At 37.1% G+C, this 66,682-nt stretch overlaps 1 protein-coding gene across 2 annotated transcripts; it reads right to left on the minus strand.

The window, feature by feature from the left end:
* Positions 1-12,943: 12,943 nt before the first annotated feature.
* On the minus strand, positions 12,944-54,868 carry DCN (decorin). Of its 2 annotated transcripts, none has more exons than XM_059186503.1 (8): positions 54,656-54,868; positions 50,380-50,626; positions 36,052-36,164; positions 28,289-28,502; positions 27,357-27,470; positions 22,008-22,101; positions 18,146-18,284; positions 12,944-13,332 (listed from the first exon to the last, which is right to left on the minus strand). In XM_059186503.1, exons 2-8 carry the CDS (start codon positions 50,591-50,593, stop codon positions 13,138-13,140), a joined length of 1,083 nt encoding a protein of 360 aa, XP_059042486.1. In that variant the 5' UTR covers positions 50,594-50,626; positions 54,656-54,868; the 3' UTR covers positions 12,944-13,137. The 2 variants fall into 2 exon arrangements, with proteins under 2 accessions (XP_059042486.1, XP_059042487.1); XM_059186504.1 differs by lacking the exon at positions 54,656-54,868 and adding an exon at positions 51,474-51,631.
* Positions 54,869-66,682: the final 11,814 nt, after the last annotated feature.

Below are 66,682 nucleotides of genomic sequence, written 5' to 3' on the forward strand. Positions count from 1 at the left end.
TGCTTACCTCAAGTTCATAAAAAATTTCTTCTATGTTTTTTTCTAGAAACTTTATAGTGTTAGCTTTCATATACAACATATATGTATATGTTTCTTCCTTTCCCACTTGAATTGCCTTTTTACCATTGCTGAAAATCATTTGACTCTATGTGTGTGGGCTCATTTCTCAACTCTGTCTTCTGTTCAGTTGATCTTTACATCTGTCTTTTTGTCTTTTAATATCACTGTACCTTCATGGAAAATTTCAAAAACTGGAGTCCTCAACTTTTTTTCTTTGAGAAAAAAGCTTTGTATCTATTAGGTTGTTTGCATTTCCATGTAAGCTTTAGAATCGGCTTATTGATATCTAGATAAAACCTTTTTAAAATCACAATTGAGACTGTGATGAATATATACATCAATTATTTTAATAATACTGAATCTTCCAGTGATGAACTTGTCTGTATATCCATTGTATGTATGTATATTCATTGTCAAGGTCTTCAATTTCTATTAGACGTACTTTATGTTTTTTTTATGAATATGTCCTACATGTCTCATGTTAAATGTATTCAGAAGTTTTCATAAAATATTGTCTGATTCTAAAGTAAACAGAATTTTAAAAATTTTATTACAGTTTTTGTTTTTTGGGTTTTTTTTTAGTAAAAAGAAACAAACCTAATTCTTGTGCATTAGCCTTCCATCCTGTGATCTTGCTAAATTCACTTATTAATGCTAGTAGGTAGCTTTTTATTGGTGTCTTAGAATTTTTTATGGGCACGTTCATGTTGTCTTGAAATGAAGATAGTTTTACATCTTTCTAATTGTCATGCTTTTCACTTATTTTTTTAATTTACTGCACTAACTAGGATTTTCTGTATAATGTTTCAGAAAAGTGGAAAAATTAGTCATTCTTGCTTTTTCCTGATTTTTTTTAAAAGATTTTATTTATTTGACAGAGAGAGAGAGAGGGATCACAAGCAGGCAGACAGGCAGACAGAGAGAGGGAAGCAGGCTCTCTGCTGAGCAGAGAGCCCGATGTGGGACTCAATCCCAAGACCCTGAGATCATGAAGTGAGCTCAAGGCAGAGGCTTAACCCACTGAGCCACCCAGGTGCCCAAACTTCTTCCTGATCTTGGGGTGAGAGCATTCTCTTTCATTATTTACATACAGTATCTCAGTTAATTGTCTTAAGTGACTTATATGGTAGGCACCTTTATTTTCACTCCCCATTTTAAGATTAAAGTGACAAACTGATATGTTTAAGGTCACACTGTTTATCATTACAAAAATAAAGACTATCCCAGGCAATCTGACCACAGAATTTTACTCTTTTCTTTTAAGTTTTTTTTTTCTTTTAAGTTTTTATTTAAATTCCAGTTAGTTAACATACCGTGTAGCATTAATTTCAGATGTACAATATAGTGATTCAATACTTCCATTTAACACCAGGTGCTCATCACAAGACATGCGCTTCTTAATCCCCATCACGTATTTCACCCATTTCCCCATCCCCTCCCCTTTGGTAACCATGAGTTTGTTCTCCATAGTTAAGAGTCTGGTTCTTGGTTTGCTTCCCTCTCTTTTTTCCCCTTTGTTTGTTTTGTTTCTTAAATTACACATATGAGTGAGATCATATGGTATTTGTCTTTCTCTGACTGACTTATTTTGCTTGGCACAATACTCTCCAGCTCCATCCACCTCGTTGCAAATGGCAAGATGTCGTTCTTTTTCGTGGCTGAGTAATATTTCATCATAGATGCCAACTACCGCTTCTGTATCCATTCATCAGTGGGTGGACACTAGGCTGTTTGAGTCATTTGCTCTTCATTGCCTCAGAGGTGGAATCAGATCCTGAAGCAACAGCTGAGGCTTCTGCACAGGCTGCTTGTACCTGCAGCCATATCCTCCCTCAGCTCTGAGACCTGAGTCTCACCAGCCTCACAGTCCCTTGGGCAACTCCACCTCTGAACGAGAAAGCAGAGCAAAGCAACATCTTCTGAGGCTTATCAGGGCACTAATTCCATTCACAAAGGCTCCATTCTCTTGAACTCCTCTCATGCTCATGTAAAGAAGTAGAGGCAAGAATATGGAGCAGGACAAGTGACTTTTCCTTTCTTCCCCAGCTCTATTAGCAGCTTAACTCCTTGGCCCTTAGCTCATAGATCAGGCCTGTGTTTATCTCATCCATCTATCAAAGTCCTTTTATTTTATTTTTTATTTTTTTAAAGATTTTATTTATTTATCTGAGAGAGTGAGAGAGAACAGGAGAGGGGAGAAAGAAGCAGACTCCCTGCTAAGTAGGGAGCCTGACTTTGGAATCAATATCAGCACCCTGGGGTCATGACCTAAGCAGAATAACGACCAAGCCACCCAGGCACCCTATCAAAGGCCTTTTAAATTACTTATTCCTTGTCTCTTCTTTTTTCCCCTTGTCTTTTTTTCTTATCAGAATATAATGCAATTGAGCTGTCCGTTAAGAAACAATGAGATTCTACCAGTGAACACACTTGTCAACTAAATGCTGTCGGATCAATACAAAGTAGCATTGTTATTGTTATTACTATAGCAACAAAGGAAAGGTGATCAGTTTACTACATATACATATTTTGTGAACACCAAATTCTTATATTGCATATAAGGTGTGTATACACCTTAAATGTATATAAGGTTACATGTCAATTACATCTGATTAAAACTAGGAAAAAAAGCCAAACATTTTCTCCTATGAAAACAAAAGCCAAAAGCCAAAAAGAACCCCTCTGAATTAGTGTGTTATTTGTAAGAGTCAGAAAGATCCAAGGTCAAGAATTTCAAGCAAGGGAAAAACCTTTCACATTATCACCTGATTTCCAACTTTTGCCAACTACAACTTGAGGCATCCTGTCTCAGACAATTTAAAAGTAGACACTGGTAGCTGGATAAAATGTAGGCTTTGCAAATGCGATGGCAGCATTCAAACCTGGACTAAACCATACCACGTATTCATGAATCATTAGTTTCCTGCCCTGACATTGCCTCTCGGATAATTTCTAGCTCTATTGTCACTCATCTTATGTAAACAGATCACAACTATATCTATCAATGAAAGTTGCCAAAGCTAGGAAGAAATACCCTAGGGGGAAAAAAATCCACCTATCAATCCAGATGGTATGAGAAGGATCTTAATCAAAATACAGCATCTAGAAACATCTGGTTTCATAAGCTTTGTTTATCATTGCCTAGACCTCAGTGACAGCTTTGTGATTTGTAGGTGGCCTGGTATTTCTTACAGTGTTCCAGATGTTTGGTTTTTTTTTTTTTTTTTAAACAATGACAGCCACAGGAAGTTTGTTTAACATTATAATTTTTAATCATGAAGGGGTGCACAGTACACTTGGCTTTCGTTTCCTTTCAAATTCTTTCAGATATTATCTTTGTATTCATTTTTAAAGTTTATTGAAAGAATGTCTCATTTTCATATCCCACAGTTTTTTATTACAGGGAAAAAAAATGTGTATTTTTTTTTGTTTTTATTTTCTCCAGACAGATCATAGCTCCTGTCATATCCCAAGTCCTCAATAAATGTGTGGATTAAAGGAATAAATGAATGAATGATCATATTAATTAAAATAGTTTTTTTTCTCTTATGAGCACGATACCATTGCAAGAGGATACACCCGTCTACCCCCCACAACACACACACATATAGTAATTGGTTTTGTGAAAAGAGGGAAAAGGTAAATTATTTCAAGAGAAATATTTTATATTTATTATAAATCAACTCCAGATCAAATGGCCATGTGGATTCTTGATAAACTAACCTTCACTATAAATGATTACAAGATTGTCTGTGCGAGTATTCCATAAAATAATCACGTCCACTGTGGCATTTACACATTTCCATGGTTTGCTAGTTAAATGTGTGGGTACAGTGCCTGAGGCCCGCTGAGACCATCACTAGATTCAGGAATATGCTTGCTTTATGGTATAGCACTGTTTATTCATAACTGTCAAACCACCAGCAAGTTATCAGCCTACATTTAAGACAGACACCAAGCTGCACTTTTGTTAATATGAGCTCTTGAGGGAAACAGAAACGAAACTGTTTTTATACAATTTTAAACTCATAAGAGAAAATACAGGAATCTTTTCAAAAACAATAAAATCCTTTCTCCTCAAGAGGTTTTTCTTTCTTGGTGTTGTTTAAGCAAGGTCTGTTTTGGAAATGCTGACATGGTCCTAGCAAAGGCATCCAGAGGGAAACATATAATATGTTTATTTATCTTAGAAACCACGGGAACATTGCAAAAGGCCAGAATTGGCCCTGTAAAATGTGTTGCTAACATGTACAGTGTGATTGCTTAGTGTGGATCAAGTCAAGTCATTTCTGCACTGATAAAGGACAATCTATGTGCTGGCATCCCCCGAATTTATGTCCACAGCCCAACCCTCTCCCCTGAGCTCCGGCCTCCTAAATCCAACTTCTTAATACCTTCATGTGGGAACTGAAGAGGAATCTCAAAATGAACAGATCCAAAAACAACTTCTGATTTCCTCCCCTCCACCTCAACGTCCTCACAGTCTTCCCCATCTTGGGCAATGGTGACTTCATCGTCTCAGAGGCTCAGGCCAAAATTCTTGGAGTCACTTCTCTCTCTCCCTCTCTCCCCATTTAGTTTCTCAGCCCTCCTTGTCCTCGGTATCTGTAAGACACTTTTGCAGTGGGACCTTTCTCAGGAACTTCTCCGCTACTATCCAGGTGGTACGCTGCTACTAACCAACATCACATCCTGCTTGGTTATTGCAAGAGCACCCTAAATATCCTCCCTGCGTCTCTCCTTGTCCCTCAATGGCTTTTGTCATCGGAGAGAACCCCTCAGAGACGCTGAATCAAGTCATCTTTCTCCTGAGAACCCTTCAATAGCTTCCTTCAATAGCTCAGAGGAATGGTAGTCTTTAAAATTGCCTAAAAGCCCTACAGGGTGTGGAATCCTGTTCCCTCTCTGATTTTGTTTCTCCTTTCTCCATTTACTCTGTTCACATTGGACCTCCCTGTTCTTCCTAGAACCTGCCACGCATCCTTCCAATTTAAGGCTTTTTTTTTTTTTTTTTTTTTTGGCTTGCTTCCTTTTGTCTTTCATATCCCTGCCCACATATCACTTTCTCTGGATGGTCTTTCTCCGACAGTCTTACAGGAATAGTGAGTCTCGCCCCCCACCATGCCTCATCTCCTGTTTCATTTGTCACACCCCGTCCCACGTGACAGCTACTGCTTGCTGTGGTGAGACAAATGTGCTGGTTCCTGCGCGGCCGCTAGGACAGCAGGGTTTTAAGAAACATGTGTTGAAGAAACAAAGTCATCTATGCCAGAAAACATAGCAGGCCTGGGCAGGATGGTTGGATTATTTTGATATTTTACGGATCCTTTAAAGTTGATTTGTGTTCCTACCTTTGTTCATGGTCACCTGGCAGGTACTTAGCTCTCAGGGTCCGTAGTGAAATAAACCGTCTGGGGCAAAAGTCTCTAGCTCACGGAGGGCTGACACAGTCATTGTTGTGAGTCCTAGAGGCCCGAGTTCTCCAGTTTCTTTGCCTTGAGGTACACATGGGCTTGAGGATACATGGACTGTCCCCTCCTTCAAAATTATTTAAAATCATGTGGGGAGGGGGTTGCACTCCACGGTGTTTATCTGTGTATCTGTTTTTATTGAGTGTAGTGTTATCTCTTTCTTGATTTTTCTCCATTTTCCACTGTTCTGCTCTGTCGTGTGAAATGGCAGTCTGTGGCAGAGCTGTAACCAGAAGGAATGGTGGCAGATGCTGTGCGGGGATAGAGAAGTGGGTCCACGAAAAAATTCTGCAGCAGCAAATGGGGGAATCATAAAATGAGCCGCAGAGTGAAGCTGAAATGACTGTAATATGGACTGGGCCACTTAACGATAAATACCTCTGCTGCGGGAAAACAGCGTCTGATGGGCGATGGAATCTGGTCAAGAGCTGTGTGTGTTGGGGTCAGTCTTCTGAAGACTTTGCTGGAACTCTGGATGAATGGGACACTGGTGTGTAGAAGATTTCCAGTTTACTTGAGGGATTAGACGTTTCTTTGTTTGCATGGACGATAAAGCAATGGGATCTTGCATCCTTAGCTGAGATAAAACTCCCGACGGAAGGAGTTCCTGGAATAGTATTATGGGTAAGAGGGAGGGAAAAATGAAAAAGGGAGATGATGATGATTCAGTAAAATGAATGAACAAGAAGGAAAGCAGAGACTCCCATGTACGCCTGATTTATGTGATGAGAATGACACGGTAATGCTCATTGCCAGATCAAGGTCATTGAAGAAGAATGCATTAAAAAGAACATAAATACTGTATTCTGGAAAACTGGGTGGCTTGAATATAGTAAGATGACTTAAAACTAGTAAGAATGCACAAAGGGTGCTTACCCAACCACGGAGGATCAGAGGCAAATTTACACTTTCCAACTTCTTACGTAATCTGTACACAATCGAACACAACTGATAACAAAAATAAGATAACAAGTAAATATTTTTATAAAGATAAAAAGAAGGTGAGTGTTAATGGTTGAATTGCATCCCTTCCCCCACCATATGTTCTGTGAATATGAGTGACCTTATTTGGAAATAGGGTCTTTGGAGATCAAGTTAAGATGAGGTCATACTGAACCAGGCTGGGGACTAATCCAATATCATGGGTGTCCTTGCAAGAAGAGAGGAGACACATACACACAGGAAAAGAAGTCTTTGTGGAGATGGTGGCAGAGATTTGCCTGTTACTGCCACAAACCTAGGAACATCTATCTGGACCTACTCTGAAGCTAGGAGAAGCAAGGAAGGGTTTTCCCCTAGGGGCTTCGGAGGGAGCATAGCCCTGCCAACACCTTGAATTTGAACTTCTAGACTCCAGAGTTATGAGAGGATAAATTTATGACATTTCAAGCCACTCCATTTGAGGTCGTGTGTTACAGCAGCCCTAGGAAACTAACACTGTGGGGGTTTCTCACCCGAGCCAGCCAGTGTGGGGAGACAAGAGTCAGCCATGTTCCCACAGGAGATGAGACAACTCTGTTATTTTGTTCCTCAAAGTATGGACCAAGAAGCAGCGTCTTCCTGGGACTTTGTTTGAAATGCATAATTTCAGACCCCATCTTAGACCTGAGAACTAATTGCTCTTGAGATGACGGTAGCCCAAACTATGTGACCTGGCAGCCAATGTCTGTGAACCCTTTTCATGTGCTCTGGTCTAAGAGTTACACACTATATTAACTCCCTTTGTTCACACACCAACCTGTAAGGCAAGGACTAATATTATTCCCATTTCGCAGGTAAGGAAATAAGCCACTGGAAGATTAAATAACATTGCTCAGTTGTGCAAATAGCAACTTTTGAAGTCAAGGAAATGAACCATATCTATATTTCAAAGGAAACATATGTAAGAAAGAAGTCGCATTGCTACTTGAGAGAGGGATGCTGAAGGGTCAGGCCTCATTCTCCTGTGAGTCCTGACAAAATTAGAAGCAGCTACAGGGCTGGCAAAGGTGAGTTGGAAGATCCGTTTTGCAGATCAAAGTCCAAATGGTCTCCTCTGTCCCTTATTTTGACCCCTCCCTCCCCAGGTTGTAAGTTAGGCAGCTGGCTAACTACCGGATTTTCTCCAACAGGAAGGCTACAGTATGCAGGAGGGAGGACTAGGGAAGAGAGGGTCGCATTCAAGGTCCAGCTCTGAAGAAAATATCTAGTGAAATCGTGGACCTTGAACACCAAGGGAAACTACCTTTTCACTGGAGTCATGAGAGTGGGATCCCTTGGGAAGTGTAAGAGAGAAGAAAAATCAAACCATTTCCTCCCTCCTATTGACCATTCTGGGGGATGGACATTTTGTGGGCCAGCAAGACTATGGACAAAGGGAAAAGAGTGACTTCCTCTGATATCCTCTGTAGTCCTGTGGATATCAAAGGTCACCATAGACTGCTGTGTGTTTCAGAAGAAGCAAAGAAGTTGACAAAGCCCTCCTTTTGTGTCAGCCTATCAGAGAAGATGTGCCTAGACACACTTCTGGGTCTTTGTACTTCCTACTTTCTTGCCTTTAGTCCTTTCTTCAAATGTTCCTGTTGAACTCTTACACATTCATCCAAACCTGCCTCAAAAATTACTTCCTCAGTGAAGTCTTTCATGGTCCTCTGTGCTCATTCTGCTACCCTTGACAGAGCTGCTACCCCTCCTATGAGCCACTCATGTAACTTGTATATAGAAGCATACTTTGAAAATATTGTGGTCTCAGTTCTAGACCACCGCAATCAAGCCAATATCCCAAAAAAGTGAGTTAAATGAATTTTAGTTCCCTACTGCATATGAAAGTTATATGTACACTATACCATAGACTAGTAAGCGTTCAATAACATTGAGTCTGAAAAAATGTATGTTTTTTTTAAAAGCTTTTATTTATTTATTTGACAGAGAGAGAGGGATCACAGGTAGGTAGAGAGGTAGGCAGAGAGAAAGAAAGGGAGGAGTAAGCAGTCTCCCTGCTGAGCAGAGAGCCCAATGAGAGGCTCAATTCTAGGACCCTGAAATCATGACCTGAGCCGAAGGCAGAGGCTTAACCCACTGAGCCACCCAGGTGCCCCCAAAATGTATGTATCTTAATTTAAAATGCTTCATTGCTTAAAAATGTTAACCATCATCTGAGCTTCCCATGAGTCATAATCACTGATAACAGATCCCCGTAACAAATACAATAATAATGAAAAAAGCTTGAAATAGTACAGGAATTACCAAAATGTGACAGAAACACAAAGCGAGCGAAATGTTGCTGGAAAATGGTGGTCGATACACTGGTTCAGTGCAGGGTTGTCTCAAACCTTCCATTTTTAGAAAATACAACATCTGCAAAGTACAAGGAAGTAAGGCACAGTAAAATGAAGCCTGCCTTTAATTCTAATAATAAAACTCATCCCTCTGCATTTCCATTATTTGTAATGATTGTGTCTTTGTTAAAATATGACCACCTTAAGTCATTCTTCTTATTATTATATATTATTATATATATTATTATTCATTCTTATATCCTTAGTTAGACACGGGCCTAGTAAATAAATTTTGTATAAATAGAAATACACTCCACACCAGGAAAATCATATTTAAACTCATTGGGAGGTGCGCCTGGGTGGCTCCAGCCATGATCTTGAGGTCCTGGGATCAAGTCCCTTGTAGGGGCTCCCTGCTCAGTGGGAAGCCTGCTTCTCCCTCTCCATCTGCCCCTCCCCCCTAACTCATGTGCTCACTCTCTCACTCTGTCTCTCTCTCTATCAAGTAAATAAAATCTTTTTAAAAAATTAAAACTCATTGGAAATGTTTAGAATGCCACATCTAATACGATGTCATTAGTGACATATGGCTATTAACTTTAAATTCATTAAACTTAACTAAAATTTAGTTCTTCAGTTCCATCACATTTCTAGTACTCCTACCTGAATATATACCATATTAGACAGTGCTGATACAGGACATTTTTAAAAGTTTAACAGTGTTATAGCTTCATTTTTTTTATGGATAAATTTATTCTTTTTGAAGTGTAACAAGTCACAGTGGTAGGATGACTCATTATTTTATGGCCCTACACCATATGGCAAAGATGAGAGATGCTATGGAGGTTCAGTGATTCTTCACTGTTGGACAAAAATGCATTCTTTCTAAAGAGTTGCAGGCAACACACGAAAAAGAATGGAAAGTTCACCTTTCTTATTTACAAGCTGTGTGTCCATAGGAGAGCTACTTGACTTGTCTGAAGCTTCATTTGCTCATCTGTAAAAGATATTAAATAACCATACATAGTCCACAGGGCCATCATAAGTATTAAGTGAGACACTGTATGTATAGTTAAGACATTGTATTGAATAAATGACAGTAATTATGTTTATGTCACCTGCATCTCAGGACAATGACTTATTACCACAATGCAGAGGAACCACTGAGAGCCATGAAGAGACTCCCTTCTCAGTTTTTCAGACTACCACCTTTGGCCTTGACATGCTTTGAGTTGTACAGTTGCATAGTTGTAAACTATGGCAGAAGCAAAGGCTGACCCTAACTCAATCAGCACACATCAAAGTTATAACTCTGACTCTGCATGTACCATGTCTGAATTTCATCACCTGTGAAATAGAAACAGTACATTCTCATGGGATTTTTGTGATCGGCAGATACGGACCAGGAAGAGCCTGGCACAGAAGCTTTGTATTCACTGAATAAGCTCCAGAAATAAATATCTGTTGCTGTTGTTATCTTTCTACCAGGTCTTGAGTCATATTTACAATATATCAAGTGCTAGTTTATTGAATGAATGAATGAATAAGTGAATGAATGAGATGCTGAATCAAGAAATAGCCTCTCCTGTCTATTTATTGTCCAGTGCCAGGTGCTGAATAACTATCACTCATGATAACTTCATGGAAGTCCAACATGTGATTAAATAGTTCATACAAAGCCCTGTATATTTTAGGTTGTAATTGTCATAAAGGAGAATATGACTTTGACTACAAGAGCTCAGAGCTCTATGCTCTGATTCTCATGATTATTCAAATATTATTTTTATTTTCTGCCAAATTTGTGTAAAATACATAGTTACCCATTAATATTGACAGTGTAAGTTTTCTGTTTACCATTTGATTTTTAACACTACCCATTTCTTTAAATAAGCAAACTCTGCTACACTCAAAACATTATAAAAATAGCCCCATGTTTCCTAATGGAAAACCAGATTCAGTTAACTCTTTGACCAAGTTTTATCAAATATTGTTTTATTTGTTAATACCTCTGATCAATGCAGAAAAGCCTAAAATAATTGGGTTTCAGAAAAAGTGCCTGGGATGACATAAGATATGGACGTCATGTTTATCTGTGGCTAGTGACATTTGTTTAATAATCCTACAGATATAGTTATGGTGCTGGGTTTATTAGTCATTCTTCAAGTGTCCTGACCAGATCCTTTTTTCTTCCACCTCTGTCCTGCCCCAAGAAGAATCTTCCTTTCTCTAGCTTTTTTGATGGTTGTCTTCTCTTTAGGCTTCATCAGTGGGAGGGTCCAATGTAGAAGGAGAGAAGGGGACATACCTTGCTTCAGTACCCAACCTCTGGCAGATGTGGCATCCTTCTTGAAACATAGTTCTCCGGGCACAGAAATCCTCCAAGGTTGTCCTCTCATGCGGCTCCAGAAACTCAATTCTTTCCCTACCCTCATAGCCATTTGGGTGGCAATGGTGTGACAATGGCTTTCTGCCATTGCTGTCTCTTGGCGCCTCGTCATCCCTTGTTTGGTGCAGTAGACTCTGCACATGCTCTAGAATAGTCCCTTCATTAACTATCTTCATTTGACCTTTCAGAGGTAAATTCTGTTTTCTGCCAGATCCTGACTTTCACAAAGATTACAAGAGAAAGTTTGGTTGCCATGTATTTACCAGGTATTTGACTATGGGAAAGTTACTTAATTTCTCCTAACCTCAGTCTACTTTTCTACAAAATGGGAATAATAATAGCCTTTACTCATTTACTCTATAGGGCTATGAAGTAGCTATGTAATAATTAGAGAGAATCTTATGACTTCTCCTGGAAATTTTGTGTTGATATACTTTTGTGTTCTGAGAGAGAAATAACGAGGGAGAGTCATAGTTCAACCTCAAGGAAGGGCCGCTTGAAAATGTAATGAAGGAAGGCAAAGAACTGCAGAGAAACTTGGCTGGAATTCTGATCAAACTGTACCTAAAGGCTCTTCTAATAGTAAGATTCTTTGGGTTTTCCTTTTTGGTTTAAACCAGTTTGGATTTGGGGCTGCCTGGGTGGCTCAGTCGATTGAGAGTCTGACTCTTGATTTTCAGCTCAGATCATGATCTCAGCTCATGGGATGGAGCCCCACATCAGGCTCCATGCTCAGTGAGGAGTCTGCTTGTCCCTCTCCCTCCCTGTCTAAACCTCACCCTCCACGTGTGCATTTGTGTGTGCATGTCCTCTCTCTCAAGTAAATAAATACAATCTTCTTTAAAAAACCATCTTGGATTTGGTCATCATATTTGCAACCATAAAACAACCAATGTTGTAGACAGAGCAAACTATCCTCACATGTTTGTTGATTAGACGTTGGTAGCATCAATGTAGTTTTTGGTAAATCTCTATTTTTTGTAAATCAGCCTATTTCCCAGGCCTACTGAATGGTCTGCTTTGATAAGTCTTTATAAATCCTGAAGAAAAAAGTTCTAAATTTGAAGGTTTAACTAAGTGCAGTAAATATTTCTAATACATCTAGTAATTATAGAAATATTCAGGTGAGCAGCCTGATTATACACAAGATATTTTAAGACTGATTTAAGTATTTTAATACCTGAAAATACCAGCTTTCCTTTCTAGACCAATCGGGAAAAAAATCAGCTTTGGGCTTTATCAGCTTGGCACTGATCATAGATAATGTAAGTTATAATACATGAATGTCAAAAAACAGGAGTAAAAGAAATATCTGAGAACTTGAAGAGATGTGCTATATTTGTCTAGAACACAATGTCTGCTCTCTTCAGAAAATGGGGTTTAGGGAAGATTTACAATTACACTTTTATACAATGGTAATTTTGAATGTATTTGTAAATTTATTTTTTTCAAAATGATGACATAAGCAAAAATTTTACATAGCCTTATTGAATTTACATATTCAAATGAGGCTTTACCAATGATAACGGGGATTAACACAGAGCTAGACAGAACTTGAAGTTTGACTATATGTCAAAGGGTCTAACACCCTATGAGCTACCGAAGATGGACACTTTTTTATTTGAATCCTTCTAAGAATTAAATACGAAAAGCTTTACTAAATTATCGACATATATATATTTACTCCAAATTTTATGTTTAAGGGAATAAGAGTATCTGCAATAGCTCAGTTAACATCAACAGAAAGCTTCAAAAAAGAATTCTGAAAATGGCAGGCAAAATATTTTTTATTGTAGGCAATTATTTCAACTGCATATTCAGCTTTATGTATTATAAATCATGTGGGAAAAAGATCCACATTGCAGTTAAGTTTCCAGTATCTAGCTTTCTTTTTTTTTCTTTTTTGAGCAATGATATTAATGGAATTTCTGCCAGGTTATAAAAATGAGGGCTTTCTTGGGAATTATTTATAATTTCCAAGCTGGATGGCAGAACGCACATAGACACATCGGAAGGTGGATGGCTGGATCTCCCAGTACTGGACTGGGTTGCTGAAAAGGCTTACACCTGAATAAGAGGCCTTTTTTGTGTTGTATCCAGGTGGGCAGAAGTCATTAGACCCAACTGCAGAGATATTGTTGTTATGAAGGTAGACAACCTGCAAAATGAAATAATGGAGAGTGATTATTTTCCTCTAAGTAGACGGGGCCATTCATGTAAATACTTTATTCTTTTCCCTTTATTCTTTATTCTTTATCCTTGACCTTTCCTTTCTCTTACACTCTCCACCCAACCATCAACAAATGCTGCTAGTTTAATCTTCAAAACGTACATGTGACCCAGTCCTCTCCCCGTATCGACTCCTACAACATTGTCCAAAACTGCCATTATCTCCTCCTGGATGTTTGAAGTCATCGTTCCTGCTTCCTCTTCTGCCCTAAAATCAATCTTCCTTCCTTAGTTCATAGAGCAATTATTTCAAAAAAGTAAGCCAAGTTATATATTCTTCCCCTCAACACTCCAGTGCCTTCTTGTCTCATGCCGAATAAAGTCCAAAGTTCTCATATTGGCTCACAAACTTAACAGGATCTGACATCCTTCTGCTCTGACCTCATTTCCCCTTGCTATTCAATCTAACCACTCTGCCCTACTTGTTTTTCCTCTAATAGGAAAATCACAGTCCTTCTTTGGGTTGGCACACATTGTTTCCTCCATGTGAACTGACCTTCTCCAGGATGTCTCTGTGGCTTGCTCCCTCATGTGATTCATGTAACTTTTTCTTACCAAAGACGTCATTCCTGACTATCCTGGGCTGCACTCTTCTGCCTTAATTCACTTCTTTAACTCTTCATAGTAATTATCACTATATAGCTTATTATATATTTGTGTGTTTTGTCTGTATCCTCCTCTAGAATAAAAGCTCCATGAGGAAAGAAACTTGTTCTGTTTGGTTTATGACTGTATCTTCAGTGTCTACTAGAACTGAGTAGGTGTTCAGTAATATATGTTGAATGAATGCATGAGTAAATTCATGCTATTTGACAAGTTGTGTCTCCATGGAATATTGCATTTTGGGGGCAAAGATAAAGTGATGCACATTTTAACAAAATTATACAAAATGAGGAAGTAATATACAGTGAAGAAAAAGTGTACAGGCAGCGTTAGAGTCAAAATAATCACAAACCCTAAGAAACACTGAGTATCAGCATTTGGGATGAACAGACCTAGAAAGTTTAAATGAAAATGCACTATGTGTTACAAATTCTACCTTATGAATATAATTCTACTGTTCAGTAGGATTTTTTCCGAAATGTATTTTATGATTATGTTTAAGATAATGGTAACATGTTCATAGATTTTCCTTGGGGAAATTAAGTATCAGACTTATGAAAAGGACTTTAGAAATGAGTTTTTACTTCTATCACGTACATGTGAATTTTGAAGAGCAAGAAGTGACTTATACAACCAAAGCGAAAATATAGAAAGAGAAAATTTCTAAAGTACATTGTAAAACCTATGAGGTGTTCCCTCATAATAATTAACTTAAACTATTTTTACATCAACCAGAACACTCACTTATATGCAGTGGAAAAGGATCTTGTTTAAGAAAGAGTTTGGAAGGAGAATAGATATCACATAAAAACAGAAGCGAGGGATATTAAGCCAAACAATATGTCCAAGTATTGTTTTTTAATAATTCTCAAACTGAAAATTTCTTTTCATTTGCCATTCTCTAATTACTAGAATAATTAGCAAGAAAGAGGAAACACATTTGGTTAGAGTTTATGACTAATACTGAAGGTGAGAGAAAAAAATATCAAGACATAAAGCAAGTATCAGTCTGTGTAAAAAAGAAAACTCTATTCCCAATTCATTTTATGAAGTCAGTATTTTCTAATATTAAAGCCAGACAAGGGGCGCCTGGGTGGCTCAGTGGGTTAAAGCCTCTGCCTTCGGCTCAGGTCATGATCCCAGGGTCCTGGGATCGAGCCCTGCATCGGGCTCTCTGCTCAGCTGGGAGCCTGCTTCCCCGCCCTCTCTCTCTGCCTGCCTCTCTGACTACTTGTGATCTCTGTCTGTCAAATAAAATAAATAAAATCTTAAAAAAAAAAGAAATAAAAACGGACAAATCATCACACACTTACACATACAGCCTACAATCAGATATTTCATATAAGCATATACAAAAACCTTTAACAAAATATCCAGAAACTGTATCTCATAACATTAAAAAAAAATTCTATACACCGTGACCAAGATGGAGCATGATTTATTCAAGGATGTAAAACTCATTTAGCTGGAAATTAACTTAATATACTATATTAAAAGAATAAAAGACAAAACCACATGATAATCTAAACAGACACACAAAAAGCATTTGAATACACATCCATGATAAAAATTTTCAATAAGTTTAAGAATAAAAGAGAACTTTCTCAACTTGATTAAGAGCATCTACAAATATCTGTAGTTAACATCATGCTGAAATGTAAGAGTTTGAGTGTCTACCTGTGGCAGAAGATGAGATTGAAAATTGACTAGAAAAAGTAAGAGGAATATTTGGGGGGTAATAGAAGTGTTAGAACTGGATTGTGGTGGGAGTGCCTGGGAGGCTCAGTCCCTTAAATGTCTGCCTTCAGCTCAGGCAAGGATCTCAGGGCTTGGGTCAAGTCCAACATCAGGTTCCCTGCTCAAAGGGGAGCCTGCTTCTCCCTCTGCCCATCCCCTGCTCATACTCACTCTTTCTTTTTCTCAAATAAATAAAATAAAATGAAATAAAAAAAGAACTGGATTTTAGAGATGGTTGAAGAACAATATAATTTTGCTAAAAATAACTGAATTATATATATACACACAGAAGACAATAAAGTAGGTGAAATCCTTAGAAGCCTATAAGAAGGGAGGTGGGGGCGCCTGGGTGGCTCAGTGGGTTAAAGCCTCTGCCTTTGGCTTAGGTCATGGTCTCAGGGTCCTGGGATTGAGCCCCGCATCGGGCTCTCTGCACAGTGGAGAGCCTGCTTCCTTCTCTCTCTCTCTGCCTGACTCTCTGCCTACGTGTGATCTCTGTCTGTCAAATAAATAAATAAAATCTTTAAAAAAAAAAAAGAAGGGAGGTGAAATGGATGCATGGATAGACAATTAGAAAAGAAGAACCAAGAGTGAGGCCCTGTGTGAATCCTCATGAGATTTGCTGATATTCAACAAAGATTTCAAAATAGCAATACCATGTTTTATAATTTTTTTCTCTGTGACTCACAATAAGAAACACAATACATGTATTTAGTATATATAAATCTGTGCATTGAAACAAAGTCTCTATGAAATAATTACCATTACATTGATATTTTATTTTCCATTCATTCTAACCCATCTGAGCCTAGCCTATCCTATAAATGTTCTAAATTAACTCATTAAACTTATTTTATGGACTCAGTAATACAACCAGACTAACATTTGAAAAACAGCAATTAAGAAGGTAAAATTGATTATTCTAGGATATAAAAATGAAAACAAAACAACTGCCCCCCCCCCCAGAAAATGCCCATCACCAACAGAATCCTTATGTAAATCATGATGCATTAATCTCATTTGGAATTTTTGTCACAAATGAATTAAAAAAGAAGAGAGGTCAGTAACATATTGACATAACTGACAGCAAGGAAGGGATAAACCTATCTTGAACACCAACCAAAGAAGTGGAAACATTACCAAAATGGCAACTTTATAAAAATTATTTATTTATAATAGAACATCAATGTCAAGGTATAATTTGGTTTTTTTACAAAATTTATTTATTTATTTGAGAGAGAGAGAGAGAGAATGCAAGCACAGTGGAATGGGGCAGAGGGAGAGTGAGAGAATCTTAAGCAGACTCCATGCTGAGCACAGATCGCATGTAGGGCTCGATCTCACAATGGTGAGATCATGACCCAAGCCAAAACCAAGAGTCTAACACCCAACTGACAGTGCCACGCAGGTACTCCAACATATAATTTCTGAATCGTCATGACTGAACTAAGTACCTATGTAAATTTCTGAGACAATTTAAATATGACCTTTAAAGAAACTGAAAAATTATATAAAACAAGCAAATACATAAAATTTATGAATAACCCCCTTATTAATTTTTTAAATAAAAAAATTGAATAATGTATTTGTTCTAGTTCCTCAAAGTAACAATGGAAGTCTTATGCTATTATGTGTGAAAATATTATTATTATTTAAACTAATGACATGCCATACATTTATAGATTTACAGATTAGAAAGCTCTGTTACCATAGTGGACCCCTGGATATCTTCTTATTCTTATGAATGTACTATAACTCAATAACCTATATAAAGTTAACTCAGTCACACTGCCAGCTAAATATTCCCTTTGACCTACGTGACATCTGTTGAAGCTAAAAGTTATAACTGCTATTTTATTCCATATCTATGGTTCACAGATTATACCATCTTTTTCAATCAGTATGTTTCTGTTACAGTGATCTATGACTTCAAACTATCTTGCCTGCTTCATTAAAAATATTATATTTTGGAAGTCAGCACTATAACTAGTTTAAGGTAACAGTCTTATTTAAATAAATAATACTTTAGACCTATGTTTTTCAGGATGCCTTGGTGGCTCAGTGGGTTAAAGCCTCTGTCTTCAGCCCAGGTCATGATCCCAGGGTCTTGGATGGAGCCCTGCACTAGGCTCCTTGCTTAGCAGGGAGCCTGCTTCTCCCTCTACCTGCTTCTCCCCCGACTTGTGCTCTATGTCTCTGACAAATAAATAATAAATAAAATCTTTTAAAAAAATAAACTTGTGTTTTTCATGAAACCAGAATGAACATTTATGTGGAAACATTAAAAACAACTTCCTGCAAAAAGATTTGTAAGCAGAGCTTCCCTTCCTGCCCGCCATCATCCCAGTAGGGAGGGTTTGCCCCCTAGAGACCCCTCACACTATTTAGCAGTACTGCATTACCTGGATGTACTTATGCTCCGCCAGTCCACCAGGTACTTTGATCAGCTTGTTGTTGTCCAGGTGAAGCTCCCTCAAATGAGGAGTGTTGGCTAGCGTGCCATTGTCAACGGCAGAAATGCTGTTAAAACTCAGCCCCAACCTGCGAAGGAAAGCAGAAATGAATGCGCGCCTCCTCACAGGCGCTGGGTGATTTACCCAGTCAATGGGAAAGGACATTCTTTGTTTTCAGCCTTAGTGTTCTCTTTGCCTAGAATGTTTTTTGCAACCTTCCCGAGCTCGGAGAGAGCCCATGTGTTCTCAAATTCCCAGCTTGGAGTCACTCTCTTTGAAACCCTTCTGACAGGCATCCTCTAGTAAATGTTCCTGTTGTCTCCCTCTTAAAAAAAACTCAAGGGACTAATGACTTGTGTGTCACTCCTAGAGAAAAGTGACTGTTTTGTGGCATACACAGTATGAACACAGAGTTTGTTATGATCAATGAAGAGCTGTCAAATTGATTTCTCTGTATAATGAATATAATGAATTCACTTCAGAGAAAACGAAAAGGACTACTATTATCATTTTGGTCACTGTGGAAATAAAAGGTAGAAGGATCTAATGAATCCATAAACACACCTGCCAGGAAGGTTAACAGAATTAGCATCTTGCTTTTGTTTGGATTTTATCAATGACCACCTGTTAATATCAGAATTTGCCTGGTGCCAACATTCCTGGCTACTGGCCTTGATCTCTGACCTAAGTTGTCTCTTTCTTGGCCCCTGACATTTCTTATACAATGCCACTCAAAGATTTGGGTTGCATTTTTTTAATTAAATGCATGAAAGGTCAAAGTTCTGCAGCTGTGAGGTATCTTCCTAGTAAATGGGATTCAAAAGGCAGAGGTCGACTCGGAGATAAGGTTAATGTATTTGGCATTCTGGGGCTGCGTGACTCTGTCAAAACCGGGGTGCTGCCAATCCAAGAAGGCAGAGAGGGGATATCAGGGATGAGACAACAAGGTAATGAAAGAGAGCCAGAATCTAGCTCCAAGAGAAAGAAGAGGAAATGGGGCGCCTGGGTTAAGCCGCTGCCTTAGGCTCACGTTGTGATCTCAGGGTCCTGGGATCGAGCCCCGAATCGGGCTCTCTGCTCAGCAGGGAGACTGCTTCCCCCATCTCTCTCTCTGCCTGCTTCTCTGCCTACTTGTGATCTCTCTCTGTCCAATAAATAAATAAAATCTTAAAAAAAAAAAAAAAGAGGCAGAGTCTACTGGGATCATTCAAATGTTGTGGAATAGGCTTGGGAACCATCTGTAGGACGCTTTTTGCCTGCCTTCAGCTTGTTTTGATCTTTGGGTCCTTTTGGGATTTCGATTTTGGTTTACCTGACCAATGTCTTTCGATTTTAATCATGGCTTGATATTTGAAATAATTGAGATCATAATATATTGATTTTAGGCTATTAGTAAAATAGTTGGTTTATCTTAGTTATGGATTATTGGCTTGACCTCTTGGCTGAGAACATTTTTCCCCCCCCAATCTCAGACATTTATCTCTAGTTTCTGGTCTTTTCTTTTCTATTATAGAAAGATGTCTTCTATTCCTTACAACACTTCAAGTCCCATTTTCAATTTGGAACTAATTCAGTTTCAGAACATGATAATCCTAATAATTGATTCAAAGAAACTTCACTTTTCTCATGGTTTACTTAGATATTCAATCAATAAATGTTTTTGAGGACCTACCATGTTCACAATATTATCCTAGGTTTATGAAGGCAGAGGACTCAAGGCTCAAAAACCATTATTCTTTCCATCAAAGATTAAAATCCACTCAGGGAGATGATCATAGATGTATACATGTATAACAGAAGGGAGGTGTGCCTGAAAACCATCTCATATTTTTGGAGAGAGGCATATACTATTTTCTTTCCACTTGTTTCTAATAACTAATTGGAATATTTGCCCTGAAACACTGTTTCAAGATCAGGGGTGGCTGCTTTTTCCTTCTTTTCACAGTTTTGATGCTCAACACCAAAATACCTTTCATGTTCCAACATCAGTGAAGAATAAACAACACGAGGATGTGATGGTTTCATAGACAGATTTTTCAAGGCTTGATTCCAAAAGGAAATTTGTTTGATAAATTTGAGTCAGAAAAGCTTGCTTGTCCACTTGAGTCAGTCTGTTCCATTTAATGAATGGAATTTTTTAAAAATCTCCGTACCACTTTCATTACAAAATGAATTTTTCTTCTAAAAAGGTACAGATATTATTAATGATTTACCATATTTGGAATTAGATTATTGTTCATCTCCACTATTACTACTGCAACTACTACTTGCCATCCTAAAGATCATTCTATAAAATAGGCAATGCAACTTGTCTTCCTACATCGTTCTGTAGCTAGAGGGACCGAATCACAAAGAAGGGTCAGTGATGCCTAATACTCTTTCAAAATATATTTGCTGTATTAGAGACTGTAATTCAAGTATCTTTAGATAAATTATTTCTTTTTTTTTTTTAAGATTTTTATTTATTTATTTATTTGTCAGACAGAGATTACAAGTAAGCAGAGGGGCAGGCAGAGAAGAAGGGAAGCAGACTCCCTGCTAAGCAGAGAGCCCGGTGTGGGGCTAGATCCCAGGACCCTGGGATCACCACCTGAGCCAAAGGCAGAGGCTTTAACCCACTGAGTCACCCAGGTATCCCTAGATAAATTATTTCTTATCACTGGAGACACCAGGGTAAGAAAGGACAGCTAGAATCACAGGTACAGGCTCAAATTAACCCTTATCATCCACTGGCTCACTGGAAATCGCCACAGAAATGAGAAAAGATGTATTATACATCATCTGGTCTTAGCTAATTCTCAAGGATAAATGATATATTTTATATTTATTTATCTATGATAAAATTTTTAAGATAAAATAGGAGTGAGTCAATTTGGCATAACACCGTGCTCCTTTGTAAGAACATTCTGTAATACCATTCAAGAGCCCAGTGTTTCTTGAAGATAAAGCAAATAGTTTGCAAGCATTCCCTTTTTTTATTACTTAACCAGATTGTTAATGTAGAAAGGTTAAAGTTAGACTAGAAAGCAGAAAAGGAACAAATGATTATCTATCAGGGGAAAAAAAAGTTAATTTTTTGTTAAAAAAAAATTTCTTTTGTTAGACTACGCTAGATGTCCAGAGACATTTTAAACTCTTCAAAGAACAGAAGTGAGAGAATCTCATTATAATTATTCCAATACCATAGAGTGGGATGCCCAGTATGTCCATGATCTTGTAACTTTCATTTTAAGGCATTTTCAAATTCTGAACACTGTTATAATTTACTTGACCTTCCGTTTAATGCAACTAAGTTAGAACACATTGAAGGAACATACTGACTTAATCAGTCACCAGGTACATAAGATATGTCTTAATCTAAAAACAATATGGTAGATAATCTTCATGGTTATGGTAAGTATGCTATTTCATTGTTTTTTATTTTATTTTATTTTATTTTTTATAAAGATTTTTATTTATTTATTTAACAGACAGAAATCACAAGTAGTAAGAGAGGAAGGCACAGAGAGGTAGGCACAGAGAGAGAGAGAGGGAAGCAGGCTCCCCACTGAGCAGAGAGCCCGATGTGGGACTCGTTCCAAGGACATTGGGATCATGACCTGAGCCAAAGGCAGAGGCTTAACCCACTGAGCCACCCAAGTGCCCCTTCATTATTTTTTAAAGAAGCAATTGGGCCTGCTGAGGTCTGAGTTTGTTAGGGCCAACAACTAAAACAGTCAGCAACCACCCACTGTGTTTCTAATTCGGAACATGCAAGCACTTTTACATCTGGCCATTCTATTGATAAAAGGTCATGAAAGAATATTATTACTTAGCCAGATTATTCAGTCCTTTCAGGCTGGATGCATCAACTTTGGTGATTTTGTTGCCTTCCAGATGTAATTCAGTAAGGGAAGGAGGAAGACCTGGAATAGAGAAATGCAGAATGTTAAATTACAGGATGTATACGGACTTAACGAGCAGTAGGCCACCAATTTGCTGAAAGACACAGAGCTCCAAAGGATTTGCTTTTCATCTTTTCCATCAGTTTTGCTTTCTATCTTTTTCTTCATCTCTTTCATAATAATAGATGCTTTGGGAAGTAGGACAAGCAATTTTTACTTTTCTTGTAGATTGATTTTAACAGAAATGTGGACTATCTTTATCACGTAGTAGATTTTTGTCCTGGTAACTGTTAGGAGACTGTCATAGAACTGAAGTCAAACCCTGAATCTCATTAATCTCCTCCACCTTTGTTACTAAGCTAATACTGTCACTGATAAAAGACCACAAAGGTAAAACGAGATAAGCATTTGAACTATAACAGAAAAATTATTTGTAAGTTAAACCTATATACAAATTTAATGAAGTATTTCAGTAATGAGTCTCATTAATAATGAAAACTTCATGGGGCATCTGAGTGGCTCAGTGGGTTAAAGCCTCTGCCTTCAGCTCAGGTCATGATCCCAGCGTCCTGGGATCAAGCCCCACACTGGGCTCTCTGCTCAGCAGGGAGCCCGCTTCCCCCTCTCTCTGCCTGTCTCTCTGCCTACTTGTGATCTCTCTCTCTCTGTCAAATAAATAAATAAATAAAATCTTAAAAAAAAAAAAAAACACAGAAAAAAACCCTAACAATTCATAAACCGCGTTGGCCTTAGTCTTAATGGGCTTTTTCACATTAAAAAACAAACAAATGAAACAAAACTCAAATGCCTCTACAACGTGGATGTGTAGAAAGAGCTAAAGCTGACTTGGACCTTTTAAATCAAGACTGTTTCTTTACACAAGAGAAATGCAGAGGCCTAGAATCAAGTGATCGGCCATATGTAGAACACCTGGGGAAATAATTTTAAATCCAAAGTATCCGTGAAACCTCTGGGTAGTACTTCTCGAAAGGCTATGATTTCTAAACATTTAGTAATATTAATATAAAAGTTTAAATATTTTATTTTCATTTCCTCCTGCCATCTGAGGATATATGATGCTTTTATATGGCTTTTTAAAGAGCATATTGTTCCACTTACAAGAATAGCCACAACTACAAAGAAAAGAGCAAATCAGTTACATGTCAAACTAACATCTGCTTAGCAGAGAGTGTTGGTTATCTGTCCGTAAGGAAAAAAGTTGGGAAACTGTAGGTTATGTTTGGTAAGAAAATTTTCATGGCACACCCCTGAATTCTGTCCATATCATCTCTTTAATGTAAAAGTTTAGTCCATATTTGATTTGAACTTATTGTTTGTTTCTCTACAGCATGATGTTTTGTGGGGGAAATGCTAAGCTACTCACGGAAAGTCCGTCATGTAGCAAACACGGATACTGGCACTTTTTCTAGCTTAGCTCATTTAACTTTTTCAGTTTACAAATTATTTTTTGTGAACCTCCCTTCTATAGATGAAGAAGCAGAGACTCCAAATTACAAATTTGGAGGTTATCTAGCTGCCACGTGGGGAAGTAATATGATCCCAGACGGTCAAAGAGAGTTCAAATAGCATGCTTTTAACTGAAGGGAATGAAATGGAGACAGTGTAGGAAAAGCAAGAGGGACTTAACTCCTGAAAGCCACTGGTCTGAGGCCAAGGTTAAAAGTTTCCATAGGCTTAGAGACAAATACCTCCTTCTGGGAAAATGAACGAATGAAATAATAGTCGTTAGGAGTAATGGGTGTCTGGGCAAAATTAGAAGTAACAATTTAAAGCCTGCTTGTACAAGTATTATTATTTTCCAGGACCCCTAAAAGAATGTCAACCATGGAGAAAGACATCCTGTGATTGTCTTGTGTCCACTGAGAAGTAATGACCACAAGTTAATGACCGTGGGATTGAAGAATGCTTCCCTACTCTCTTTCCGTCCTCTGGAAAAGTGGCTTTTCTATTCTTTGCACAAGACCCCTTCCTCTTTCCATTCGGCTCCCTTGCAGGTATGCTATCTCTAATAAACTCCACCAGCATTCTTTGTCTTGAGTCTGGTGTTCATTTTCATGGCATGGAGGCTCAAGAACCTGGTCTTGGGGTCTAGTAGCAAAATCACAAGTGAGTCATTCTTATGACTAAATACCAGGAGACCACAGTCACTCTTGGAATAAGGGATTTCAACCTCCTGAATCTCCTTAGAATAAATAAATGTGGATTTTTAAAATATTCCTATATGTAATGAATGAATGAATATATAAAACAAAGCAATTGAATACATATCTTTTCTTCCCTATCACCACGAAAAGATGTTTTTAAAAATGTACTGTCTCTAGAACAACAATCATCATCGTGTCCATAACCCTACCTACTTTCTAAGTGTCTTCCCTTCTACAGCATCAGTTTCCCAAAAGGGAAGTGATAGCCACGAGAAAGTTTGACAGTGGAAGAAAACTGCAATAGGATAGAGAGAGGCAAATTTATCAAGAATACCATAATCATTTGCCACTGTAGCAATATTTAGCTAAGAACCTATACTCTGCCTCCTTTTTTTCCCCCTTTCGTTTCCCTTCCCATTTTTAAGGTAAATATATTAAGAGCTTACTTTGGGCCAGCTACAATGTTTGCACATTATGCGTCTTATTTGTGTTTATTAATCCTCACAAATATCCTAGAAAACAGGTATCATTAACAAATCCATTTCACAGCAAAACTGAGGTTTGGAGATGTGCAAAAATTAGCCTGAAGTCACAGAACAACTAAGTGGCAGAATCAGACCTTCCAACCATGTGGTCTACATGGAAAATACATAACTGTCCACTTCACTCCACTGCCATGTGTTTCCATCATTGATGGTAGGTAGTGTATGGACATTAAGACTCCCAGAGGATGGTCCTTAAGGGCATAAGGCATAAGGGTCAAGCCTAGGAAAAGCAGACTTATCTGTTTTGTTGGCATAAATATGCATAGGCAGGAGTACTTAAGTTGGCAGCAGAGTACAATGGTCATGCCCATGAACTCACGTCAGCACAGCACAGTCCTGACTTGGCCACTTCCTAGCCCCAGGACCTTGGGCACGATGTACTTCGTGTCTTTAAGCTTCATTTTCCTCATTTATTAAGTAGGTATGATAATATTACTATAGAGGAATGGTTTGAAATTCATAGCAAAGAATCCATAAAAAGCCTTCAGCATGATACTTGGTATTAGTAAGTGCTTAGCAAAACTTCGTTACTATAATTTTTATAGTAAGTGTTTAATACATAAAAGTAAGCTAGAGATGGTGAGAAAAGAGCACCTAGAGTAAGGAGGAGAAATAGCAAATACAGATCACTAAGTGATTATTTTGGAGGACGCATTAAGAAGGAGAGCAAAATCAAGGACTGTGTTTAATGCAAGTCATTTGGCAGCATGAAGTAGTGGAAAAGACCCCGACTTTAAATTCCAGCTTTTCTACTCCATTTCCTACCGCTCTATAGCTTTGGGCATTGCATATATTACATGTGTACATGTAATATATAAAAATATAATTTAAATTTTAAAATATTATTAAAATATAAAATATATTAAAAATATAAATATATACACATCTGCACTTGAGATAATATTAATATATATAACATAAAATAAACATAGATATAGATATGTACACCTCTGCACTGGGAATTTAAAAAAAAAAAAAAAGAATAAAACCACTTGTTATGATGCAACAAGTTGGAGGCCCAACATGAAGGTACTTCATACACTGTAGATCAATATCTACCTATCTATCATCTATCTGTCTATCTATCTAATCTGTACCAGCAGTTACTATTATAGGCATAAAACATCTTCTGTAGCAAAAAGACTGTGGAGAGAGCAAGGGATGGTAAGAAACCATTCTATGGAATATGTCTTCTTGGAAGCTGAGTTTCTGTGGAAGTACAGTGAAGGGTAGTGGTTTTCTGTGGGCAAGAACCTACATTTTGTACCCAGTCCAAGAACGAGATATCTAAGCTGAGAAAGGGCCAGATGGAGGGGAAAATTTGAGAATATAGAGGGGCTTTTGTGACACTAAAACCCTGGAGCAGGGAAAATGTGAGAATTAGAGGAATTGCTTTTTTTGGTGAGTTGATTTCTTTTCTGATTCACAAAGATTGGCTTCCTTGCCTCCCCCAGGGAACCCTTAGCATGAGGCCGTGTGATGACTGCTGCTGACCTGTCTGGCTTTGCTCTGATGATAAGCTCCTTGAAGTCAGGTAATAGACCCTATTCATTGTCCTGTCTCTGGTGTTTGGTACTTTGCCTAAGCAAAATGAGTGTCAAAATAATTTTAAGAAATAATAAAAGGTAATATTAATTTATTACTTATTTGAATACCAGATATTTCTCTAATTAGTTATTTAATTTTAAGACAAACTAATGCTATTACACATTCATGAATAAAGAAATTGAGGCAGGGGCACCTGAGTGGCTCAGTTGGTTAAGTGGCTGCCTTTGACTCAGGTCATGATCCCAGGGTCCTGGAATCGAGCTCTTCATAGGGCTCCCTGCTCAGTGGAGAGCCTGCTTCACCCTCTCTCTCTGCCTCCTGCTCTGCCTACTTATGCTTTCTCTCTCTGTCAAATAAATAAACAAAATATTTTAAATATTTTAAAAATATTTAAAATATTTTAAATATTTTAAATATTTTTAAAAATAAAAAAATTGAGGCATAAGTATTGAATAAACTTGTCCAAGGCCTTAGAGCCAATTAGGGACAAACTGAACTCAACCATACAGACCAAAATCCCCACTCTACAACATACAACAGGCACTATCATATAAGAGCATGACCTCTGTGGCTGCTCTTACTCATAAGGCCTGAGATGTCCTATGATGGAAAGGAATTCACTAAAAGATTGCAGACTCAAGTAAAAATTGGCTCAAGGTACATCATGTATCTTCTTTTTTAATGCCACTAAGGCATTCTGTTTTTTAAATAATTGTACATTTGTCTTATCACAATTCTTCTCTTTTATCACAATTATTTAACATGAAATCATTGTGTGTTGTTATATCTTAGAAGAGACTTAATAGGTAGAAGGGTCTAGCCATCTCTACTGTGGGCCTTGATGGCCCAGGAGTCATCTAGGCTCAAAAAAAAAAAAAAAACACTTCCAAGGGTAAACAATTTACCAGCAATAACATTGGCTACTTCAGTCACAATTTAAATTTCCAAAACAATTTTTTTTAAATGTTAAAGTTTTAAGATTTAGTTGTTCAGACTGCTTTAGAGAGTTTTCTTTCACCTTGAGGGATGGCAGTTATATTGGTGTCAGCAATGCGGATATAGGACAGCTTCTTCATTCCCTGGAAGGCTCCATTTTCAATTCCCGAGCTCTTCAGTGGGTTGGTGCCCAGTTCTACAAATGCAATAAATACAAAGCTTTAGCAGACAACATTAGGATATTGCAAATCAGAGTAGGGTCTGCTTCAATTTTTTAAGATTTTAAGGATTTTAAGAGAAATTAGGGTTGATAACAACTTGACTGAGAAACCAAAGAGAAATTAAAGGATACACTCTTCAAAGGGATATCAAACTGAGGCAAAATTTTCTTTTTTTAAAACAAACAACAAACACAATAAGAAAACAAAAATTTATGGAAAAAGCAATAGTGATGAAAACAATAACAAGAAGATTATTTAAAGTACATATACAGGATTGCACAGAAATCAACAAAAACACGTGATAATAAGTCACACTTATTATGGTGTTATTACTTTCCTGAGATGAATTAAAATATGAAATAATTTGAAATATTAGCATCTTGTAAGCCAATTATAAAATCATCATTTTTACCACACATGGAGCAAAACGTTAGAACACATTGTTTAAAGTGAGTGATTTACAGATGTTCAGAATAGAAGCAATTCCCATGATGGAAAGGTATCCCCACATATCTCTAATCAATCACTACCTAATTCCATCTCATATCTTGGGCATACAGTAGGGTGACTTTGGCCCTAGAACTTCTCCACATTCTCAGATCCTCGAGGACGAGACACAAAAACATTGTAAGGTACGATTCCAAATCTCATTTCTGCCGATTTTGCTACTGTTACTCCTACAGGCTAAAGATATGTAAGCTCTGGCTGGTCTACCTCCTGCAGCTATAGCTTACTTGGAATCTTCTAAGGTGGACCTTCAATCCTGGCCTTAGAGTTTTAAGAATATCTGTACCTATGACGATCATCTGGTTCAGTCCATTGAACACAGCTTTCCGCACTTTGGTGATCTCATTCTCATGGGCACGCAGCTCCTGAAGAGTTTTGGGCATTTTTTCTGGCAATTCCTTCAGATGATTCTTGGATAGATAAAGCCGTTCCAATTTCAACAAAGGTGTGAATGCTCCAGGGCTGATTTTGTTAATTTTGTTGTTGACAAGAATCAACGTCTATAGATAATGAACAAAAACGACACTTTAATTTCAACTCTCTCTCTATATATATATATCTATATATATATATAGATATATATATATATATAGCAAGAAATTAGGAAAAAAAGTCAAATATTATATATATTGCAAGAAATCAGAAAAAATTAAGCAAACGTGACTCTTTCACTTAAGAAGTGTATGAGGATCTGAACATCAGGAGCATCAGGAATAAAGGTGATGAGATATAGGTTATAGGTTATAATATAGATACATAGATAGACACTTAATTTTTAAACAGTTAATACTTCTAAAGATTGAAACTACAAGAGTAACCCGAGATACCAGAAAAGAGTCCAGTGCATCCATCTCCCAGCCTAAAATCCATCTTCATTGACTGCTGCCATGAATTCCAGTACCAAACGGTGACACCAATTTATATTACCACAGCAACGTAAAAGAGTAAAATTTTTGTGCTTTCTTGCAGCCTTATAAATTTAGATCTATTTTTTTCAAAAAGTTTGTCAAATTAGTACACCATGTTGTACCTCATTATAATTTCTTTGCATTTCTTTGTCACTTGAAAGGTTAAATGAATTTCCTTTTGTTCTGCTACTGTTTTCTGTACTTTTTGGAGAGAAAGGATTACCTGATCACAATATTACTCATTTTAGTAAGTTTTAATATATTTTAATAATTGGTCTACAGAAAATAAAGATGTAATTAATATGAAATGCAGAGCTTAAATATATTTTTCTTCTGTTTTTGTCCTTTTTACATATAAAGGTTTTATGTAACCAAATGTGCTAATATATTTGGTAATTCTCAAATTTTTGTTTCTGCAAAATTGCTTCTCATTCATTACTGGTATATGTATAGCTATTGCTGAGCTTATTTTTGGATACCTCTTTCTCTTCCAGTGATATGTATGTCTATAGAACCATGCTTCTTATTATACTAAATCTTCTTATCAATTAATCCTAAGGAATTCAGGATCATTTGAGTATGGTCTAAGAAACCTCATTTTCAATTATAGTGGATTTATGTGCATATATGAAAAGCACAGGAACAAAAAAAGAAAACAATGAGAACTTCCAGATTCAGAAATGCAGGAATACTTTCTGAAGGTAACAGCTGGTTAGTTAACACATGTATATGCTCATGGAGTTCACATTACTTGACTAACTAAAATTCCTTCTAAGTAATAGTTTTTCAGCTAATCCTAAAAGATGATGGGTTGATTAAAACAAAACCCCAGGAAATTCCAATGAATATTACAGAAAATTAAAAAAACACATGAGAGTTAAAGTCATAGGAAATTAATACTAACCAGTAAAATGTCCAGGAAATTAGTAAAAGCTAGAGCCAGAGGAGAGGTTTAAGAGGACTCGCATCATTGAAAGACACCCAAAGTGGCAGATGCTTAATCATGAAGCAAGAGGAGATCTTCTATTGCTATCTATGAAAGACAACTCTGAAAGCTAGATATCATTCAATGCATTCAACATGGTCTGAAAATCTGATTATTTTATGTTAAATATCAAAACCTAGTATGAAGAATCACCCTGATGATCTATTATCTGCCATTTCCGCTAATAAAATATCGTCTTTTTTAAACTAGATAATAACTAGATGATGTCTCTACCTGTGAGCATGCCACCGTAGTGTCTGCTATTAAGTCTTGGGGGTTGTGTGACATTTGCCCCAATTATTTCTTCAGTACAGTGAGAATAATAATAGCATCTACAGGGCATACATGATAATGTATATAGATTTATTTGCAAAGCACCTTTCAAATGGCAACATTCCTACTCTCAAATTTTAAAAAAAATTGTAACATAAATAAACTCTGTAAATTTTAGTCATAATGAGGTAAAATCTTAAGACCTATATGAATTAGAATTTCACATAAAACAGATCCATAGGTAAGGCAGCTCTTTCTGCCATTGGTCCTGTCCCCATGCTTTAATAAAACCACCTTAAAGAAAAATCCACAGGTGAAAAAAAGTTAATTGCGTATATAGTATTGCTTAAAGATGGTTGATATTAGTGCCAAAAAGACACAGTGGTATGTATTTAAGAAAGCACCCTTACAATTATAACAGGCAATGACAAGATGTTGAGATGGGAAAACAAAAGAAAACTAATTCCATTGGCTAATGCAAAAGACCAGCTAAACCAAAGAAAGAGTCAAAGGTGAACCTCAGGTATTCTTTAGGAGATCAGCTGATGAAAAGCAGAAAGCTCTTCCTGTAAACAACCCAAGGTGATCTCCAAATATGGTTCACTATTGACTTGGCCCAGAAAATCCTATAAGATCACACAAATCAGGATGTTCAAATCTTTGTGTTTGCTTTAAGAATGCACATGAAACTGCCTAAGCCATCAAGAGCATGCATATCAGAAAAGCCACCAAGTATCTGAAGGATGTCACTTTGGGAAAGCCATGTGTGCCACCTGGTCCCTACAATGGTGGAGTTGGTAGGTGAGCCCCTGGCCAAACAGTCACTCTTGGACACAGATGGCCCAAAAAGAGTACTAAATTCTTACTGCACATGCTTAAAAATGCAGAGAGTATTGCTGAACTTAAGAATTGTAGATTCTTTGGTCATTGAGCACATCCCAGGGAACAAAGCTCCCGAGATGCAGTGTTGAATTGACAGGACTCACGGCCGATGAACCCCTCCCTGCAGGAGCTCTCCCTGCCGCACTGAGATGATCCTCACTGAAAAAGCAGAAAGATCTTAAACCAGAAGAGGCAGTTGCACAGAGGAAAAAGATATCCCAGAAGATACTGAAGAAACAAAAATTTGTGGCCTGCGAGTCAATTCTGCATAAAACAAATTCAAATAAAAGTAAAAACAGAGAAGAAAGGAAAAGGTAAAAGACAAGCAGAATCAGTTTATCATGACTTTGCAAAGATGGGATAGAAGTCTGAGGAGAAGAGATAAAATTGAAGCACAGCCTCAAAAACCAGGATGACCTACTTCTTTGGTAACTAAAGAAAAAGGGATCTAGCCTGGGAGGTAGGGGAGAGGTGATGAAGAAGGCGACTGGCAATGGAAATGAGTGAAAGCAGGAATAAAAACATTTTCACCACCTTCATCCAAGAAGGAGATCAAAAGAAACAAACTTGCAGTTATAAAGTGTATAAGGACAGGGGAGGTAAGGTACAACATGATGACTACAGCCAACATTGTGGCATGGTATATATAATTGAAGGTTGCTAAGAGAGTAAGCCCTAAAAGTTCTCCTCACAAGGAAAAAAACATTTTTTTCTTTTCATATATATGAAAAATATGAAAAGAATATGAAAAAAATATGAAAAGAAAAAATGTTTGTTTCTTTTTCATATATATATATGAAAAGAAAAAAATGTTTTATATGTATATATGTATGTGTGTATATTATATATATATATAATATTATATATGGTGGATGTTAACTAAACTTATTATGGTGATCATTTTGCAATATATGAAGTCATTATGCTATACATCTTTAAACTTAACACACTGCTGTATGGCAATTATAGTTCAATAAAAGTGGAAGAAAATAATCTTGAAACCTGGCTTAATATGATGTAGTTTTCTCCAAAGTCACTTATATGTGGTTTATATTGCATCAGGTATAGTTTTAAGGAATTATATGGTTACTATCATATTTATAGGCAATTAACGGACTCAATTCACAGTGCTCCTGAGTTTCAGTCTCAACATTTGGCTCTTATTTGTGAGTGACAATGAACGTGCATGACTTATAGTGCGTGACTAAGTAACCTTTCTGTACCTGGATGTCCTCTTCTGTATAAAGGCGTTATTAAGAGTGTCCACCTCAAAAGAATGGTTGTGAAAATTAGTAAGTGAGTGTGTATAGGTATTAAGCCTAGTATATAGTAATTGCTAGACAAGTGTTTACTACTACTCAATCTTTAACAATATTTTATTTTTAGTTAAAAAAAACCTCCCTGACTAGATTTTTTAAGCATGAATTCAAAGGAAATATATTAAATGTTGGCACTATAATATTTAATTTTCCATTATTTCACAGGATAACTGTGTTTTTTGATTACATACGAGTATAAAACTATTCTTGCACAGTATGTACTACTCATCATGTGACACAGAGTCTAAAATGATAAAACTATTGAGAAGAGAGGAAGCGTTCTGTCAAATCCTTTCTATTTTAATCGTTGCTGAAGTTTCACTTCTCGTCCTCCTTTTCATTCAAGTGTGGCTTTCCTGGCTGAAATTATAATGTTTATTTGCATAATAACAAGGATAGAAACTATCATGAACGAAAGAGTAAGAGAAAACTAGCTGTTTAACATCCTCTGAAGAGTTGGAAGCTCTAATAAACTCTTTCTCTCCTCCATGTATACTTTGAAGTAGAAAGAAAGAGATTGCTAAGATGGTAGTTGCCTAAAGCATACAGAGAAAGAAACATGGAAAAGAAAGAACATATTATTACAAATGCCAGATTTAATGACAGTGTCACAGAAACATATATCTTTTATTTAAGGACATGCAGAGTTTAAATAAATTATTTAGATTATACTTAACAATATAGAAAGTTAGGATTAGAGTAAGAGAATTTTCCTCCCTTAAAAAAATTAGCTTTAGGGTAAACTTATAAAAATAAAATGAAGTTTTAAATTTTAGTTCATTGAAAATAATATTAAGTTTTTCTTAATTAATCTTTTAACAGATCCGGTGATAGTTTAAATAGTCAATGACAAACCTTAATAATAAAATTATTAATGGTATCACCATTGTCCCACTCCCAGGGAAAGCATACCATGGAGGCAGAGAAAGGGTGGGTTGAGACTCAGGCCTGGCATCTTAACAGTGAAGATGGATCCCACTGGTTCAAGATTTGAAATCTCTAGCTCAAGCCTTATCCTCACTTTTTCTAGCCTGTCTTTCACTCTAGCCACCTCCTATCTGCTTATTTTCTTCTTTCCTTTCCTTTTGTAGAGAAAAACCCTCTTTTCCTTCTCATCCTTTCAAAATTCTGCTAACCCTCTAAAAAGCCGTTTGTCCCATATTCTCTCACATACTGGTCACTTGATGTAGGATATGTCTGATCTGTCTGAGAGCATTCACTACTTACATTACATTGGTCTCCTATGGTTGGAGATAAACTGACTATGCCATTTTATTTGCCACTTTTGTTTATATTAATTGTTCCACAGATAATCTTAAAATCTTAAGGAAAAAATCTTTACAACCTTCTAAGAATATGGTATATTTTCACCTAGTGGGTGTTTATTGCTTTTCTCACTCTAGCTGTCAGAAAATTGGTATCTAAATCCTGTCCTGATTATATTAGTTCTGTAACATAAGATGACCAGTTTATTTTACATTACATTATTTCCCTTGAATCTATATTTCTTATTCTAAAGCATATCAGCCAGATGTCTTATTTTTATATTTACATGTATTGCCTATTCTTACTATAAATCCCTTCAATTATTTTCTATAATGGTTACAAGAACTAAATGGATCTGAAATTAGAGTTTTCTGTTTATACTCCCAACCTTAAAAATGTATTTCTCTGCTATTCATCATAAGAACCTATAAACTTATCTCTACATACAGGTCAATCATAACTAAACAACTCTCTCCATTGTTTTCGGAAACTTCTAACACTATACATTGCATTTTTTTTTTTTTTTAAAGATTTTATTTATTTATTTGACAGGCAGAGATTACAAGTAGGCAGAGAGGCAGGCAGAGAGAGAGGAGGAAGCAGGCTCCCCGCTGAGCAGAGAGCCCGATGCGGGGCTCGATCCCAGGACTCTGGGACCATGACCTGAGCCGAAGGCAGAGGCTTTAACCCACTGAGCCACCCAGGCGCCCCAACATTGCATTTTTTTTTAAATATTTTATTTATTTGACAGAGAGAGGCACAACGAGAGAGGGAAACACAAGCAGGGGGAGTGGGAGAGGGAGAAGCAGGCTTCCCACTGCGGGGAGCCCGATGCGGGACTTGATCCCAGGACCCTGGGATCATGACCTGAGCCGAAGGCAGAGACCTAATGACTGAACCACCCAGGTGCCCCCTATACATTGTATTTCTAATGTTGAGCAAAACTCTGCTTCCCTGAAATTTCCACTCAATTGTCAAGAGGACAATTCCGTCATCTTACAGTTGAAGCAAGTAAATTCAATTTCTCTTTTCCAGCATGGCCCTTCAAAATTGTCACTCATGACCTCTTTCACTCAGTTTGGGCATCCATATCTCTGTCAATTCTGCCTATCAGACATGGTTTCCAAATTCTTTATCCTCATGATAACCATTCTGTGGATACTCAACAGTTAATGCCCTCCTTAAATGTCTTGCCCAGGACCATACTTAATATTTCAAGAGTGGTCTACCAGAGTAGAATACAGAGACAGTGAGACTTGCAGTATTTATTTTGGACATTGAAGGTTGGCTTATTTATACTAAATGTGCAATGATATTCTGAGGGGAAACTACTTTCTATTTATCTCACAGGTAGAGAGCTGGATTAGAGCATACAGTTTATTAGGATTCTGATCCCCTACCTGAAAAGACAATGCACTTACTCGGACAGAAGGCTTCCTTAGCAATGCTGAACCCTATTTGACAGGGTTGGTCATCCTCCATTTACCACACACCCTCTCCCAACTATAGTTATACTCATTCTTCGTTCTTTGTGAGTTTCCTTTGTGTCCTGGGAAGATAAACTCTGGGGACTACCTTACCCAGATGATCTTGACCCTGGCCCCCAGTTAAGTTCACCTATAGGAGACACAGACAGGAAATAAGGAGGTAAGACTACGGCTCCCCACCTCTTTCAAGGTGGGCTTGGGTGTTTCATAATGCTTCGTTGGTTCCTATATCCCTCTGCAAATCATCCCTTCAGTAATGCCTTCTCTGTGAACACTTTAGAGAGTGCCACCAATTTTCTGCTGGAATCCTGTTTGGTAGACTGGATGTGTGACATAATAGAGTAGAGGTAAGTAAAAATCACAATTAAAGCACAGATACAGATAAGAATGCAATAAGCAAAGTTCTAAATACAAAGCAAGCTATAGATATATAGATATTTGAAGATAGAATTATATTTACTAAGTAAACTACAGATGGCTATCCCTTTTTCTCTTGGTGCTAATCTTTGAGCCTTTACAACATTGGCACCTCTTAGAAAACTAATGAAAGAAGACCAAAGAGATAGACTAATACTAAGTTCAGTAATCCATTTTGTATTTTGCTCCAATATTGAAATGGAATCTCTGGAATCTACCTAGGAAGATAAAGACTTAAATTCATGAAACGTAAGAGAAGACTAAGATATGAAGTATTTTTGAGGATACAAAGACCAAAGATCTATGGGGTAAATGTAAGAAAATTGGCTGATTTTTTTTAGGGGTTAATGAATATGATGCTTTGCTCCCCTCTCACCCCCTAAATAGAGGATTTAATAAATGCCTCTATGCTTATTTATTACCATATAGTACTCCTAGCCTTGTTTTGAAGAATCCTGTGAGTCAGATCTTGTTACAACTCAAAAACAAACAAACAAACACAGAACTCTTACATGAAGGTTCTTCAGGTTCTTGAAGTCCCCATCTTTGATTTCGGTTATTTTGTTGTTTTGCAAGTCAAGCAGCGTAGTGTCAGGGGGAAGATCTTTTGGCACTTTTTCCAGACCTTGTGTGACAGTAAAAGAAATAATGCAGTCAGTAAGAGGGACGCAGGACCACAGAATCACAAAGGATGTGCTCACAAAAAAATCAATGTTGCAATGAAAGTTTTACCACTACCATATTTTTCTTCTTCTAGGAATTACATCGACTATAATTTAAAATATCTGTTTTATCCTTTCCAAAGAAGTCAAATGCTCTATATATTTTTTAAAATTATACACTGACCACATTATTTTTCCCATGTAATTACTTTGCTGTGTAAAACTAAAATTCATATTTTGTAAGAGAGTGGCTGAAAATTCTCAGGGCACATTAAGGTGTTACCTCATTGTTCTTGTTTTAGAAAATAATTCCTTGGATCAGTGTTAAGTGCATGTGATTTCTAAATTTATGCCTTTCTACATAAATGTACCATTTAGTAGAGAAGAGCTTTAGCCAAATCACTGAAGATCCATCTGACCTAACCTACCATTGCCAGAGGGGTACATTCAAAATGCTTCTGTTTCTTCCATTGGCTTTGTTTCATATTGATGTAGGAAGTTAAGCAGAAATTTGATATTCTATTAAAATTCTATCAAATTCATGTGATCTTTTCTGTATTTGAGATTGCATAACATACATCAGAAAAGTTTTTCCACCTCTCCATCGTACTTGAAGCTGAAATTCTTTCATTCACTCAACAAAGCCAATAGAATACCTCCTAGACATCATCAGTTTATCAGGTTCTGAGAACGCAGCATGACCAAGACAGAAATTGCCAACATCCCTGTAGAAAATACAATTAATCTACAGCTTTCAATTAAAAGGAAAACTGTAACAGGGAATGCAATTTTTATGTTGGAAAGATGTCTTTTCAATTTTGAACCTTATGTAAGTGTGTGCTGTTCAATTATCATGGTGCTGTCTTCAAGTCCTCCATGAAAATTACAGAAAGTGTATCTGAAATCACCTACCTTCTAAGTTCTCTGCAAATAACTTTTTTACTCACATGACTCTGTTGATAGTGAGGGAAAAAAAAAAACTAGTATCCAATTCAGAGATCAATGGTTATTATAAATTTAAATATCAAAATGCATGTGATTCTAAACATACATAAATATATTCCAAGAACTTACTACAGAAACAGTTCACAGAGAAATGACAAGAGTGAAGTGTTTTCGGTGATAAACAGCTATCTTGTAGGAGGATTTTTAACGGCATTATCAGTAATGATCACTGCCATTTTCAGAAATGTCAGTTTGATAATTTCATGCAATTAGGAGTGGCAGTCTTCTGCCAAATCTTTGATAATTAGTGTTCTCCAACCAAGTAAAGACACATTGCCTTTCATTTGAGAAAAAAAAAAAAAGTTAACTGCCTACATTTCTTTATTACTCCATGGGCTTCTTTGTCAAAGTTTTAATTTCCACTTATGCTCACTTTTATACATTATTGAACTTAAATCCCAGTGACTCTTTTAACATTTGTTCAAGCCTAAAGCGCAGATAAATTTCAGTTGTGGAGGGAAAAAATGATATATCTGCTTGGCTAACAATTTTGGTTATGTTGTCCTTCTAGAATTTTAGGAATGTCTTGTGGTGAATTGTATACATTATTTTTTTGGAAGACTTAGCATAAAAAAATCTCAAAGCTTGGAATCTTCACATTTTAATGCTTAGAAAGTCATTTTAATGATTAAAATCATAACCCTACTATCTTCTCTGAGTTACTAATAAATTTATATCCATCTCAGGGATTTTACATATTCATATTTTTATAAAACTTTGTATTTATTCTGACATCAGATGCAAGAACATACTGTTACATTTAAGGTCTAGCCAGGGCATTGCACTGTCGACTAGTTTTTCCAGCAACTACAGGCAGAGTAAAACAGAGACATTATCCTAGTTATGAGTTCTTAGAATGTCACAAAGGGAAGGACTATTAAGTAACAGCTAGTCTATGATTCCAAATGCTGATCAGATGGACTCTATAATGAGGTTCTTATCAGTCTATATCAAAATTAGAAAAACAAATGAGTACAATGAAGTTAGTTTTAATATAAATTACATATAGACACATACTCACATACATGGATACACACATTTCTGAAACTAGCTTCTGCTTCTGTATTAAATATATCTTCTTAAAAATCATTATAATAAGCAGATGCCAGGTTGTTGTTATTTTGTTGAATTTGGTTTTCACCTTATAAGAAATTAACTTGTTCAACATTCAAACAATCTCACTGGTCCCAGAAATTAAAGAACTTCTAAACTAGTCCAATACTCCCTTTTATGGGTAAAGAAACAGAAATCAAATGAAATTATATGACTTTGGGTTGCCTGGGTGGCTCAGTGGGTTAAATCCTCTGCCTTGGCTCAGGTCATGATCTCGGGGTCCTGGGATCAAGCCCAGCATCAGATTCTCTGCTTAGCAGGGAGCTTGTTTCCCTCTCTCTCTCTCTGCCTGTCTCTCTGCCTACTTGTGATCTCTCTTTCTCTCTGTCAAATAAATAAATAAAATATTAAAAGCAAAAACAAAAACAAAAAAACTTCTATTAAAAAAAAAAAGAGAGAAATTATATGACTTCACTAAGGTGTCTCATGTTTAGTCTAAACCAAGAACAAGATGGTATGAGACCTCACTCTAGAACTATGCAACATACCATATGTACTTGTACACAGTTTGTATTTTTTTTAAAAGAAGTTGATCTAGACTGTTCCTTGAACATACTATGCTTATTCTTAATTATTTGTTTTTGCTTTTGTTCTTATCATTTCTGTTTCACGGAATATTCCACCCACTCATTTCCTTCAAGCTTCATTCTCACAACTCTTAAAAGTGCTCTAACAACCCCTTTACCCCCTCCTCTACAATATTCATCCTAACCACACCAGACAATGGTGACCACACAGCCCCTGCCAAACTCCTGTTTGTATATAAGCTCATGAAGTATTGTCCTGCACTTTAGTTTTCTTTCTTTTCTGTAAGTTCTGGAAGAGCTGGGACAAATGACTATATTTCATGAGAGTTGTGGTCTTACCGCTTCATATATAAAGGTATCTTTTTGATTGATTAGTTTTTTTTAAGATTTATTTATTTAACACAGAGAGAGAGAGAGAGAGAGAGAGATCACAAGTAGGCAGAGAAGCAGGCAGAGAGAGAGGGAGGAAGCAGGTTCCCCGCTGAGCAGAGAGCCTGATTCGGGGCTCCATCCCAGGACCCTGAGATCACGACCTGAGCTGAAGGCAGAGGTTTTAACCCACTGAGCCACCCAGGAACCCCAACTGATTGATTAGTTTTAAAATTATAGTCTGTCCTGCTGTCCCATGGTGAAAAGTTCATGGTCATGGCTTCAAGATCTTTCCTGCTATGTTTTGGTACAATCCTCTTTTCAGATCCTGCTTTCATAATGGTTCTTACTTTCCTTGGAAGTACTTGAATACAACTGGCTATAATAATAATAATTTTCCTTCTGTTTCTTGGTTGGCCAGAAATATTTTAGGAATAAATATTACCATCAAATATGTCATCTCCATTATCTGCATCTGAAAATTCTCTCAATGTCTTCTGTGTCTTTGACATATTTGTGAGGAACTTTTGGCTACATGTGTCTGAATGATACTATCTTTCTCGTCCCACATGATAACTGATCCAATGGTACAGTTTCTCAGTATGCCATGTATTTCGCATGGGAAGAGACCAATTATAAACCTTTGGATGGAGAAACAGACCCTCATTTATGTATAAGTATTGTCAAAAATAATCAAGCAAATAATGAATATTGAATCTGGTTAAGCCTCTAGATGTAACTCCCAATTTAGAAGAAACAGTTAAAGGTACATGCTTCAGTCTGCTAAAGAAATGGATTCAACTATACTAATTTAAAAATGGACAGAATATATAAACAGATATTTCTCCAAAGAAGACATCCAGATGACCAACAGACACATGAAGAGATTCTCAAGGCGCTTGGGTGGCAGTCTTTAAGGGTTTGCCTTCAGCTCAGGTCATGATCCCAGAGTCCTGGGATCGAGTCCCACATTGGACTCCCTGCTCAGCAAGAAGTCTGCTTCTCCCTCTCCCCCTCCCCTTGCTTGTATTCCCTTTGTCACAGTGTCTCTCTCTGTCAAATAAATAAATAAAATATTAAAGGAAAGAGAAGAAAAGAAAAGATTCTCAACATCACTCATCATCAGGTAAATGCAAATTAAAATCATGAGCTATTACCTTATCACCTAACAGAACAGGGAAAATCAACAACACAAGAAAAAACATGCATTGGTGAAGATGTGGAGAAAAAGGAACCTTCTTGCCCTGTTGGTGGGCACGCAAACTGAGGCAACTAATGTGGAAGACAGTATGGACATTCCTCAAAAAATTAAAAAATAGAACTACCTTATGATCCAAAAATCACACTACTGGGTATTTACCCAAAAAATACAAGAACACAAATTCAAAGAGATATATACACCCCCGTGTTTATAGCAGCATTATTTGCAATAGCCAAGATATGGAAGCAGCACAGGTGTTCACTGATTAAGAAGATCTGATATCTATCTATATAGATAGATAAATAGATATAGATATTTTTATATCATACAGATATAGATATAATAGAATATTATTCATCCATTAAAAAGAGTGAAATCTTGCCATTTGAAATGAAATGGATGGCGCTAGAGAGCGTAATGCTAAGTGAAATAAGTCAGTCAGAGAAAGACAAACACATGATTGAACTCACTGGTTGGAATTTAAGAAACAAACAAACATGTAAAGGGGAACAAAAGAAGAGAGAGACAAATAAAGACACAAACTCTTAATTACAGAAAATAAACTCGTGGTTACCAGAAGGGAAGAGGAAATGCAACAATTCAGCAGATAAACTGCAAAGAAACTGTAAGTAAAGAAATATAAGTTTTCCAAATGTATAGCTTAAAAGAGACTTAAAAACTATTTAAATGATTGCAATATGTGTACTTCATTCAGATCCTAATTCACAGGAACTGTAAAATAAACTGTTTCTAATATTTATGAGATAATTGAAAATGTGTACTCAGAATGAATATTTGATATTAAATAATTTTACATTTTAGATGTGTTCTGATAGTTATGATTGTATTAATTAAGAGCTTTCATCTCTCAGAGAAATGTATGGATATATTGTTGGATAAAATAACGTGACATCTGGAATTTGCTTCTAAATAAAATGGAAGGGGGAAGGTGGGTGGAGGTACATAGAAAAATACTGGCATTAGTTGTTCCATGTTGAGAGCTGGGTGACGAGTGCACCAGAGTCTCTCATTTTGCAGGTTTGTTTGTTTGTTTGTTTGTTTCTTTTTTTAAAGATTTCATTTATTTATTTGACAGACAGCGCTTGAGCAGGGGGAGTGGGAGCGGGAGAAGCAGACTCCCCGCAGAGCAGGGAGCCCCACATGGGACTCCATCCAGAGATTCCGGGATCATGACCAGAGCCGAAGGCAGAAGTTCAAACCATTGAGCCACCCAGGCACCCCTCGTTTTGCAGGTTTTGTATATTTTTAAATGTTTCTACAATTCTTAAATAAGATGGTATTTGAATTTTCATCCTGGTTCCTCTTCTTGCTCCTTAACATCCCCAAACAAGTTGCTTCCGCTGTCTAGGCCTCCTCGGTTTTGTTGCATCTTTCACAGAATTTTCATGAGAATTCAGTAAGTTGTTCTATTGTTCTACAAAATAATCTCCTACCAGAATGCAGAGCAGGCCCTCCATTACCTCCCTGAAAGTATCATCAGTACAGAGATGAAAGGGTGCAGCTCCGATTATCTTGCTGATTATTTAGTCTATAAATCTGTGACAAAGTGGTTGTTATTTTCCTGGATAACATAATTATAATGCATATTATCCCAAAAGCTGAAATCTGCTCTGCCCACGGATCACATACAGTCTTTTCATTTAAAGCTCTTATTCCTGGGTTGGCTCTTCCTACCAAACCCTTGGTGGTCTTGTTGCCTCCGTCATTGTTCCCACGAAGTTCAGGGTCTCTAAAGAGCTTGTCTACCAAGCTCTGCCTTTGGCTGGTCACCCCTCGTTTAGCAAGCATATATTCCCCGACAAATTGTTAAGCTTCCCTAGAGCTGTTCTGGTCCATTTAACTCTAGTTTAATAGTGGCAAATGGTATGCTCTTTTGGCGACTTTGTAAACTATCAGTCTTTGGTTATGCTGGGTTTGTTTTTTTTTTTTTTTGGTCAGCATTATCATCTTTAGAATCAGAGGGGCTTTGAGTTCAGATCAACTCAGACACTAACCAGAGATAACTAAGAACATTTACCTTAGCATTCCCTTGACGCCATCTCTTCATGTGAAAATGCTGAGCATGAAGTAGACCAGGGTAGAAATACTAGAGCTAAAGGTGCTTTCAAGGTGATTAAAAACTTTATTTCAGTTGAAAATTGTTCATTTGAACTGAAACAAGTCCTCAAAGAGTATGAAACCATTAGTAACCATTAATACTCAAACTTAAGTATATTTTTACCTTTAGCTTTTAAATAAAAAAACTTAAATTCTGTCTGTGTATATGATCTTATTAACTATATATGATTTTAACTAAGTCACTGTTATTGAAACTAATGAATTTTATAGTCATTCCCAAATTATATGGGAAGTAAGATAAGCATTTTAAGTGAAATATTGATTAGCCAGGTAAAAGTCGCTTCAAAAAAAGATATTCTACAACAGAAAGAAAGCCATCGAGATATGATTCAATGCCTTTCTTACAATCTTTAAGTACAAAGTACAAAGTACAAAGTTTAAGTAACTATGAAATAAAGTTGTAAATTAATGTGCATATAATTGATTTGACCTCTTAAGTAGTTTGCAACTGTTAAATAATGACCTTCACAGGGATGTGTAATATCTGTGGACCTTCTATATATTATACAATTTATGCCTGTGTTTCTCATTATAAATGTATATGTATCCATTTTATATACATATGAAGATAATTGCATTTTCCAAAGATGATATTAATTGTATCTCCCATCCTGGTCCCAATATTCAATACAAACTAGTCCCAACCCCACCAAAAGATGAGGTCAAATTCTCCTCTTGTGGAATTTGGGATATAATGTCTCTATGACCTAATGGAATGGGCCAGAAGAGACACACAGCATGACTTCGGAGTCTAGGCCAGAAAAGGCTGTACAGCTGCTACCCAGTTCTTCTGGGACACTTGCTCTGGGGGGCAGCCAGGGGCTAAGGGCTATGTAAAAAAGCCTGTGTAAGTTGAGACCACCCTGCTGCAGAGGCCACGTGAAACACTCCAGCTGACAGAACAGCTGAGCTCACAGGGAACAGCAGCACCAACTCCAGCTACAAGAGTGAGCTTTCTTTGGTGTGGAGCCTAGGCTAGACTCCCCATGGCCATGGCCCCAGCCAACACTTGACTGCGATGCCTGAGAGACCCCAAGCGAGAACAGCCTTTCTGAGATCTGCTCAAATCTCTTGTACTTAAATAATGAGCAAAATAAAATTATCTTTTTTTTAGTCGCCAAGTTTTGAGATAAAATGAATTCAGCAATTGTAACAGGAGCAGAGTGGTTTTCTAAATGTAATTATTTTTCAGTATCCTTTAATATAACTCTATATTTTCCATTTAAATGCATTATTTCCAAGACTAGTCTGAATTATTTATTTGTCCCCCCAAAATCTGTAAATGGAAATTTATCTTTTTAAAAATAGGATTATTTATTGAAGTAAATAAAATTTTACTCAAGATGTTACCAGAAAATCATTTCTGAAATAAAGTCTTTGAGAATTATACTTTTTTTTTTTTTTCAAGTTGTCCCAGTGATGAATAGCATGGTTCTGCTAGCAAATGTCAACAATCTGGTAAACATCATGTTGGACAAAGGCCAGGTTGTCCTAAGACATGATGCTTTCTTTTCCCCTCTGTTCGGTGGCAGGGGTCCAAACTCCAAGATTTATTCTTGTTGGTTTCCAATAATATTTTTTATAATGCTGTCTTCAATTTAATAATTAGGACAGTGGTGATACACTTCAGTATTTGGCACATGACATGATATGTTGGGAGCCCCGGCTCCATCAAAACCCTTTCCTCTGCTCAAGGCAGGCATGTTCCCTTATTTCCCTCTTAAAAATGGCAATTTGATTGTGGTAGCAGTTGGATCAGCTTTCAGAAATAGGAGTTTTCCCCCCTTCAGTTCAGTTCTTTTTTCAAAAAAGCCCAAGGAAGGTTGAACCTTTCTGGTTCTACATATGGTCACCCTCAAACAAAACAAATGAATAAACAAAGAAAAGCAAAAATACTGTGTACCACAGCTCCATGACTCTTAATTCCCACTTAGCCATGTTCCCTCTTTTTCCCAGCTTGACAGCACTAGGTCCTGGATATGTTCACTTAATCATCAGACATTTCTTAATGTTGGACTATCCACCAAGCAGAAGGCATTTTATTAAGTAGAGGATATACAAGAATAAGTTCTCACTATGCTTCCCTTCTGGTAGAGAAAGTAAATATATAAATAGATAAATAAAATAGACTGAATCATGATTATATACTATATATTTGAGTAACACAGAATAATCAAGGCAAATATCGATTACAGCGAACCCACAGACGTAGACAAGCTGCAGAGATCACCTCAAAGCAATCTGCAGACTAAGTCAAGGGTTTATTGAATCCTGAGTGTCATCGTGTAGTTGCTAGAGAGCTCTAGAGGGCTTTCTCCTTTTACTAAGACTGGATTGAAAACCGGATTAGTTCTTCTTTATCCTTATTTTTAAGGGAATTATATAATCTTTTTGCTACTCTTTGAAGGAGAAAACTTCAGATTAGAAGGTCTCCTGCATTTCTTTTACCCAGGGAATTGATATTCTCACAACCTGTCCCCATCCTGTCTCCTGGAGCCAGGAGGATCATCCAGAAGAGAATGCCTCACAGCTGCAGTCTGATCAAATGCCCTGATCCCACACAGCTGCTGTTCTCTCCCTCCTGGGACTGAGAAGGAAACCAGGGATATGTCAGCTCTCAGTCAGGTCAAGAAGACAGATGCTTCCTTTGGCTTTCTCTGACTCCTCTCTTCCTCCTCCCCATCTTTAACCCCTGGTGTCAGGAACGTTGGCCATCTGGGTCACATGAGAATTCTTCCTGCTGTGTCTAATGATCTGCCACGCTCCACACTACCCAATATGCATTTAGGCAACCCACTGGGCATGCTCTGCACACAGCTCCTTCCCTCGCCACGTCTTAGGCACACCCTTTTGATGCATCTGAGACTCCTAATGAGGGTCACCCTACGTCCCTGCTGCGGCAGAGCCAGATACAAACTATAAAAGCAACTGAGCTTCCGGCATTCTCTCTGCCCCTCTACAAAATAGCCGTAATTTATTCTTCGGAGTTGATTTCACAGAGGAAGTCTAATAGTTCACATATAAAATTTGCTTCTGGAAAACCAGTTTCCCCAGATAAGAAATCTGTCCGTCCCAAGGGGTGGCTACTGAACAAAATTTTCACCAGTTGAAGCAAAATGATTAAAAAGAAGAATACAAACTCTATGCAGTGTAAAGGGTGGTGGGTTTTTCTTTTTCTTTCTTTCTTTCTTTTTTTTTTTTTGTTAAGGTATTTTTAAATCAAAAATATCCTTTGCCATATGAAGTACATTTTAGGAACCAGTAGTGATTTGCACTGCTTTTACATGGCAAAATAAAATGTTACATCTTCCAACATCATCTCTGGAGAGCCAAATATGTGGGTTGTGAATCATTTATGATTATAAAATATACAAATGTTTCACTGTTGTCTATTTCACCTAACCCATTTTGTTCAAAGGAATGGTGTTTGGAGAAGGCTGAATTGCTTGATAATTGTACAATTTTCTAATACGTGTCTATTTATAGTTGGAGGGGGTGTGGTCCTATTCAAGACAGAGGGGAGAGAAGGTGCTACTTTGTATTCAACTCTATAGGCCATCCACTTCTCAGAGATTCTCAAAGAAAAATAAAAGAACATTATGAGGAATAACCTCATGTCACTAGCCAACTTTGTCTGAAACGGTAAACTAAATAGAACAGTATGGTAGACACTTATCAATATTTTCTATTCTTACCTAATGAAATGTTATATTCCTATTTATCCAGTGGAAGTTTCAATGTAAAGCAGGACTTGAGTTCAGAGATGTTGAACTGCAAAACCCAAGTTCTTGCAACTATTAAATCATTTTAAAAGCTATTTAAATTCTTTTGAAATTCATCAAGGGTTTCCTGGGTGGCTCAGCAGGTTAAGCATCTGAGTCTTGATTTTGGCTCAGGTCACGATCTCAAGGGTCTTGAGAATGAGCTTTGCACTGGGTTCCAAGTTTCGTATAGAGTCTACTTGAGGATTCTTGCTCTCCCTCTGCCTCTGTCTTTCCCCCTACTCTCCGTCTCCCTCAAATAAATCTTTAAAAAAAATTTTTTTTAAGATTTTATTTATTTATTTGACAGAGAGAGATCACAAGTAGGCGGAGAGACAGGCAGAGAGAGAGAGAGGGAAGCAGGCTCCCTGCTGAGCAAGGAGCCTGATGCAGGGCTCTATCCCAGGACCTGGAGCTGAAGGCAGAGGCTTAACCCACTGAGCCATCCAGGCACCACTTAAAAAAAAATTTTTTTTTTAAGAAATGTATCAGTAACTATTACTTTAATTTGGAAGAACAGTCAAAAAACAATGCTTGGGCTTATTTCACCTACCAGGGTTGATCTGCCTTTTAGCAACAAGATGGAAGTCAGTACAAAATAATGCTACCTGGTAACACTTGAGCCAAAGATGAATGGTTACCTAGTAACACTTGAGCCAAAGAGTACACATCTAACTAAGGGAACTGTTTTCCTTCAAAACAGTACACAAAACATCATTCACTCACAAGATCAATATTAAGACACTTCAAAAATATTTGGCAAGAATGACTTACATTGTAGGCTTATTATTTTAAGGTAACCCATAGATTGTTGAATTTCTTAATCTTACATTTATTTGTTTTATAATTTCTACATTTAAGAGGAAATTGCTTTATGTCTCAAGAGGATAGATTAAAAAAGAGAGAGAGAGAGAGAGAGAAAACAGGGATCTCATTTAGTTATGGCTCAAACGGCAACCTAAATTACAACAAATTTAGCCAAACAACTTGGCCAGTATCTATGCAGTATTTATTACTTTCTTTGACAGGTGAAAATATGTTTATTTTCTCAATCCCCCATGCTAGAGAAAAGCATGCATAAAGCTACTCTGATAAATTGGAATGAGGAGAACTAAAACAGTCCATGTATCTTCTTGAACACCTCAAATTTTCCTATGGGTTAATTATTCAATTCCAATTACACAGTTTTTACTTCTTAGCTTTGATGTAGAACTGCTTAAAAATTTGATGTTGTTTAACTTTGCCAAAAATACTTCTTAGCAGCAAAAATAGTCAAACATTTTAGTAAGAATTGTTTGCTTTTATTAAATATTGTTTAGTTATAAGATGGCAATGGACTACTGTCCTTCAACTCTGTAGCTCCCCTCTGCTCATTAAAAGCTCTGGCAAGGATGATCCTTAATAAAACATTAGCCCTTGATAAGGTTAAGCATTCACTTTTCTCATTCCAAAGTGCATAACATTTTCTTTTCTATTAAAATAACTCAAGTTTCATGTTCAGATCACTAAATAACTAAAAACAAAAACAAAAAAATAAACTACATGTCTTTACGATGAATAAGATTGGCTATTTCTCCTTCCTTGTTATTTTCTACATATCTTCCACCTTTTACTCCATACAGTCACCACATATAAAATATATGTTGAGAGTCCACTGTGAGCCAGGCACCAGACACAAATAATAGAATATCTAAGGTTGGCTGTGATCTTTCTTCAGATGAAGATGTCAAGGCTCCGAAGAATGCCAAGAACATAAACTGAGAAGTTTGATGGTAGTGGAGAGTGTCAATAGAGTGTTTTCTTCAAAGACAAACATTATTCTTCCTTTTCAAGATGTATTTTCTGTTTTAGAAATATCTGATCAAAACTTTCCATAATATATTTAAATACGAATTTAATAAAAACTACAAGTAACTTAGATGAGACTACTACTCATGGAAACTTAGTTCCCTTCATGCGGTAGGATTTCCCAAAAGAAATCATTAGTATAATCTTTGCTATGTCCTTGGTATATAGGGTCAGTCAGCCTTTTCAAGGAATGCTATGCACTCTGGGCTCTTAGATAAAAGGTAACATGTAGAAAACGTCCTCATCCAAAAACAAACACATAAATGAAATAAAATAATAACAAGGACATCAAGGAAACCAAGTCATGAGACACCCAAGTCAATGAACTTGACATTTCTGGAGACTGGATTTTTCTGTTTAGTTTTGAGCAATAGGCTTAGGCCTTTTTTTATGAGAGTCAACTGGAAAACTATCTCATAGGCTTTTATCAGACTCAAGTTTTATAATTTATTATATGAGCAAACTATATTTATGGAAAATAAAACCAATGAAGTGACTGGACAACTCTTTCCTCCTTAAAAATATCAGCTGGTCATTGTTGGCAATATATGTGGTGGAAATAATCATGGATCCCTTTAACCTTGTTTCCAGAGGCAAAATGAGATTTCATTGGATTCACATTTTCTTAGGAACTTGGCCATTTCAATAATTTTTTTTAAGTTTACCCCCAGTCTATCCATCATATGGTGATTCCAATGTGCAGATATTTTCAACTGCATGATTCTCCTGCCTATACTAGAAATGCAGGTAATATCCAGATGCTTACAACAGTTTCTGTAGAACTTGAGAGTGATCTAATCCCCCTTGTAGAAAATATACAATTCAAAAGAGAAATAATCACCACCAATATATCAGACTGACAAGGACCATATTTGTCCTCCTCACTCCTTCCTTGCCAGGGCCTACAAGAGATCTGACCCATTGTGGGATCTCAATATATTTGTTGAATGAATGAATGAATCTTGTGAAATTATCCTGTAGCCTTTTCAAAGCCTTTCTACACACTTTCCCCCACCCGGTGTTAAATGGCTTTATAATATGTCTGCATTTAAAAAGCTGTCCTGAATGTTTGATTTTGAGTTGTTACTATCTAACATGATTTATGTTTTCCTGGGTTTTAGCATGTAGTTTATTCCAACTGTAGAGGCTAGTGGCAAATTTTCCTGTAAAATACTGCTAGAGAGACCATGTTCTGAATAGATACAGGGTTCCCAAAAGAAGTACCCTACTAAAATAAAAAAAAAAAAAAGAAGAAGAAGTACCCGACTACACTATGGAGTTTCTTCTATTAGGAATTACACCATGACAAGAGTCATTCTGTGAGGATTTTTGGTTCTTTTGTTTTTCCCTTATAAGAAAATGAACTAAAATGAGAGAGAGAGAGAGAGAGAGAGAGAGAGATGCAAATCAACTGTCACATCAACTATATTCATTCCCTTTGGCCCATCTGCTGGGGCCTCAAACTTTCTGGAGATTTATCTTTTGAGTGTATTGCTCTTGGAATTCCCAGACCAGATTTTTCTTCAAACGTGATAAATCAAGCTGTATACTGTGTTAGACTAAAGATAAATGTCCTGTGATTATATTGAATATTTACACCATATCTTAGTTGTAAAGATTGCTTTGAAACTTTCTAAAGAATATAAACAGCGAGATTACAAAATGCCAAAGGTAAAGGCAAAACCAAGACCCAGAGATTAGGGGAGTATTTTGGTACTTGAAAGATAATGTTTTGTTCTAAAACTTTACTTGTTTTGCTTCTGATAACTCTGCATACTTTACAATTTAGTAATGTTCGAACTCTGTTATCTGGGCTAAGCCAAGAGTAGAGACATCACCCAGGTTTTAACATCTAACATTTCTTGAAAGCAAATCACGGAATTAAAATAAACCATCCCTTTTGAATCGTGGAACAGGAGACATAATTTGGCTCAAAATTTCATTTTACATAAATGGGACTATGAAGTTCAGAAAGATTTTTTTTTTTAAAGTGATTTGCAAAGGTGATGGAGTCCCAATTTAAAAAAGAAAGAAAAAGATCTCCTAACTTCAAAGCTCCTTTTTTCTATGCTAGCCAGCTTCCTGCACTTCTCCATAGGTGGCGCTGTCTCTCACATTTGGAACTGCAGAGATGAAAAGGGAAAATGCTAACCTCACCAGGAAGCCATTCCTGTGAGTGAAGCAAGACAGGTAGAGAGAGCCCGCACCTACTCACCCAGATCAGAACACTGGACAACTCGCAGGTGACACTGACAGCGGAAGGGACACATAGGTCCTAGAGGCTCTAGGGCCGACTCCACACCAGGGTCCTCTTCTGGGCCTATCCCAGAAGCCTCATCTTCTAGCATAAAGTCAAACAAGCCTCTCTGTTGGAACGGCCCAGCCCAGGAAACTTGTGCAAGCAGGAGGAAGATGATGGTGGCCTTCATGATTTATCTCATGTATTTTCACAGCCAAGGAACCTAGGAAACAAACGAAAGGTTTAGAAGAGTTGCAAAACCTGGGTACTGCGTTATCTTCTGAAATGCCCCACAGTAGAGTGAGTGTAAATTATATATATATACTTTGTTGTGTGTGTGTGTATGTGTGTATATATATATATATATATATATATATATAACAAAAACAACAAAAAAAAAACCTTTCATTTCTTGTTAGGAAGCAGAACACTGAAATGTCTTTGAAAGGTACGTAACGGATCACGTACAGCTCTTTACTTAGGAAAAGAAATTTGAATGTAATTTGAATCTGCCTGCTTGAATTTGGGGTCTGGATTGAGAAAGTATATTATATATTCACATCATTTGCAAACTTGTTAGGATGATAAGCCCTATTGGAATTCTCAGGGCTCACTCAACACAAGTCAGGCCACAGTCAAATAAAATCTGGTCTATAAACATGAAAGATCTTCAATTCCTGTGTCAGAAATCTCTCTGGAAACCAATCTCATCTCCCCATCCCACTGTATTTATCTTGGTCCAGAACTTTCTCATCACTCCCCAAACTATCACAAGAGCTTCCAAATGGTCTCAGCCTTGAATATTTGTTCTACTCCAGGTCTTCCTCCACTCTGCTGCTCAAATCATGTTCTGAGAATTAGATTTCATTGCCTTCCTCTTCTACGGAAAACTCCTTGTTGACTTCTCAAGACTTGCCAATAAGGTCCACATCCCCTCTGTGGCCTGTGAGACCATTCGTTATTTGGTACCAACCAATGTTTCGAGCCCAGTTTCTCTGCATCTCCTCTCTCTCCTCCAGTCCCCACCTCAACCCTGCCACTCAAAGCTAAGTGCCATTTAAAATACCTACCTTGCAAGATGGCTGTAAAGACTGAAAATGATAATGGACTTCCCTTGTGGATACCCTGGCTCATCCAGGCAGGACACGGCTTCTTCCCTCTTCTGTGCCCCAAAGCACGTTGCTCTTACCTCTTTTAAAGAACTTATCACATTATACTGTAATTTGTTTTGCATGCTCGGTCTGTCCCCCCAACTAGAAGATGTACTCCTTCAGGGCGTGTCTTATTATTCTTTGTTCTGTACCCAGGCCTTGCACAACATTTTGCCCATAAATGACTCAATTGACCATCAATTTATTAACAATACAAGTTATTCAGTTTGTTCCAGGCAACCAGTGGGTCTGATTTCTTAAAACACAAACTTATCTTTTTTCAATATCAAGTCAATAGCCTGAGAAAGGTAACAAATGGAAAACCTTAATTTGGTGGAAGCACAATTCATTTTTTAAAATAAATCTATGGGCCAGTTTCTCAAACTGATCATTTTTTATTAAAGCAGCAAACATATATGGGAAATCCTGATTTTTATAGGACTTACATGTTATCTGGTTTTACCTAGAGGGCAATTTTGTAAACAAACATTAAGTACAGTTTTGACAAGTCCATATCGTATTCATTCGATAAGCATTTACATACGTACATCTGTCTTTGAGTTGGTGTTCAGCTGGCTGAAGGGAACTACATAGATCTGAATAACAAAGAGTAGTTGATCATGTAGAGAACACGCAGTTTATTTCTTACTTTTTATGTTTTAAAACCCTATGGAAACTGTTCTAAGGATTCCCAAAACACACAGCAGATGTTACCTTTAGTTCTCCCACATCTACTTTGAAGTGTACACTTATAAGCATCATATTAAAGCTGCCCATCATAACCAGACTTAAAAAAATGATTTTTAGTCATCAGCCAACTGTAACACATGCAACAAAACCAACAAAACAAAAAAACAAAGACAAAAAACACACCACTTTGGATGCCCTGACCTCAATGTATCTATCTACGTAACTTCTGGAAATTCCTAGCTAGATGCACTAGAGAAGGAAAAAAAAATGTTTTTGAATTTCTTGCGCTTTTGTTCTTCAGCTTATATTTATTAGTGAGATATGTGTAAGGCAGTAAATATGCAGTACAGGCATGTGGCTTCTCATTTTAAAAATACCACAAAGATTATTATTCACACTGCCCCTTTAAATTCAGTATCAGGTTTTCTCTGGGAGCATGTTCCCACTCAGTTACTGCACAGCCTTTTAACGGAGACCCTATTGTTTTGGCAGTGTTCCCTTGGACTCGATCTAAGGGAGTGGTTTCTGTCTGTTTCACATTAAAATGTAATGTTTACCGTTTACCATGGTTTGCTAGGCTTGCATACTTAATATAATTTTAGAAGGAAAATGAAGCAAAGTAATTGCAGATTTAATGAATTGCAATGAGAATTAATACAGATGTCGTTTTTTGATCTTTTCTCCAGAACAGAAAATGCCTGGTTGTTTCACCAACCCCAAAAAGGAAATCTTGAACGCTAGCTCAGAGGAATATTATCATTTATATGTGTTTACTCTTCTTAAAGTTGTGCAAATTCTCTGCACAATATTTTTCTTGATTTAAAGCTGAACACAAGCAGGGAGTTTATGGCTTCCATTACTTATTTTATATCACTCGGATGCATGTGTGTGTGTGTCTGTGCGTGCGTGCGTGCGTGTGTGTGTGTGTGTGTGTGCATTTTAACCCTGAATGTCCTGGAGAAGAATAATACGTCCAGAAACTTTATACAGATTCCCCCAAGAGATGATTTTTTAAATTAGTGTCATCATACTTGAAGACCGAGCATGTTAAAACAATTAATGGGGACTGTTGATATTAATAATTTCTTAATCACTTCCTTCCTTCCTTAGTATATAAGAAAAATAAACAAAAAAGTGCTGATGCCCTTGCAGAAACCAAGGAGATTATGAGACAATATACTGTCCAAATTTCACTGAGACTGTTTTAAGCGTTCTCAAAAAATAGGACTCCTTCCTAGATGCTAATTGCTAACTAAGTATAATGTCACTAGTCCACTAAAGCTAGTCCCCACAGTTTAGAAGTGTTTCAACAAAAATAATAATTTCTGGCTCCTTAAACTGCTTCAGCTCATTAAATTAACTATATCATTCAGTTCAGCATTTGTAGGGTATCATTTATGTCTTTGGTATGACTTTCAAAATCAAATTTAACCCTTAAGAGATAAATAAAACTATAACTACAGAGCAGAAAAATTTCCCAGCACTAGGTGCATGAAAAACCTCAATAATAATGGAAAAAAATTAAAAACAGACAATAAAAATGGCATTTATCTATAAGGACTGCTATAGGAAGCATTTGGTTCTTTTTCTGGTCAAAATAGCAATAGGAAAAGAAAAAGCCACAGGAATTTATGTCACTGGGACCCCACTTAGCCAGTGGTCATTGTGTTACCCTGTTTGGAAATTAGCAAAAAAAATAACCTACACCCTCCTTTTCAAGTAATGTACCTTACAATAAAATTTCATTTGCATTGAAAATACTAGCTGGGTTTTTTTCTTTCTCTATAAGGAATTATGTAGCTAACTCTGAGATTATCTTCAAAAAGCAGCATAAGTATTTTCAATGTTTCTTTTCACCTCTCTGGTGATAATTTCTATTCTTTTCTAGGTTGTAGAAATATACATTTATTTGACTTCTGCAGCTAAGCACCAGAGTTCACATCTCTTGAGTTTTTAAAAGTTCTGAAAATATCAAGAATTCAGGAGGGAATTAAATCCCTTAAAAAAGTATATATATATATATATATATATATATATATATATATATATAACAAATAGTATGCTGATCTAAAATATTAATACTTTCTAAAGAGGTAAAACATTTCATTAGTACAAATACAAAATATATCAATATAGATAGTCATGGTGTTAGGTTATATATATATATTTTTAATAAATATCCTTGCAAGAACAGAAAGAACTAAAACAATGCATTCAACCATTTTACCAAATATTCCACTTTTGTCTTCAAGTAATACTTGTTTAAAACACTGCATAAAGATTATCAAAAGTTTAGCATGATTTTTTTTTCTTCCTTTTCTTTCTCTCCCCAAATAATTCCTTCTGCTCTCAACTTGATCAAAGTTTTATTAGTCTGCAGCAGAGTTCAGGACAATTATTGAAAACCATACCTTTTAATCCGGGGATTTGCCACAGGAGCCCTCAAAGCTGAGATGTAATTACACTAAATATTCAGCCCAAGCAAAAGAGTTTGCAGGTGTGGAAAGGAGGAGGGGGTAGGTGCTGCTCTGTGACTGTCACTAGGTTGCAAACCTCCTGCTTCTACTCCATAGCACAGTTAAAAAATAAGGTTTCCCTCAATGAACACAATCCGGCTGACACCCACATTAGATCATATGGTAATGATATGTGTCTTGTATGGCTGCCAGAAAGTTTATCGGCCTTTTTTCTCAACGTTTGCTTTATTCCTTTGGCATCTGCTTAAGATTCTAAACTGCTTTTGTGGTATAGAGGGGCAACTTGATTTGAAATTTGTTTTATTGTGTCGATTCATTTCCTGAAAACATTCTAACTAAAGGGTTTGCTTCCCCACCCCCAGTCTTACTCCACTATCCACCCTTTCTAGTCTTGTTTATAAGTAACATTTAGACTTCCGAAATGACAGTTTTTCTGGCTTTCGTGATGTGTAAATCTGGCAAATGGAACGAAATTAATCTTGTGGTTATTTTGAATGTGGTCTGCAGAAATACATGAGTACTTTTATATGAAAATACTCTTTCAGATTCTTACTTGCCCTGGGCTGTTTGTGCAAATTCAAGTACTCTGCCGTGGAGTTTTTCTACGTATTTCGAACGTATTTCTAAAGCGTCCTGGAAGAAAGTCATGGTTTTATATGAGAAGAATGTCACTTTTGCTGCTATTATTATTAATTATTATTATTATTTCATTACTCGTAGTTTACAATCTTTCTTGTCATTTACTAACCGTTGGGTTTCTTCTTATTTTTCTAAATAAAACACATAGATACTAGAAATTGGTCATTTTTAAATTTAGCCTGCATATGAAAATTTTGATTTTCATGGACTCTGCTTTTATATAATCCAGAACTTTGAAAAGGCAGCAGAGTCTATGGCTCTTTTCAAATTTCAGTAAACAGAAAAAAGAAAGTGTAAACACAAGGAATGCTATTTATTTAGCCACTGCAAAGCTTTTTTGAGTTTTTGTAATTCCCTGGCGGGATGCTGTTTAATTCTCCCCCTGTGTGTCTCTGTGTTTTGACTTGTATCTTTATGCCCTGGCCCTTAGGCTGTTGTTACCAGGTGGAGACTTGAAATCGACATCTGTGAAACAGGAGAGAATAGCCTTCCCATCATCCACCTCCTCTTTCCCTCCTCTAGCCATCCCCGTACATAATTCTACAGAGAATACTTTTGCCTTGGTGAAACTTGAAGGAATTAAATTCTTGAGTGGGTATCTGCAGGAGGGGAGGGGGTGATATTTTACGTTATTTTCCAAGACCCGCCTCCCTAATTTTGCAATGTCTTACCCCACATCTCCTCTTTGACATTGGAATAACCACATGCCCAGTTATTCCGATCTTTTAGAAAAAAAAGCCAAGTATTATTTTCCCTGGACTTCGGTGCAAAATCCATGATCCCCTTATGCGGACTTAATTATGTTTTCCTCTTGAATTCCTCTTGCATCCATTTTTTTCATATGACATGCAATCCCTTCTTCTTCATGTAATAGCTGTTGACAGACATGTGTCACCCCAAGGAAGGAAGGGCACCATTTTCATTTGTAGAGTCCCTGCACCAGCACAGTCATGGTATATAGTAAATTCTTAAGAAACCCTTGGTGAATGACGGCATAAAGACAGTCAGAACATTGGCTCTAGATCCCACCATAATTATTGTTTTGCCCAGTCCTCGGTTTGCTCCTTATCAAAACCCAACCCTACCGTAGTGTATATGTTGAGTAATGGCAATAATTGTCATGGAAGAGAGAGAAAGGGGTGGGGGGATAAGGGTATGAAGGAGAAAGTGGAAGAAGAAGTAGGAAAGGAAGAGGAAAAGAAGACACGTTAACTTGATACATAGATCATCTTACTTTCATAAAGCAGAGGCATTTTGGTTGCCATTTACATCTGGGTTTTCTTCCTCTGATAGTAAGACAACATACTAAATCTCTCTGAGTCTCAGTTCCAATATCTGGATAATGGGTAAAAATTATGACCTACCTTAAAATATTGGAGAGAAGATGAAATGAAGCAGTATATAAAGCACAGAATTCAGAGCATGGCCCAATACATTAAGCTCTCCATAAATGTTAGCTTTTATTGTTTTCTGATGTATGTCACAGCAATCCTTTGAGAACAGCAAGGGAATTCATTTTTACTATTTCCATTTTACAGATGAGTAAATGCAAGTCCAATGATCTGCCCAAGTTCACGGAGCTGGTAAGAAGCATAACAGAAACTAACACCCAATCTTGCAACTATTCTAGTCTTCTGTTATTGTACTAGATTTTAAGAAAGACCAAGCTCTTAGTAAAGAAAATTAACTAGCAAAATTCTCGGATAACATGTCTTTGCAGACTAGTTTAAAAACTGTGACCAAGTTACAATTCTTTTTATATGTAACATTTGTGCAAGAACATACATTTCCATTTTGTTCTAATTTAAGAAGAAGCTTGCTTCCAAAATCCCAAGGATTTTACCAAACCTCATCTTATTTAAAATCCCTTTAACCGGATGTTAAGTTGTATACATTGTCACACCCACTTTTTAGGTAGAAGACACTAAGACACAACCAAGTCTTATGCAGCTAAATCACACAGATGCCATGGGGCTATCAACAGAACTCAGGTCTCTTGTAATTCTAGTGTGAAATGGAATACTTTTGAGGCTAGAAGCAGTGGTTGTGCAGAGGCTGCTGAAATTTATCCTGGCTTGGAATGTTTGGGGGTAAGGTTCACCCAAACCTTGGCTGCCTTATAGATATTTGAAATATTCAAATTCAGAGCACATACCACATCTTCTGTTAAAACCACTTAAACTATGATTTCTACTGACAACCCACTAGTTAGCAGGGTAACTATATTCTCCATGTTGTCAAAGTTCATTTCAAGGCTAGTCACTCTTTCTCCCCAACATCAAATACAAGTGATTTAAATTGTAGCTGTATATTAAAGATGTGAAGAATGCCAGAGTTTAGAAAGGTCTCCTTCAGACACCCTTTTATTTTCTAAGAGGTCTGGAAGCAAGTGATTATCTTCACAAACCTGATGTGACTGGTTTATTCTTAGACTGACTCTTCAAAGTCAGGTCAGGGACTGGAATGGGTTGTCTGGCTCTTTATTTTGCTACCCTGGACAGATTTTCTCTTTTAGCTGAGAAAGAAGGTTCAGGTGCAATTCAAGGCATCCTGGAACACAGGGGGGCTCGAAACACAATCTGGTAGTAGAAAACTATTCCGTTAGCATCTTTCTTTCCCACAAGCCTCCTCTTCCCTGACCCATCATCACTTTGTCCCATTTACATGCGCTTGTATAAATAACTTAACCTCTCTGTCCCTCCAGTTTTAAATCTATAAAATGTGCGCAAGCATAGAATCACATACTTCATAGATTTGTGGAGAGGTTTCAAATAGGTTAAAACATAACAGCGTTTGGAATCGTGACTGACACCTATCACGTAGCACGTGAGTGTTGCTTGTTGCTCCTGTTGCTGTCACACCTGGGGTGGTGGTGGTGCAGAACTTTCCTCAGAAACTCCAGTCTGGTGACCAGAGCGCACCCTTTCCCCAGCCCGAGATGCCAGAACTCAGCTAAGCCATGACAGAGTCAGGAAAGCAAGGACGTTGCAGTTAGGTAAGTTTGGGTTTAAACCTTCCCTTTGTCCTCGTTAAATTACTCTCTGCCTTTCCTTACGCATAACATTTCACTGGGTTCCAAGTCCTGCTCCAAAGCATTCGTGGACTTCGAAAGGAGCCAGAGACTCCAGGTGAAGGACCTCTACTCTGGGAAATAGAGACGAGGACAGGCTAAGCTCTGAACTAAGGCAGGACGAAGGTGCCTCTCTTTCACCACAGGGAGGTACTCAGTTCCTTCATTCTCTGCCTCTCCTCTTGAATGCTCAGGAGTATCTCTTTTATCAGTGACACTTGAGAGATTTTTATTCTTTTCCTGAGTTATCAGTTTGTGCGGGGACAACAAGGCAACATTTATTGAATATCTAGTAGTGTGGGCAAAGAACATAACTATTAAATACAAGGAAATTTCCAGTAACTTGTCGATCAATCAGCAAATACTAACTGAGGAACCATTATGAGAGAAAATATTAATATTAGGCACAATGGAAGATATTAAGAAATACAAAGTACAATGTGAAAGGCATGACCTTAAAGAATTCACACCAGTAAGGAGACAAGGCATAAACTATATATATATATAGTAATAGGTTTAGTATATGTTTATTTATTTGTATTTATGTTATATATAATATGTTATATAATACAATAATGACATATATAATATATAATATGTTATATAACAAATATATGTGTTATATTATATATATAATAGCATTTTAGAGTTCTCATCCCAGGAAATTCATAATGTTATATAATTATAATTCCTAGCCAAAGTAAAGCATGATATAATTAAAAATAATTGTCTTAGAAAGGGTGAGGAGGGATAGGGGAGAGATCATTTTACACAAGGATAGTTAGGTAAGTGTTTATGGAGAACAAGGTACAATTTGAGCTGCTGAATCCTGAGGGATAAAAAGAATGTGAAAGAAAAGAGACAGCTTTTTATTCTGGCAGAACAGAGCTATCAAAATCTTGGCAATGAGAGGCAAAAGACAATAAATAAGTCAATGCGGCTTAAGCGGGTGTTTTCCTTCAAAGAAGCCATGAGCCCTTTTATTACCCTTGAATATTCAACAACTGCTGTGGTACCCAACATGTTGAAGTCACACAGAAGTGAATGCTCCCTGTCTGTGGTAATCACCAGCAGGAGAGAAGGTAAGAAAGGAGGGTAAGGTTTGTGAAAAGTTTCCCATAGGGCACTCGTGTGCTTTTTTGTTCACCAAATATATTTGCTGATTTACGTTTGCCAACTGATGTGCCAGAAGCTGGATATTATCAAAGGTATTTGAGTGAAGTAATAGCATGATAAAAGTTTTATTTTAGCAAATAAAATTTAGCAACTTCAGGCAAGGTGGTGGGAATAGAATCAAGGAAACCGGTAAGGGAGGTATTGCTTTGGTGCTGATGTATTAATATCTTAGTAACGGGAAGGTGGACACGGTGAAACAGGCCCACTGCCCAGGAAGGGGATGTGATATATTAAAGACAAAGGTTTGGAGCCCCCATCCTGTGCCAGGCACTGTGGTGTTCTTCAAAGCTATTATCCCAATTAAGACCATGATAACCCTATCATTTAGGTGCTATCATAATCAATTCTCATCATCAATGCTTTTTTTAAAGATTTTATTTTTAAGTGATCTCTTCACCCAGTGTGAGCCTGGAATGCACAACTGGGAGAGATTAAGAGTCACATGTTCTACCAACTGAGCCAGTATCCCCTTGTAACTGATTTTTAAAAGCACAGAGCTGAGGCTTCCAGAAGCCATGAACTCCACGCACTGTTGCCAGCCATCCTGACCACGGGCTTTGTCCTGGGAGCAAAGGCAGGGAGAGTAAACTTCTTTGCACCCATCTTTATCTCTGGGAGAACATTCTATAAATGCAAAAGAGCATCAAACAAAAAGGATTAAGCTTACTAAAGCCCTTGATGGATGCCAAAATCCTAATAAATTAACCATTTTCTGTGAAGTCAGCTTTTAGGGCACTAACATGATATGAAGCCTTGATGGTGACTCTTGTGCAAGTAATGAGGGAGAAATCATACAATATGAATTATAGGATTAAAAGAAGAGAAAGGATTAATGTAGATCTTTCCCTCTGAATTCATACATGGGGAAAACTTTATGTGGAATTCAGGTTGCTCTCCCACTGAGTGATGGCAGACTTGTCATTTTACAGATGAGACCAGCTCAGGACATGCATATATTGGAAGTGAGGGGAAACTACAAAAGAGAGAGAGAAAAGACAGACATTTCCTGGAAGACCACCTGCGGGCCCAGCTCCTGCCTGTTGACTTACTAACTGACTAGTGCTGCTGAAAGCAAGACCTGCTACCATAAACCACTGAAGTAAACTCTGTTGGCAGCGCTGTCCTTGCTTTTCAAACAAAGGAAAACATCCTATGTGAAGATGAAAGTTGAGTTCAAGCACAAAATGGGATAGAATGGAATAATACGCAATGCCTGAAGTGTAGAAAGCAAAAGAGACCCTGTCTTTGTAAAATTCCCTTAACAAAGCTCATTTCATGAGTTTTTCTAGGAGGTAGCCTCGTATAATAGTTGAGCACACAGACCCTGGGGCCAGAAGGCTCAGGTTTGACCCTTGACTCTGTGGGGTATTTCTGTGTGACCTTGGGCAGTGTCCCCATGCATGATAAAATAGGATAAAAGAAGGAGGATACGATGAGTCTGTATTTGTAAAGGGTGTAGAATAGAACCATAGAGGATAGGCTGTGAAGGTCTATGTCAAGGACTGAAAATGTCAGAATGGACTGAGGATTTTAAGAGATTGTTGTCTTCTCCGTGTTGTTTTTTTTCTTCAGACTCTAGCCTGAAAGTTATGTCCTGTTTAGTTTGGAACCCTCAAATGCAGGTCATGTCTGTGCAATGTGTACTTACTGCATGGCACCTATTTGCTCTGTAAATATTCTCCCTTCAGTTTACCCTGTAGCCTAAGAAAAGTGACTGCTCCACCCCAGAATACAGCCGTCTAGGATTTAAGTAGGCAAACAAATGAAAGGTTCTGTTCTAATGTCTGTCCTGTAAAATAATGACTTCATTTAGGAACTTTTTCAGAAATCATTATAGCCCCTTGAGAACTATTTGATTTGATTCAAGTTGTCCCTTTAATAGCAGTAATTCGTTCCTTGTAATTTGCCTTGTTGAGGTTAATTCTTTAATAATTCATGAGATGAATTTTTTGATGCAGACATATATTAACATGACAACAAAGTGAAACATGCTTTCCCATTTAAGTCACAAGAGAGGTTTGATATTTGGAAACAATCCCGTATTTTGAGTAAATCCACTTCAAATACTTGAGGAAATATTACTGTTCAGAAATAATTTATGTGCCTATTTTTTATAGAAGGATGTCTAAGCATATCATTTATAAAAGCATTAAATCACCAATATGCGAGCTTACTTTATAATTATGAGTCTATGGGGATAAAGAAGAAAATTGAGGCATGATCACATTTGGTGTTTCAGGTTTAAATCTCTTTGGAGCTTTCTTCATCAAAAGGTTGGCTTCTCATGAAACATCTTCATTCCTGGGGGCCAGTTTCAGCAACTTCCCTAGCATTACTCATGGTCGGAAACAATACCCAATCCAACTAGAAAGAGTATTGAAGTCTTCCCATAGACCAAGAACCCAAGAAGCGTGTGCTATCAAAGCAGCTCTTTAAGCAGATGATTTGCTAACCTTCTAAATGATAAGAACACTGTGTGCCTGTCTGAGGAGGGGAAAACCACATAGTAAAAGTGGCTAAGAGATTCCAGGAAATAATTGAGATTTTTTTTTTTTCTTTCATGGAGCTGCAAACCCTGATGTTTGCCAGCTGGCAATTAAAATATGGTGATACCAATGTCACATTAAGAACTATTTAATGATGCCATTGCAAAGTTGGTGGTTTCAAACTCCATGTAGTGTGTGTGTGTGTGTGTGTGTGTGGTAAAATTATACATAAGGAAATTTTATCACTTTCTATTTTAAGTGTTCAATTTAAGGGCATTAAATACATTTATGGATTGCCTATTGGCTCAGTTGTTAAGCATCTACCTTTAGCTCAAGTCATGATCCCAGGGTCCTGGGATCGAGCCCCACATCGGGCTCTCTGCTCATGGGAAACCTGCTTCCCCGTCTCCCAGTCCCCCTGCTTCTGTTCCCTCTCTTGCTGTGTCTCTGTCAAATAGATAAATAAAATCTTGGGGGAAAAAAAAAAGTACATTTATAATCAACCATCACCATGTCCATTTCCAGAACATTTTAATCATCCCAAACTGACACTTTTTCCCACAAAATAATAACCCCCCATTTCTTTCTTCCCTTTGTCCTCAGTAAACCTTATTCTACATCTCCATAAATTTGCCTATTCTAGATACCTCATTTAAATAGAGTCATGTAACAAATTTCTGATTTAGAAAAAAAACTTTTTTTTTTTTACTAGTTTAAAAAATGCGTATTTAAATGGGAAGATAGTGAAATAACAGGAAATTACAACTGGCAGTGAAGAATCCAGAGCCATATTGCTTCAAGGGAAGTGTTTCTTCTTGGAGAACAACCCTACTCTCAATCAATAAATCCTAGTCACTGGGTCCAGGAGTTTGCCATGTTTGTGTCAAAGATGAAATTTAGACACCTAACATTTTAAATTCAAATCATTACCAAACAAAAACATAACAATGAAAACACAGATTTTTTTTTGTAGGAAGTAATTCACCACGAAAGCTTTAATATCCCAAATGTTTGCTTACAAACATAGCGAATGTAATCTGAAGACAAGCTAATGCATTCGGAATGATGGCACTGGCTCCTTATCAGTAGGCATTTCTTTTCAGTTCTTTGCTCAGTACTGATAACCAAGCTTCAGTAAGGTATCTGTGTCTTGTCACAGTAGTCCTATGAAACAAGGAACATAAGGCTATGTTTTATGATTATAAAATACAATTAAACTAACTTGGCATGGTCAAAGATGTATCTCATTAGAAATATTTTCTACACTAAGTAGCTCTTTTTATGAAAGTACTAAAAACAATATTTTCCTGAAAGAACAGCATGTATTTCTGTAAAGTGCTTTTAAATTTTCTTTAAAAATAGGGAGTATGTTGAAATTAAAAGCAAGCCACTTAAATGTTTAATTCCAAACAAGAGAAATAATATGAGCCTTGTATAGAGACTTTTAGGAAGGAAAAAATTCAGTTCTGGACAAAAGCTACCTTGGGAGAAGTGAAGTTTCTTTCTTTCATAATTTAAGAGTCATAATTCAGTTCACTGCAAACTGAATTTATGTTAAGGCATCCTGGATGTGGGTACCAGAATGAAATCTCCATCAGAGCAGGGGTATGGGTCCCTTTTGTTCACTGCTCAATCTCTTATGCTTAAAACAGGCAGGGCATGCGGTAGGGCCAGGTAGTTATTGAACATTAACCCTTAGGACCTAAGGTTCCACAACTCAAGGCACACATTCCTTCATGTTATCTGCCCTTAAACAGCTAGAACCTGTCTTCCCCCAACAAAGTCCTCTTAGATCGACTGAGGATCAAGTCTCTGTTCCACTTAAGCTGAGTATCATTTTAGAGTGGTAATTTGGAAGATCTCAGCCCTTCCAGCTTCCCTGCCATATTACAGAGTCGAGACATCACCAAACCTGTTTGTTCTCAAAAGCCCCGCAAATGACCCCCAGGTCCCTACACATAGCATTGCAAAACTGCAGCTGTCTAAACTTCCTTAATGTGCCTCTGTACTTTCATTTCCATAGCCCAAGACTTTTCCACATTGCATCTTTCCAACACCACTGTCGTTTCCCCTATAAATCAGTGACTTTCAAAATTCAGACAGATTACCAACATCATAAATTTTTGTCATCTCTGTTTTATTCGATGATTATGTATTTTACTTATTGATTATTCATTATTTACTTAATGGTTATTGTTATTGTTCTAAATAATAATAAAACCTGCAAAACCACATCATCATATGAGAAATTTTCTGTTACATGCTTAAATACATTCATAATTATTCTAATAAAACTATTTATTGATGTATCATGTAAATTCACATTGCCTGTTATCAATGGCAGAAGCTTTACTTCTTGGAAAATATTTAATAATCCCTAACCCAATACTTTTAAACCAAATTCCAATATTTTGTATTTATTTTAATGTTAGTATGATTAATCCATAAGACGTCAGACATATACATATTTGGTGACTTCCTATCTAAGGCCACTTTAGTTTGGTGGGATCAGGTCAGAAGCATATCCCTAGTCCTTTACATTTGTGAGGTCATTCAAACCTCCTTCCGAAATGTCACGGAGACTCCCCATAACAGCAATGTGAGGGTTACACTAATCTTATTTCCTACGTGTTAAAACTACTCTAACTGGGCCACTCTGCTCTTACTGGGTGAAGTTACCTAAAGGGAGTGTCTAGTCCAAGTCTCATGGGTGCTCTAATGCCCTATAAATCCCACATTAGGTCTTCCCTAACAAACACCCTTATTGAATGCCTTATCCTATTTCCAGTCCGTCCCCTCAGGATTTTCCTTGAGGACATGGGACTCTTATGGGTGCATATTGTCAGAGAGGTCTCAGGTCGAATTCACCAGAAAGCGGATCTTGAGACAAAGCTTACTTGGAGGAGGGTGATTGTTTCTGTTCACAGAAACAGTCCTTGTAAGGGTGTTAGGAAAGCAGGATGAGACAGGAGAAGCAGAGCTGTGTTGGCAGTCAAAACCACAGCCTCAGCCAGTCAAGTGGGAACTTCCGGAGCTCAGAGGACTTGATACTTAACTTGAGTTTGGAAGTTCTATACCCTCACATGAGCCAGATGCAGTGTATGAGTCGCCCTTATGCAAGGTGAAGCTCCCTTCCCCAAAGGGGCCATGTTGGGAACTGCCAGCTGTCAAAAATTCTGGCAGCTACAGGCATGAGTGCCTCAGTGCTGAAGAGAACTGGGCAACGGTCCACAACAGCCTCCACGAGGGCCTCCAATCCTATCATGTCAGGGAAAACCAGCCATGTTTTCATATAAATAAAGTGCATGGTATTTTCCATTATTTTAAAAAAGTCTTTGTAATTGTTTATCTCACTGAACTATGGGTTGGTTGAATGTAGGGGCCATGTCTTTTCAACTTCATCATCCTGGACATCTGGCAGAAGGGGAATACAGTTGCTCAATAATTGCTTGTTAAATCATTGAAACTAAAACACTGGACATATGACAAAAGTCCATTAACAAATTACAATGGATTGATGGTATATAAAAGTCATGAAATTGGCTAACAGACTTATACACGACTGTGTATACATTGTTGAGGGGATAGAAATGCCAGGTGGACTGTATTACAGAATTTTGTCACAGAGTGGGATGGATTGCAGTCTAGGCAAGGGGTTTTCAAACATGCTAACACTTGAGGACTGAAGAAAGAGGTGGCTGATTCTTCCTAAATCTTTTCTGCAATCAAAACAACAATGACCTTTTCTGTTCACATGATCCCATCCCTAAGATAAAGGTCCATAAAAATCCAATGGTTTTCATGAGTCACTTCGGAGTACATCTATGAGGAAAATGCAGTGTCTTGGTCTGTTCAGGCTGCTACAGGAAAATATCACAGACTGAGTGGCTCATACATAACAGACATTTGTTTCTCACAGTTCTGGAGTCTAGGAAGCCCGGGATCAAGGCATTGGCAGATCCGGTGTTTGGTAAGAGCCCACTTCCTGGTTCAGAGACCATTGTCTTTTTGAGATTACCTCACATGGCAAACGGTGTGAGTACCTCCTCTAGGGCCTGTTATGAGAGCGTGAATCCCACTCATGAGAGCTTGACCCTCATAACCAAACCACCTCTCAGATCCCTACTTCTCAATACATTTATTGAGGATTAGATTTCAATATATGAATTTGGGGGGAATACAAACATTAAATTTATTACACACTGTACTCCAATTTCTTATATTTACAATTTTATCTAAAGTAAGATAGACAAATATAAAAATTAAGTGCATTGTCTTTTTTAAAAAATTTGGCTGTTTATAAGGTAAATTTTTAAAAATTTTGTCTAGTTTTGTAAGATGAAGTTGGTTTTAGGTATTTCTTCTTTTGTGATATGTGCATTTACTGCTATAAATTTCTTCTTACCACCACTTTGTATGGTATTCCACAAATTTTGGTAACTTATTTTATCATTTCCATTTACTTTAAATGAAATTTTCTCTTCTTTGACCCAAACATTTATCTTCTTTAACCCAAAAGTTATTTAAAAGTATGTTGTCTAATTTCAAATATTTGGGGATTTGCCAGCTATCTGTTTGATGGATATCTTA

The sequence above is a fragment of the Mustela lutreola genome, chromosome 8, assembly GCF_030435805.1.
Source record: "Mustela lutreola isolate mMusLut2 chromosome 8, mMusLut2.pri, whole genome shotgun sequence".
In the NCBI taxonomy this organism is placed as follows: domain Eukaryota; kingdom Metazoa; phylum Chordata; class Mammalia; order Carnivora; family Mustelidae; genus Mustela; species Mustela lutreola.

Excerpts from the sequence above, each read along its gene's own strand:
- DCN (XM_059186503.1), bottom strand. The coding sequence starts at position 50,593 with ATGAAGGCCACCATCATCTTCCTCCTGCTTGCACAAGTTTCCTGGGCT. Across the intron at positions 27,471-28,288 it reads GAACCAGATGATCGTCATAG|AACTGGGCACCAACCCACTG; the intron begins GTACAGATATTC and ends TTGCATTTGTAG. Across the intron at positions 22,102-27,356 it reads TATAACTGCCATCCCTCAAG|GTCTTCCTCCTTCCCTTACT; the intron begins GTGAAAGAAAAC and ends TCTCTATTCCAG.